Source organism: Strongylocentrotus purpuratus, unplaced genomic scaffold, assembly GCF_000002235.5.
Source record: "Strongylocentrotus purpuratus isolate Spur 01 unplaced genomic scaffold, Spur_5.0 spur5_scaffold_5, whole genome shotgun sequence".
NCBI lineage: Eukaryota > Metazoa > Echinodermata > Echinoidea > Camarodonta > Strongylocentrotidae > Strongylocentrotus > Strongylocentrotus purpuratus.
Window position 1 is genome coordinate 2,880,439 of NW_022145611.1, and position 60,948 is coordinate 2,941,386.

The 60,948-nt window shown below is 35.5% G+C and overlaps 6 protein-coding genes across 7 annotated transcripts; 1 reads left to right on the forward strand and 5 right to left on the reverse strand.

Annotated features, from left to right (window-relative positions):
* Window positions 1-3,517: 3,517 nt before the first annotated feature.
* On the reverse strand, window positions 3,518-21,554 carry LOC585847 (aldose 1-epimerase-like). The gene is made up of 7 exons (XM_030998450.1): window positions 21,546-21,554; window positions 20,807-21,016; window positions 20,279-20,363; window positions 19,508-19,643; window positions 18,169-18,347; window positions 7,673-7,884; window positions 3,518-3,604 (listed from the first exon to the last, which is right to left on the reverse strand). The coding sequence occupies exons 1-7, from the start codon at window positions 21,552-21,554 to the stop codon at window positions 3,518-3,520; spliced, it is 918 nt and encodes a 305-aa protein (XP_030854310.1).
* An 808-nt stretch (window positions 21,555-22,362) lies between these two features.
* On the reverse strand, window positions 22,363-24,735 carry LOC115929470 (aldose 1-epimerase-like). Its single transcript, XM_030998452.1, has 2 exons — window positions 24,524-24,735; window positions 22,363-22,640 (listed from the first exon to the last, which is right to left on the reverse strand). The coding sequence occupies exons 1-2, from the start codon at window positions 24,708-24,710 to the stop codon at window positions 22,363-22,365; spliced, it is 465 nt and encodes a 154-aa protein (XP_030854312.1). The 5' UTR covers window positions 24,711-24,735.
* Window positions 24,736-27,125: 2,390 nt separating this feature from the next.
* Window positions 27,126-37,567, reverse strand: LOC589863 (aldose 1-epimerase). 2 transcript variants are annotated; one of them, XM_789494.5, is made up of 8 exons: window positions 37,478-37,567; window positions 35,627-35,845; window positions 34,335-34,489; window positions 33,583-33,795; window positions 32,751-32,832; window positions 30,676-30,814; window positions 28,723-28,897; window positions 27,126-28,144 (listed from the first exon to the last, which is right to left on the reverse strand). In XM_789494.5, exons 2-8 carry the CDS (start codon window positions 35,811-35,813, stop codon window positions 28,070-28,072), a joined length of 1,026 nt encoding a protein of 341 aa, XP_794587.4. In that variant the 5' UTR covers window positions 35,814-35,845; window positions 37,478-37,567; the 3' UTR covers window positions 27,126-28,069. The 2 variants fall into 2 exon arrangements, with proteins under 2 accessions (XP_794587.4, XP_030854233.1); XM_030998373.1 differs by lacking the exon at window positions 37,478-37,567 and adding an exon at window positions 37,199-37,447.
* Window positions 37,568-39,104: 1,537 nt separating this feature from the next.
* LOC589887 (zinc transporter 6) lies at window positions 39,105-57,230 on the reverse strand. The gene is made up of 10 exons (XM_030998375.1): window positions 56,910-57,230; window positions 48,965-49,080; window positions 48,303-48,387; window positions 47,299-47,407; window positions 46,469-46,549; window positions 45,401-45,580; window positions 44,770-44,889; window positions 44,373-44,523; window positions 43,765-43,878; window positions 39,105-42,847 (listed from the first exon to the last, which is right to left on the reverse strand). The coding sequence occupies exons 1-10, from the start codon at window positions 57,109-57,111 to the stop codon at window positions 42,281-42,283; spliced, it is 1,725 nt and encodes a 574-aa protein (XP_030854235.1). The 5' UTR covers window positions 57,112-57,230; the 3' UTR covers window positions 39,105-42,280.
* Window positions 51,991-56,725, reverse strand: LOC115929451. The gene is made up of 2 exons (XM_030998374.1): window positions 55,080-56,725; window positions 51,991-54,807 (listed from the first exon to the last, which is right to left on the reverse strand). Exons 1-2 carry the CDS (start codon window positions 55,347-55,349, stop codon window positions 53,107-53,109), a joined length of 1,971 nt encoding a protein of 656 aa, XP_030854234.1. The 5' UTR covers window positions 55,350-56,725; the 3' UTR covers window positions 51,991-53,106.
* Window positions 57,231-57,580: 350 nt separating the features above from the next.
* Window positions 57,581-59,636, forward strand: LOC581832 (retinol dehydrogenase 14-like). Its single transcript, XM_030999458.1, has one exon. The coding sequence runs from the start codon at window positions 57,883-57,885 to the stop codon at window positions 58,876-58,878; it is 996 nt and encodes a 331-aa protein (XP_030855318.1). The 5' UTR covers window positions 57,581-57,882; the 3' UTR covers window positions 58,879-59,636.
* Window positions 59,637-60,948: the final 1,312 nt, after the last annotated feature.

Sequence of the window (60,948 nt, forward strand, 5' to 3'; positions counted from 1 at the left end):
ATGTCTCTGTATATGACCCGGTCTCTCTCTCTCCCTGATGTTACATTAATACTTACAATAGAAAATATTAAATTTAGACATGTGGTCTATACTTGATAATACTATTCACTCCGTTCAACCTGTCATCACCAGATCGAGAAGCTAATAATGCACTGGGGCCGAAATCTGGGTTCTCATGCATCCTCTCATTACGCGAGAGGTCTCTGCTCCATTCCAAATCTTCAATCACTGTTTCTGTACGGTGTGAAGCTGAGTGATGAGTTCTACTCGACGATGGCCTCTGAGGCATCAAAATCAAAGGTTTAACAAACATGATATCTATTCAAAACAAGTTTTGTTTTCCAAATAATTTTGCATTGTTCAAATTCAACATAATGTAGGGTAGCTAAATTTTTCACACTTTTTTTAATTTTTTTTTATTAGTTACGAGCGCGCTCATATTAATATGAGAAATAGTTTGGCCATGCTGACAAGGAAAAACATCATGTGAATAATTCTTTATTAAAAGAAATTATTCATGTTGTCTAATGTCTTTATGAGATTTATATTAGGTAATGTAAAAATGTTAAACTCTAATAGGCCTATTATGAATAGCCAAGCATAATACATCGGTGTTTATTTCTTCGATAAATAGATAAAGGTGAATAATCTATACAAATTCATTAACAAAAATAATAAAATGGAAAATATTAATTATTTATTCCTAAACTTATAGTTTGTAGCAGTAGATACACAATTCTTGTTACCATGAATATTTGGATTATCATGTTCTTTTCATTTACAACGCATTAATAACCGATTAATTACATAACTTGATGATATTTACTGATTTATCCGTAGTCCACATGACCAAGTTATCAAAAACCATTGTCTAAGACTGTTGTCACACCTTTCTTGTAAAATATACCTGACATCAACACTATGGCACGCACAATGTCAACTCGCTTGCCTGTTCAGTGACGGATGTATCACATATTTGAAGCAATATGTATTCATGCGAGTATCCTCTTGTATCTAGTGAATTTAGAAGAATTAATTTTTTAAAAATGGTTAATTATCCACTTTGAAGGAAACGGATGAGATAAGCCTAGTGAAAACAAAGGGGAACAAGTAAATTAAACATACTCTCTTGAAGATATAATTTTGATTTAATGTCATCCCACCGATACAATACCTTTAGTACCTCTATTAAAATACATCATGCCATGCACATTGAAATGCTTTTTTGGTTTATTATAACATGTTGATTCATTTGAACCATAGCATAAATAGAGACGAAATAATCAGACTCAGATACAAATTCATCCGATATTAGCTGCGATTTAAAAAGGTGTTTATGTTAGTAATGTAAGCGTCGTGGATTTCACTTTGGTTTGAACTTATAAATTGTCTTGCACAGATCCAGACGCTAAGTATGTGGGATGTTTCCATAACTCCATGTCGACTACACTCCATTCTCTCGCTACCACGCCTCCAGTCACTTAGCTTGAGGGATATCAGACCAGTTGACATGGACGATGGAGAGACACTGGTATGTATCTAACTATTCCAAGATTGAAGTCATAATCCTCCTTTTGCTCGAAGCTCAAAAGGGAGGGGTTCAGAAAAACTAGACAGACTGAATATGAATGATAAAGGTATTGCCAAAAGAATGATGTATTTTGTCTTGAAATAAAGTTAAAACGCCATATACTACGGGCTCTTTAATAAATCTATGGATAGTTTTATGTATCAAAAATGTATACATGCACGGTTAGAATATTCTTAATTTGGAATGACATTTATCCATGCATATATATGTTCATATGTCTAATATTTTCTTGCGTCCGCCATACGGCCACATGCAATATTTACCAATGTTTTCATATTAGTCTAATTTTTACATATTTGTTATTTCTGTTATTTTAGAGAATTTCCATCTGTTGTTCGTTTGTTTACTTGCCATTTTCTTTTCATTTATGATTCTATATTATGTTTATGTTAACGTTGATCGTTCAATTATGCTTCGATTTGTATATTATCACAGGGCTCCATGGGAGACCAACTTATTGTTGAGCGGGCTACCCTGTTTTTTAAATAAATAAATTAAAAAAAATCATATTTTCATAAAGCTCGTTAAATATAATTTAATGAATGATGGCCGTTTGCTATTTCCTAAAGAGATTTTTGTTGCTTATGTTTTCATCATAAGTATGTGTAACTTTCAATAATGTAAAATCAGATGATTTTTTGTTTTAATCTGGGTGAACGAATATCACAATATAAAAGATAATGAGTATGATAAGATGATGACGTGGATCAATCAAATGATTGGTTGAGAGTGTACACGTGCCAAGGCATTTATGTTGCCTAACGCGTAATTTGGATAATTACCAGTCATTATCCAATTCTAATGACCGATCTAGTAACATCATGTTAAAAAACATCATTTGATATAACAAATAATACACAGCATTTTGTTCGGGCATTAGAAAAAATTACCAACACTCGGTACTTCGTAACTAATGCACTCACTGCTGAGTAATATTTGTATACTACAATCCCGTCATCTTCCACTGAAAAAGGAGGATTAACCCTCGTTATTAAGTTGGCTTTGGTCTTGTTGGTTGAAACGGATAAAATTAAGAAACATTTCAAGAACGTTTCACAGAAAACCTGTATTAGCAATGCGGTCATGATGTGTTTTTGGCATACAGGGAGGGGGGGGGGGGGTAATCCTCTGATTGTTTTGTATTGGAAATACCGCAAATAACTTTTTAAGAGTATTGTGATAGACAAACCTTTTTGTAAAGGAAGGGCAGTACAAGTTTAGGCCTAATGGAATATAATCTGCCGTATCATTAAAATGAAAAACAGAGAGGTAATCTTAATTATTTTGAAAATAAATCGGTTATTATAGTTCATCCGGATCGGCATCGAATATGCCTATAATGTCAATGGAAGATTCTCTAAATCATTTATAATCTGGGTATCCAAAAGTTCACAGATGTTGTATTCTTTGTACCATTTTCCACAAAACTACGCGTTTGTTTATTATTTTCTTCTTATATACTTTGAACTGACGAAAACCCTTTTTTATTGTACATTTGTGGAATATTTACCAAGCACGATATGAACAGTAAAAGTACTATATTAAAACAATAATGAGTCAGGTTATGTAATATACTTTTTTACATTAGCGTTGGTTTCCATTCAAATCATAAAGTTAGCCTTTATGCATTGACGTTTCATGTAGACTCGTCAAATAACCTCTGAGTCAGTAGATGAGCTATCTGTGGATGGTAAGCATGTGACCAGTCTGTGGAAAAGTGGACTTCATACTTCATGTCCCCGAGTGAAAACTCTCAAGCTGGGCTGGTCAAACAAGGAGAATGTCTCATCAGATATCGTCTCAATGGCCTGCTCTCCGTTCCATTATCTAACTCACCTTCGCATCCAGGGAGACCTGTCGTATGTATCGTATGCTACACTGAATGATCCCGTGTCAATTTGCAAGGCGGTTAAAACATCATGTCCCCTACTCACCAAACTGTCCATTAGCGAAATTGCCCTGTTCAACAAGAAGGCAGTTGAGATCATACAACTCATGAAGACTCTTGGACACCTGACAAGCATAGAGTAAGTATTGCAAAGCAGTAAAACTATGTAATATGAAACATTTCATATAATTGTCTTATTAGAAAATATGCATTTAAATACTTAATTCAAATGGTTTTTTCTCTTATAATGATGTATTTTAGATAGTGAGCATAATGACAACATTTTCAAAGACAACATAAAGAAATGAAAATACATATTTTCATTTCAATATCGTTGGAAATAATTAATCTGTATAAATCCAGTGTTTAATGCAACGTTTTGAAAGCCAATGGAAAAGATGAACACGTCTTTGAGTCAATATTGGGATTAATGTTTGCAAAATGTGCAATAAAGCTTTTATTTATTTATACTAATATCACTTTCTTAATGATAAATCTAAATTCAATACTTTATTTATTTTATTCATCATGATGTTCACAGACTTGCTGTATCCTGCATACACAGTTATGATACCATGGTTTGCAGTCATGCAATACAAATGCAGAGCAAAATTATGCAAGGTCCGATGTGTATTAAATTGTCATCTATTCTCACATCATATAGCATACATCTCTGATTGTTTTTTAAGAGAGTATCGTACGTCAGGTTAATAGTCCAGAAGATCATGAATTGTGCCCCCGAAATGTACTGTTTTATTACTATAGGTTGGATACGTGTGGTACCAACACGGATCTGGATCCACTGATTTCTGAGGTAAACAGTGAAGGCAAGCTGACTGTCACCGTGAAGCATGGTGTGGTAAGATATACCAATGGGTTACATGCCCATCCTTCGATTGATTCCTCTCCCTCTTTCTGGCATTCCATCGATTCAAAGTAGGCTGTTTTTAATATCCATATTTAACTCCGCCCAAGAATAAACAATACACATCATGTAAGCTGTCTTTAATGTGTTTATTCAGGACTGACTTAAATGATTACGTCTAGCGATAGGTTTGCTCTTGATCTGTGTAATGACATCCTACAACTGAAATATAACAAACATACATAAAAAGACTTTTCACAACTATATGAACATTTTTAATGAAAAAGTACGTTTTCTTCATGAACATGATGTAATAAATAATAATAATAATAATAATAATAATAATAATAATAGCCTAATAGTCCACTCCAAATTTTATTTAACCGAATTGGAAATTCTTTTAAACGTTCATTCTACTTCGTCCTCTTTTTTTAAAAAGCGATATGACGTTAATTTCTGATGCTAGGACGAAATATTTCCCACATCTAATCTATACTACTTAAAGGGTATTCTCAAAGGATCATGTAGCATGCATCTCAGCAAAACAACTCTACTGTAGAACCGTGGCGAAAAGTAGATAAGATAAAACATTCAGATTCAGATTCAGATTCAGATTCAGATTAATTTTATTGGTCCATTTGGAAATTCATTTGTTGGCGTTACATAGGCACATGAACAATATACAATAGAAAATAATATACGCGAATAGATAATATACAGTAGCAAATGTACAATGACAAATTACAAATTCATATGGAAACATGTACAATGACAAATTCATATGGAAACATGTACAATGACAAATTCATATGAAAACATTAAGTCGTTTTTACATAGTGGAATTATATAAGAAAAGTAAAATAGATAAATAAAAGGACTTCCAACACTATTGAAAATGTACGATTGCGTAGAATTTGGAAGTAGTATTGTTGTTATATTTTATTATTATTATTGTTGTCATTATTATCATCATCATTATTATCGTTATCATAATTATTATTGTTACTATTATTATTATTATTATTATTATTATCATCATCATCAACAGTATTTATTGCATGTATCATTCTTTGTCACGGTTTTATAGCTGAATCCTTTCTTCTTTCTTTCCTTCATAAATTAAACGGTATATAACTACAACTTGGAATAACATATGGCATCATAGGGTATTAATTATTTATTTGCTCGTGATACTGGTACATTCGGTTGAAAAGGAAAGGAAAGGAAAGGAAAGGGTACAATGCAAATTGATGACTAGCGAAGTGGCAAGATACAGGCTTATTCAAATTGACTGGAGTTGTTCATTGTATTTACGAATGGAAAGCGGGACAAAGGAATTAAGGAATCGTGAGGTTCGAGCCTTCATTGATCTGTACCGCTTCCCCGATCGCATTAGGGTATAGCAGTGATGAAGGGGGTGGTTAGCATTTTCCAAAATCTGGGATACCTGTTTCAGTATTGTACACACGCATTCCTGTTTCAGATCTGTCACTTCGCCAGTCATCTTGCTAGCATGATTGGATATTCTCTGCAGTTTCTTAAGGTTATCCTTTCTGCACCCACCGTACCAAACCGCACAACTAAAAAGCATTACACTTTCTATTACTGACTTGTAGAATAACATCAGAATGGTTCTGTCTACATGGAACGAATTCAGTTTTCGTAGGAAGTACATTCGTTGTTGAGCCTTTGCATACAGAGATTGGCATTGGTCTTTCCATGAGAGTTCGTTATCAATTATTGTACCAAGGTACTTAAAACTCTTGACACTCTGTATATCCTCTCCTTTAAGCATGATTGGATTTGCTTGACCTTTGTTTGTACGAAAATCGAAAGTCATCTCTTTCGTTTTAGCTATGTTTAGTACCAAGAAATTTTCTTCACACCAATTCTCAAACAAGAATAGCTCCTCCCGATATTGGCGTTCATCGTTGCCTTTGATCATGCCAATGATAGCTGTGTCATCAGCATATTTGACAACTGAGACATTATCATTTGACGAGATACAATCGTTTGTATACATGATAAATAATGGTGCTGACAGCACACAACCCTGGGGGGAACCTGTACTCGTAGTAACGTAATCAGACAGAACATTATGCAATTTTACCCTTTGAATTCTGCCTGTTAGAAAATCATGAAACCAGAGTATTAGAGAGGGTTTTACATTCATAGCGGTAAGCTTATTCATCAAGAGATGGGGCTGTATTGTGTTGAAAGCCGATGAAAAATCGACGAATGTTGTACGAACATAACGACCCAATGTGTCAATATGCTGTGCAACCAAGTGAATTAACAATAACACAGCATCATTAACAGATTTGCGTGGTTGGTAGGCAAATTGTAGAGGATCTATTTCAGGCAGTATCTGTGGGAGAATGTGCTTCTGAAGAATAATGCGTTCAAAACATTTCATCACCAATGAGGTGAGGGATATTGGCCGATAGTCATTGGGTTCAGATGCTTGGAGTGTTTTGGCTGCTGGTATTATTGTCGATGATTTCCAGCACAATGGGACATGGTTTTGGTTCAGAGATTCTTGGAAAAGAGTGACAAAAGGGGTGGCTAATTGCCAGGCACATGTTTTGAGTACTTTCCCACAGATACTGTCCGGTCCCATAGATTTTCTTGGATTAGTCTTTTTGAAGTATCTGACAACATCATTGTACTGACATACAGTGGGTGTATCATTGAACTGTTTCAAAGTATTTACAATCCTATTACTTTCGGCATCAAAACATTTGTCATCAAATCTTGCATAAAACGTATTAAATTCATTGGCTGTATCATAAACAGAGCTAGATTCTGACACTGGTGGAGATTTCTGCTTCTTTTTATAACCTGTCATCGTTTGCATACACTTCCAACCTTCACGTGGATTATTAGATCTGAATTTACTCTCTAATTGTTCTCTATATTTTCCTTTCGCATCAACAATTTCTTTCTGAATGCTAAGATTAATGTCCCTGAGTTCATCATCATTCTGGTGTGAGAAAGCTCTGTTTCTTTGCACAAACAAATCCTTCAAATTCTTCCTGACCCATGGTTTTTGGTTTGGGAAAACCTTTATTTCTTTATCCTTAATGTGTAAATCTTTACAGAACAAGATATAACCGTTGACAATTTCGACTGCTTCATCCAAGTTTGAAGCGCTAGAAATAAGTAGATCCCAATCTGTGATGTCATAACATGTCTGAAGGTTTTCAGACGCAACTTTGTCCCACACTTTGATTTTCTTTATCTGAACCTTCTCCCTTTTGATCAATTGCCTATATTTTGGTAAAAGATGCACGGTAAGGTGATCTGACTTGCCAATACTATGACGTACGTTTGCCTTATAAGCGTCCCGTATAGAGCAGTAACATCGATCCAGGACGTTGTTTCCTCGTGTTGCGCAGTCGACAACTTGATGATAGTTCGGTAGGGTATTCTCCAGGCGACAGTGGTTGAAGTCCCCTAACACCATGATTGGTGCGTCAGGGGATGCCGTTGCTAGGGAGTTGACCGTGTCCGCAATCGTAGCTGATGCGCTCTCTGCATCTCCATCGGGAGGGACATATACAAGCAGGATATGGACTTGTCCGAATTCACGTGGGAGATAGAATGGCCGGAATGATAAACATAGAAGTTCAATATTTCGTTCGCATACTTGAGATCTGATAGTAAAGTTTCTACACCACTTTTCATTCATGTAGATACATACCCCGCCGCCTTTCGACTTCTGTGTCGTTGCCTGTGATCTATCCAATCGGATGAGCTGAAAACCGTCGATGTCGATAGCGTCGCTCGGGATAGATGGAGTGAGCCATGTTTCGGTGAAGCATAATAAACAAGACTCCCTAAAATCACAATTGTATCCTGCTAGGCCTCTTATCTCATCGATTTTGTTAGGAATAGATCTGAGATTCGCCATAGTGATAGTCGGTAATGGGGGCTTGTTGCCACGGCGACGCACGCGTTGTCTAACGCCACCTTTCTTCCCTCGTTTACGTCGGCTATGGTTCGGTGCACAACTGACGTTTTCATCTTGGTCTCCTCGCAGGGGCACCCAGGCCGGTAAATCAGGCGGTTGGAACCCCGGAGAATCCACTGTGTTGAGCTCATACATGAACTTGGGTTCATATGAAATCCGGTTTCCATGACCATAACAATAACATTTGGGCGATATAAGTATAGTTATCACGATAGCAGTAATCCATGACACAAACCAGACGTGTACAGACATATTAAAGATGATAACGAAAAACAAGACGACACGTGAACGTACAAAAACAGTAAATTAACTCACTTTTTACTACAAAAACAAGAAAGCCAACTGGTCGCCACTGAGCAGCGCCCTCTAATATTGCAATATCCGTGATTTTGAATATAAGAGATTATATTGGAAGGAATTTTCAACGAATTACACTGCTCTATCTACTAGCAAACATAAAGTACACTTTCGACTGTGGCAAAAAATAGATACATAAAACATGCTTCTTAAAATATAGCAATAACCATGAGTTTGAATACTATACGAGTGTTTATTGGAAAGAAATACTTACGAATCACAGTGCTTTCTTCAGAACGTGTTTAAGATGAATAATGCTATTTGTGGCTTGCATTTTTTCTTAATCAAACTGCATGTTTATTCTTAATTCTGTAATAAAAACAACAACAAATACAATTTCTTAAAGAAATGATGTCATTATGATGGATGATACTGTAGGTTCGGAGTGTAGGCCTATATGTGTCCCCTCTTCCTATGTCTGTTACCGTGGTCATGATAGTGACATCATATATATATATATATATTTCAAATCTTCCCTGCCTGAAATATTATGCTTGCAGTGCCTTTTTGAATAAAAGTATTTATCGATATCAAATTGCTTGCAAATAGTGGTAAAATTCAAATCTAATTTTGGTTTTAATAAACGATATTCTGGCATTTTACTTCAATTTCTCTCTTCTTCGAATGCAGACACGTATGAATTCATCGCCTTTCTAAATGGAATTTAAATGTTTAAAAAAATCGGTTCTATATAAACGATTGTGAACTATTTACTCATTAGATATCTGACCTACATGAATTTTAAGCTCTGGAAGCTCATTTTCAACTTATAATTTATTTTAAGAATGTCCCTATAATTGTCATGAATAATAGCTGTCAAAAGGTGATTATTCATACATGCACAACTTTACTTGATATATATGTACTCCTCCTAATACTATCATGAATTTAACTTTTTCTCCCTCTCCGATCCTCTATGTCCCTTCTCTTTATATGTTATTTAACAAAAAATCTTGCTTCCTTCCTAACCAACTTGTGCATGCATCGCTTCATATTGTATGTATTGATGAAGAATTGAATTGAATTGAATTGGTCCAAGCACGTTGACAAAGTAACAAAAGTAACGCAAAGAAATGTTAGGGTAATACAACGAGCTATAGGACTATTTACCAAAAACATCTTTAAAGTTGCTGTATAATGCACTCGTATTGCCTCACTTTGATTATTGTTTCTCTGTGTGGTCAAATCGGTATCAGGAACAAACGGATAAACTCAGGAAAGTTAAAAAACGAGCTGCTAGAATAATTTCAAACAAAAGTTACGAGACTCCATATCCAGTGAATTGATTAGCAATCTGTAATGGATGCCAATTGAGAAACGTTTTGAATTTCAGCGTGTTTGTATGATTTACAAATGCACACATCATTTGGCGCCATCCTATTTACAAGAAAGTTTAATTAAAGTAAGTGACATTCATCAGCATAATACCAGGCAGGCAGTTGAAGGTGTACTTTCTGTGCCAAAGTATAAAACAGAATGCTTTAAAAACATAGCCCCCTATTCAATTATAGCATGGAATCAGTAACAGATCATTGAGAATGGCAAGCTCTGTGAACACCTTTAAATACATGTTCAAACAATCTTGCATTATCGATTCCCAATGAGGTAAAATTTTCTAAGCAATGAATGTAGGACGATATAATGCTTTTCAAACGTAAAGAATGATTTCATATAATGTGTTGTCAGCTATAAATACATTTGTATGTTTAATGTACATTCAATTGCTATACTAGATTACATGCATTATTTTTTTTCATATTATCCAGTAATTTACTATCCTGTAATATATTTTGTTGTTGTAAATATGTTTATAACAATTGAACTCTCTAGGCAAATGTTGCTTTTTTTTTAGGTCTAGGCTAATACTTACCAAAATATGCTAATACTTACTTTTCATCGGATTTTAAAACTAATTACTGTCTAAGCTATAATGTTAAATTAAAATATTATAACTATGCAACAACGTTTTCTTGAACGAAAAGCAAAGCAAAACAAAACAAACAAACCATTCTTTTATTATGAGGATACCAAATAATTTGTATATATGTTTAAACATGTTTTTACTTATTGTTTATTGCTGTTATATATTTATGTTCAAGATTTTGTTATCAATATAGGATTTCTCGGTCACTTTCGTAAGCTTTTCATTCGTTTTGATACAAAGTTCATTCAAATTCGCGAAATAAAGCTGCCGGCGTGTAAATTTCATTCAAAATAACACTTTTTTCATTTGATTTACTTATTCGGTCAATGGATTTAGCACTGGTTTCATTCAATTTAACAACCGCTTACAAATCCGCAGTTAGCATTCATTTTCGTCAGCAATGGCAAATCGGACGTCCGTACCATTCAATTTCACTTTGGGTCATTCTGAATAACAAAGTTTTCATTCATATTCGCCTATCTTTACAAACCTTTGGTATTCATGGTATATGTACATGTTTCTCATCTAAATTAAACAAATGAGTTATATAACATGTCATTCTTGTGACTTAAATGGTAATTGTGACTGTGATCACGATCGTGATTGTGATTCAGTGTGATGGTGATTCAGATTTTGATGACGGTGATTATGATTGTGATTGAACTGATACTCATAGATTGATCTTAACATGTTTAATACAGACTAAATATAATTTACACAAATATAAATGGCTTCAAAGAGATTACGAACATCGAATAAATTATCAAAAACAAAACAAAACAAAACATTACAAATGAATCAATGTATAGAGTATTGATACCCCCCCCCCCACCATTATGGTACGCCACTCCAATAAATACAACAGTAGTCTGTAAACACACACTTTGCATGCACTTATACCATTGCATATTCATAAAAAGACACTCTTGCTTAGTTCCGTGCTTATTCTATATTGATGTGGCTAGGTTTTATTTACTTAACACATGATCGTTTAGTTGCTAAATAGTGGTGATTTATTGGGTATACACCCATAGTGAGGACAAATAACATGTTTGTTGCTTACCAACCTATACAATTTGAAATGGATTTAGCATGGAACTAAGCTTGCGGGGTTCTATATAATTATGATCATACTTGGTAAGATTTACATGTTTAATTTGTCTGCAAAACGTGTGAAACTGTATGCAAAGAAACGAATTCGAATTCACGGAAGACTCTATTACGTAATCGCGAATCGTCTCGCTTTAAAGGAAACCAAAACCTTCATACTAAGTTACTTTTATTGTAAAGTTTAAGATATTTGAAAAATATCAGTGACAATTTGAACAAAATCGGGCAAGGAATAAGGAAGTAAGAGCTTTTTGAAATGACTAGTCACTAGAGGGCGGTATTCAATTTGATGACATCATCTGTGGACAACTCTCCATGCCTTTTGTACATCAAATTTCATTTTTTTCCTTCTTTCTTGTGATTGAGATAATGTACTCCCCCGAAAGCAAGATATAGAATGCAAAATGATATTCTACTTCACATGTTATGAGGTCGGATCAAGAACACAAATAAATACGAAGAAAACAAAAAAATTGTGAAATTTTATGTACAAAAGGCATGGAGAGTTGTTCACAGATGATGTCATCAAATTGAATACCGCCCTCTAGTGACTAGTCATTTCAAAAAGCTCTTACTTCCTTATTCCTTGCCCGATTTTGTTCAAATTTTCACTGATTTTATTCAAATCTTTTAAACTTTACAATAAAAGTAACTTAGTATGAAGGTTTTGGTTTCCTTTAAATTGAATGAAAATTGTACGAAAAAGAAAAACGTTTTAAATCAAATGAAAAAGAAATGTTTTTGAATGATCGTTTTAGGAATTTAAATGCTAAAAAAAACGAATTTGAACGAAAAATAACAGCTGCGGTGACAGAATCGGCGAAATTGAATGAACATAAAATGAATTTGTGTGGCCAACTTACGAAAGTGACCGAGAAATCCTATATTATAATCATATATATATTTGTTAAACTATAATGTAAATCGTTATGTTTAACAGGGCCTCATGGAAGACCAGCATTATTGGTGATAATGAGTCACCCTGTCTAAATATCAGAAATAAATAAATAAATAAATAATTTCATTTCGAGAGGAGGTCACTTCGAGCTTGTGCTTTATAGGACGACCCCTTTTCTGTATATGCCGTGTCATCATCATTCATCCAAATTCATAAGATAGTACATGGAAATATGTTGATGTATATGGAATGAATAATCATCACATGAAATCAAAGCAAAACCATCATTATATACATTTTATTTCTGGTATTCTTATGTTTCAATACTAGTGGGGGTTGTGAAGATAACGCTAGTAGGCTACTATGTGGTTTGGCCGTCAAGCAACAACGTACGTAACACGTCAGAAGATGACCCTCATCAGACCACGTGATGGCAGACTACTGCGGACTTCAAAATGAAACTTGTCGGCCCGAATTCACAAAGGAGGTTTGTCGACAAACCTTGGTTTTCGTACGTCATATGACGCGTTTTACGCATTTTTTACAAACCTGGTTTGTAAAGAACAAAAGGAGGTTTGGCGAAACAAAAGGAGGTTTGAGCTCAAACCTTGGTCTGAGCTCAAACCTTGCTTTGTGAATTCGGGCCGTCGAGTGTGGCGATAACCAGGCTACCCGAATAACTAATTATACTAACTGAAGGATATCTAAAGTTAACATACATGGAATATAGATATCCTGTCTCGATACTTTTAGATGGAAGCAAGTATTGGGTAGGAATCAAAATACAAAACGATAGATTTACAGAAATGAAATTATTGAAGGATATCTAAAGTTAAAATACATGGAATATAGTATCATAAACTTATTACTGCTTATGCCAATAATGCCATGTCTCGATACTTTTAATTAATAACTTTATAATTATGTTGACGCATATGGAGAAGGTCGATTTTTTTTTCGGGGCAAATTTTTAATTCTCTGAAGCCTCTTCGAAAGTACTTTGACCTAAGCAAAGCATTTGCACTTACTACAAGCACTTAGTATACTATCAAGTTACATATATTAAAAACAGAAACTTATTTCAATCACAGTTGAAGCTTAAGGATAGGCAAAGTTTGATGGCTTCTGAATCCTCACCATTTTACATAATCTTATAAAGAGGGTTCATGGTGATGCAAATAGGATAACCATAAAATGGGTACAACCAAGAGGCTACGATATACAAGCTACAACCAACAAGCTATGCTTTCACCTCAGGCTTCTTCATTCATCTAAGCAGGACTGCACTACTTGTAGCTACGTGCGCGCTCTATATAGCAAACAACAAACCCTATGGTAAAACCTGTCAGGAATATCCCGTGGAAAAACGCGAAGATCCCCTTTTTCTTATGTTAATTGAAAGCTGATTTGATGAGATAACCACCTGTCTGTGACCATGCAGGGAGGTCTAATTCCTCCTGGCCAAACTAGTGCAGATAGGCTTTAAGTCCTTAAACAAGTAACTGCAAACAAATAAAAGTGATTTTATATATTATATGAACTTATTTGTATAAAAAAAAAATTGTATTGTTACTATCATTTTATTTCTGGTCAATAAAACCGACAATGTGGAACGTCAAATGTGAAATATGAAATGAATAGAACAGAAGCGATCTGAATTTGAACAAATCTAACTCTCTTTTTAATTGTTTAATAACAATTACAACCGGTTTCTGTGTACTCATATTGGCTAATTCTTTAATTATTATGATAATGTAATGCATTGTACTTTCACATAAAGGTCATCAGGAATCTTATCCGTAAGGATCTGTTGATATATTCTTCATCACGGTGATACATGTATTCTGTAAGAATTTCCGGTCTATAACGACAGATACTATTTACATGGGGGCGCATTGAAAGGTTTTGATCAAACGTGACACCTAAGTTAACAACTGTTTTGGAGGAATTTACAGAACCATTTGTTATTTGAATCGGAGGGAGTTCTATTGTATTTCTTCTTCGGTGAGAAAACAGGTGGAGCACTTCCATCTTGTTGCCGTTCAAGAGAAGAAAGTTTTCAGTCAACCAGGAGCGAATGGCATGTAGACAATCTTCCAGTTTCTGCAACATTTGAAGAATTTGTCCAGACTTAACAGTAATATATAGTTGGGTAATACAAAGGTTTTGGTATGGGGGACATGAATTTGGTTCAAATGAACATGTTGGAAGCATATGCGATCCTACAATATTTAGTGATCGTTGTCGCGGTTGAAATTGAGTCTAAAGTGATGAAATTGTAAATCATAAACTCTTTATGTTGTATAGCTCCCTCTCAAGGTCAAGTTATTAATTTAGCTTTAAAACAATTTTTCTTGACAAAAATAGATTGATTGGCTGTTCCCCTTTGGAAATTATTTATCACAACTGCATATTCTGTGGTTTTCATGTCGCAGCTACCATTGGATGGCCGTATACTATAGGGGCTATTTGTAATTTATCAAAAATTACCGGGAGCACCGCTAAATTTTGATATTGAATTTTTCTCAAAAGCAGAAGTGTTTTAGGGGCTAAATTTTCTGGTGCTTTTATGATACATCCTCAGGGGCATCCAAATTTATGAAAATTTTAAAACTTTGTATTACCTTTAACAGTTTGCCAAAAAGATTTTTTTGGCCATGATATTGCCTGCATCGCAACGTTTTTCATTGACGAGAAATGTAATTATTTGTGTGTTATAGCAACTCTGATTTATTGAAATTGAATTAACTCAGTGAAATGAAATGCTTCTGTTGGATTTAAGATTCAGGATACAATATTATTTTATTTCTAGTACAGAAATTTGCTTTCCATTTGTGTTTCATGCAATGTAAACATAAACAAAACATGTTATTGTGTGATAAGTTTGAGAGGAGTATTAAAGACTGTGTTTACAGTATGAGTAAACATCCTTCTGACTCTCAGCAGCTCGTAGAACTAGACATTATGAAAAGAATTCTGAGTCACATCACGAATGCATTCAGATATAGTGAACTGAATAAACAGTAACAACTCATGAGAAGAAAGAGAGAGAGAGAGAGAGAGAGAAACCAAATTATATAAACAGCAATAATTATTGTTACAAATTTCATATCTTACAGCAGTACTTTACTCTGTATACATGTTATAACGTGGTATTTTATTTTAAACATTGAAATAGTAGGATAATGATTGTGCATTCACAGTCAAACCAGTCACCTTTAACCTTTATATGTCAGAAGGTATACAACATTGCATGAGTGCAGTTTTCATTCAAAGATTACTGGACTCGACTCAAGCAATGACTTAATGCCAAATCATATAGAGATATAGAAATTTGTTTTACACGAAGATGTGGTTTTAATTCTTCCAAATTAGATTACTTAATACATGTTTTAGATTCTTAGTTGAAGTTGGCTGTTGTACTTTTTTTAGGCCAGAGTTTGGGAATGTAATTTTTGCATGTGTTCTTGGATCTTACAGAAACAACAATAGAAAAGAATTTTACCAATTCCATTATCTTAAAAATGAATGTTTAAACAAAAATGCAATGGTTTATTTTGATGAGAAAGATGTTGAGATCAAACAATTAAAGAGAACACATGAAAATCTGTGTTAGTAGGTTTATTATTAGCAATCATCATTTCAATGGTCCCTATTGTCATCCATCTCTGTGATGGTATGAAATGAATTCAAAGCAGTAAATAATATTTGTAATGTATTCCTATCTTTAGGAGATACATGTATTTGATATGTTTCAGTTCCAAAGTAAATCAACTACAAGTAATGTGATAATTCACTAAATTACAGGAAAAGATATCTACAGAGAAAATGTATGCAACCATTATAACATATCTTAGAACAGTGAGATAAAAGTGAAGAGAAGATAATGCTTACAATGAACTACATTCAATTGCTTTAGATTACTAGAAATTCTAGCAGATAAAATCCTGTTTTATCATATATATTTTATTGAGTTATAAAATCTGAAATCATCTTTTCCAAATCAATATATGTGTACATAGGTTATAGTTCTATTCTTGATTACTAGAAATTCTAGCAGATAAAATCCCTGTTATGTCATATATTTTATTGAGTTATCAAATCTGAAATCATCTTTTCCAAATCTATTCTTGAATAAAAAATACAAATTATTGCATTCCACGAAATTTGTTATTGATTAGTATTTTTTTAAAATTTACTACATATATTGATATCAACATAATAGTAGGTTTAATGATTTGAAAAATATCTGTTTATAGGCAAATAGCTTTCTTATATCTACATTTTATTTCTTTATATATTCAGCTATATGATTGGCATACTGGTACTCTTCCAATAACTATCACTCACAAATTCTACCTTTTATTTTATCACAAAAACAGACCTGTTTATACCACTATCAAATTCATTGTTCGGGGTTGCCTTAAAATCAGTCCTTGGATGACATTTAAAGTGCATAGTTTTACCACTTCCGTTGAGGAGAAATATGCAACAACAAAACATTTATAATCATCTATCATTGATTCTGAAAGTAAACATAGCAAACATCAGAACCAGTTATTATTCCTCACGAATATTGCATCGTTGCTAAATACAATCATCATACCTGCATCAGAATGCTGTGTTATTCTAGTTCCAAGAAAAGGCAAAGGCAGTCAGATGTGTGTACATGTCACCAGGCTGTAAGATGCAACTTGGAAAGTTGGGCTGAAGTTGGGGGAAGATAATAGTTTATATTCTTAAATGCAAACAAACCAGTGCGCGCACACACACTCACACGCATAGAGTTTCAGCAGATACACTAACAAAAAACTAAAATGAGTATACATAAAAGACAAACAGATCGTGTAAGCGACGGCGATATGGATAGAACTGTGATGTGCCATGCAGCATATGAATATGAGACAGGAAATATATGTGGGGAGAAAAAATGGAGAAGAGGAGAGAAACACAATGAAAGAGAGAATAAAGAACGATGGAAATATTTTGTATTATGATAAATAGGAAATCTTTTAATGTGAAGGTGCGAAAGATGAAAGAAAAGTGGGAGAAATAAATTACTAAAACAGAAAAGACATTTTTCATTTACTCATTTATTTATTAAGCACTTGTGTGATGGAACACCCTGATCAGTCCCAATGTGGATTTTCACAGGAGTCTACACACATTAAAAACAAAATGTAACAATACAATCACAGATAAATGAAATATACAAAACTAAAAATCAATGAACATATACATGTAATATAAAAATCAAGTTCAGAAAACAAAAGAAAAATACACATACGAACATATAACATAAATAAGTGTACACACACACACACGCACACCAATGACGTGAATGGAGATGGAATAAGAGAAAGAGAGAGGAGTAATTAAATTAAAAGTGATGGAAACAAAACATTTTGTTCAATAAATGGGAGATACTCATTTACGAGAGGCAAAATTAATTGATCAACTGCTCTGAAAAAGAATCAAATGATGGATGCAGGACACAACATAGAAATGAATAAGTGACATAAGCATTGTCCATCCATCTTCCATCTCAATAAGAAGACTAACTTACCTGGTTCACTGCATTTGGATAGAACTGAGATTCCAGACAAAGAGCGCTGTGTTTAGGATAGATTGCGCCACACTTTCCCACGGTAGAATCATTCAGATAATTGGCAGTATAGAACTGAATACCAGGTTTGGTCGTAGAAACCTCCATCTTGCGACCACTTTCCTTGTGTGTGACGCTGTACAGGAAATATAAGAGTAATTTATGGTTAATAAAAGCATATAATAATACCTGCAGCTGTCATAGATTTTTAACTAAATTACGATTAGAAGCTTTCGGTAACACCATGACTGTGAAAGCATTATTTTCGTCAAAAAAAATAGGAAACGAAAAGGAAAACAGAAAGCCTCCAGTCGTAAATACCCAATCACCATGGAAACTTACAGAAAACATGTAGAACATAATAATATTGTGGACTTTTGATTCAAGTTTTTTACATTTGTTAATTAGCTGTAAAACAGGGATGTCAGTTACGAGCACCCCCCCCCCCCCCCATTTTCGGTTTTGTTGGTTTTCTCGAGCTATGTGGATTAAACCAACCGATATACGGTACCTGGTGAAACTAAAAACAGCTGCCCGTCATTCTTCTTTCATTTTTTTAATGTAACTCATCATATCCACCTCGTGCATAGCTCATCTATAGTGGTTTACAGTTCTTTAAAGTTCCTTTCCCTTCGTACGTTATATGTTCATTTTAATGAATGTATTTGCTAATATTTTGTGTATTGAAAAAGGATAAAATATTTGGTTAAAAAAGATGTCCAATGATTTCTTTCATCGTTGTCCTTCATCTCTCAAAGAAAACAAAACATTCTTATCTGGAGTTTATAAGAAAACTTATCGTATTTTACTTATTTTATCTCCATCTGTCGTTTTACAATGGAATGAACGATACTTTTGATTGATTATCATTTTCTATTAGAAGTTTCTTTCAAGGAACAAATGAGTTGATCAAGCTCGTATTAGGCTTGGTCTTACTCTAACTAAATCAGATGGATTAGATTGGATTGGGTTGGATTTGTTCTTATTTGTTTGTATTTACTTTATTGATTTCATTTTATTTTATTTTATTTTATTGATTTGTTTTACATAACATAACAACATGTAAATAATAAGATACATTATAACGTGAACAATATGTTAGGAAGGATCGCCATGCTCAGCTGCGTCATTACAGCATGGCTGTTCTACCCAGGGATCTTAATGATAAAACAAATTAACGAGAGAAAATAACATACATCATAAATAAATAATTGATATATTAATACAACATATTAATCATTGTTCTTTCTATTTTAACAGAAAAGTTTGAAATATAGGTATAACTGTTTTACTAACATGACGCAAGGTTTTTCTGAAGATTTCACACAGAAGTTATGGTCATATCCTAATCCTGGTACTTCGTTGATCTTATCACCGATTCTGGTTGGACTTCGCAGATCAAACACTGTATCATCAACCGAACTTATCTCACCTGATGTAAACAGATAAATGAATGCGATTGTAATAATAGAAATTGGGTAAAACAGTGGCTAGGTAAGTTGCAATGTTCTTTTTTTTAATACATTTCAGTTCATGTAATAGGCAGAGACAATAAAAGAAATATCTCAAACCGTTTATTTTTTTCCGAGCGGAGTGTATACATGAGAATTTGTACCAAATCAAAACCTCCCAGTGATAAAAGTATACACCAAATTTCTAAATTCAACCCCTACATTACTTCTCACGTTTTGAAGTTATGATTTAACAATAACATTCAAAGGTATGAATAAAGTTCCATCCAAAATGTTAGGAAAACCAAGGTAACGATCTAAGCACTAGTTGAAATTTAAAGCATGTTCTGGCATTTTCATTTACTAATACATGTGTTAAATATGAAAAGTAATTCAAATAATTTCATTTCAACACACTGACAACATTTTTTTTGCACGATCGCTCTTCGAAACTGTAAAATAGATAGGTTAATGCATTTATCAATCAGTTTCATTTTCACAGATTCAAGTTAAATAATACTGTAATAATTATATTAAACATAGAAGGTCCACAAATGCGTTTTACAAGAACAAAATTACCGAAAGGAAGATATATTTATTGACATTATAAACAAACCTGATGGGAGTCTTGTCTCTATTACCATGGGTGTGTACTTATCAGCGTCTATCTCCACAATATGATCTGTAACGCTGCCCGAGTCCTTGTTTTACATGAAAAAAAAAATACAAAAAATGTCAAATAAGATTTACCAAATTGAATAGGAAACGACATCCTTAGAATACTATTGAAAGGCTCTGGATGTACCATATAAATTGATTAGGTTTTGAAAACTGATCCATACATTGCTAATTTGGCTCGCACTTTCTAAGTCTGTGGTCTGGAGCGACATTTGTGATGAAAACTGCCGCTTAGGTGCAAATGAAAGGATTGCATAATTTTGGGCAATATTATGGTGTCTGAATTTTCAATAAAACAACGTTTTACAAGAAAATGTAAAGAATCATCAGATTCAAACATTGACCGACAACTATGATGGGAATTTCACAAATCTTCACCTTTCTCAGTGCGGAGAAAAATCTTTACAAACAACTTTACCCCCCCCCCCCCCCCAAAAAAAAAAAAAGCAAACAAGCAAAAATTCACGTGACCCCCGAGGTTGAAGTACGAATGGTTGGTAAGATTGATGGGTGTGGCTTTGGTGGTCTTGGCAACGTAGGATATGAGTATCTTGTTATCGTCTGCTAGTTGGTAGTTGATGGTAACGGATACTTCCCCTGGATAACCATTCTCACCATCGGGACTCGTATAGCTAAAAGATACACCATTATCCTCGATGTGCCCCTCCCAAAGTCGCTGTAATGTGCATGAAACAACCCAAACTACAATTATATTACTTAGGTAATTCAAAGTTTTGGGAAATTTTGAAAATTGGATGGAGAGTAATTCTTTAAAATTTTGATATATTTGGATGCCCTTGTGGATGTATTATAAGCACTAGAAAGTTTAGCCCCTAAAACACTTCTGCTTTCGTTAATAGCGCCTAAGGCCATTTCATGGTAACTGCGACCATGAAAATCTCAGAATATGCAGTTCTGATACATAGTTTCCAAACGGGAATAGCAAATCGATCGATTGTAGTCAAGAAACATTGTTTTAAAGCTAGAGTAATATCAGTCTTGAGAGGGAGCTATATATGCAACATGAAGAATTTATTATTTACAGTTTCATCACTTTAGACTCGATTTCAACCGCAACAACGATCATTGAATATTGTAAAATCGCATATGCTTCCAATATGTTCATTTGAACCAAATTCGTGACCCCATACCAAAACTTTGTATTACCTTTAATATTCTTTTCAGTCGAATAATATGACAATTACGATAGACATTATGTTACAATTCGTGTGGTCTTGCTGAACATATCATTTTGTTTAGTTTCGTGCCTTAGGTTATTCTCCCTTGGACAATATGTTAGCCATGTGGATACTCCTACAACTCGACTAGATCACCAGCATTTTTTTAAATTTTATTTATTTATTTATTTATTTATTTATTTATTTATTTATTTTTTTTATTTTTTTTTTTTTGGGGGGGGTATTCTTAGCTTTAAGAAACACCTGCAATGCGAAAAAGTAACATTACGTCATCTAATCTAAAGTTGTTTAACCATCGTAAGCGATGACTTTCTCTCAATCTCCTTTTTATGATATTCTGGTGTCCAGCTATTGAAGGAGTATAGATGGTCATTTGATAGTTTAATTTTTTTTTAAAGCATTTATAGATCTTTGTATAATTTATATCTGATCGAGACAATCTGCGTAAAGATCTTTCGTTTCATATTTGAACATGATAATAATAGTAATGATCGTACGAAGTAACAATGTCTAAAAATTAATGCTTATATTTCACCTGATTTTAATACAGATTACAGTCCATACATGTAATACGATTTTACAAATATGCAATAGCATTTTGTTTTATATACCAAATGATTTGTAATTTGTATCTAATTATTTTCTTCTGGGTTTTGTTCGCTTACTGTTAAGGTTTATATTCATGATTCTTTTTGCATTAAAAAAAAAAGAGGCCTCATGGAAGACATACAATTCGTGATATTGTGCTGCCCTGTATAAATATCAGAATAAAATAAATAAATAAAAACATGAATACATTTATGGTTATTGTACAAAAAGGGACCTATATGCTTACATGTGAAAAGTTGATGACACCGCCATGGATATGGTTTGATCCATCGTTGATCTCTAACTGGTAATGAACACCATCCAGTGCGAACTGACCATTAGCTATTCGGTTTACTACACGACCAATCGTCACGCCAAAGCTAGGCGCGTTAGTCTCATAACCTGATGTAACGATCAAAGGAGGATTAGAAGGAGAGGAGAGAATTAACAAAGGCAGTAAATGATTCAATTGATAATGAGTGAATGAATGAATATATACATGAATAAGTAAATTAATGAATTAATTGATTAGAAAACTAAGATGATTGATTAATCAATTAATTAATGAATATGTAAATTATAAATGAATAAATGAATATATAGATAAATAAAAAAAAACTAATGAATAGAGAGAATATCCGCTAAAGGAAAAGAAAATAAACAACTAAAAAACACATGAATAGATAAATGAATAAATAAATATATAGAAAAATAAATAACTGAATGAATAAAGAGAAGATCCGCTAAAGGAAAAGAGGAGAAGTATTCGAATATAGCACCTGAAAATGAAAGGAAGGAATTTTTTGTTACTTGGTTTATATAGTTCATCATGCAATGCCACAGTACAGCATGAAGGTGATCCAAAACACTTGCTCATTCTTTCTCTATTTCTTTCTTTCTCTATTTCCCTATCCTTTTATTCGCTGTCCGAATATGAGATGATGGATGTTGGAACATTAACGTTCTCGGGGGGGGGGTGGCGGGCTGCAGCCTCATCCCCCCCCCCCCCCCCACCTAGCTACAAATTGTCCCAAATACGGAGTATTTATAAAATAAACCTAAGACATAATGAAAACAGCGACGAATATTTGCAAGTAGATCACATGACAGACGTCACAATGCACTAGCGCAACGCGAAAACTTTCATCCAATCAACTTACTGTACATTACAATACGTCATGTCGGGGGCTAGGGCTCTCTGGTCTGTGTTTTCTGTTCATGAAGCATTTACCATTGTTCTATTCTTATTGAATTTCCTCCCTTTCGATCATCTCGTGGATGCCTTTATATTTTGCTTCCGTACGATCCCGAATCAATATGTGGTTGAGTAAAAATGATGAGGGGTTCTTAAATGGAAGGAAAGAATCGTAAATGTTGCCACATAGGTTAAAAATTTGAAGCTATTTTTATTTATTAACACTTTAATTTATGAGGCAAGTTAGGTCTAATCCTATTATGAACACCAAACACGATTTTCCAAATCTATTTGAAGAGGGCTTTTAAAATTTGTGAGACCATGTTTTCCTTCTTCTTCTCCGTCTTCTTCTTCTTCTTCTTCTTCTTCTTCTTCTTCTTCTTCTTCTTCTATTCTCCTTTTACTTCCTTCTTTCTCGTATCTTTCTTTCTTTTCTTTTTTCTTTTTTGTTTCTTTATTTTTTGGTTTTATTATCAATAAACTTGTTAATTAAAATGTTGACCCCTAGTGGAATTTTAAAATATTCAGGCAACCATCGCCTTATTATTTGAGCGCTGAGGTGAGAATTCATTCTTTCATTTTTATATCTTATCATCCAATCTTGACTATTTTTTAAGACTTAATTACACACTATACACATAATATAAATGATACCCAATGTCCGAACCAGGGGTGTCTTTATGATGAATATTTTGCTCGGTCGCTTTGCCCTCTTACAAACTTATGGCCGGTAAATATAGATTCGGATAAGAGACAGAACCCCCCTCCCCCCCCCCTCCAAACCAGGCGAATAATAATGCCCGTACAGTATAGCCATAGTGTCTTGTTCATTGTATGAGATCACTTAAATTGATCCAAGATTTTCTGAATCCGCGAATCTGTTCTGTTCCTGGTCCTGGTCATCGAATCGGAATATTGTTGGTAAATAAGAATGTTCTAAAGAAATTGTGTAACATAATTATTAATTACAACCTGTATTTACTTTGGGAGTTAAGTCCGAACATTTTACAATGATATACATGCATGTTAGAGGGAATATTATAGTGCACCCTTGGATGGTGCCCATGGCTTTGAAGATTTTTGCTGACTCACATAATTGCAACGTCTGGAGATTTTATTGACCGTCTAATTAATCATCAGATAGTCACAAAATTAAGAAATTAGGAAAAAATGAAAATAAAACAAATGTTGATACACGTACCTTTGATGTCAAGCCACCCCAGAACGACATCGCTTTTCTTTCCAATCTTATCAGGTATCCAGAGCTCAGTTAAAGCAGCTCCATAGTTGATCAGCTTAGCTACCATCCCGTTCCCATTGCTCAAAGTATACTGATCAACCAGCTGGTTATTGGCAGTGCGACCGTATTCTTCTTTAGTGACAGGCATATTAGATTGTATAACTTTGCTATAAAGTGATAATGAATTCGAGAAAATAATGAAGGAGAGAATGAATGTTGGATATTTTCCTGCACTTTACGGCCACTTCGTAATACTCACTAAAGTCTGAATTCCAACATCTAATCCAACACTATACTTGACCCTATAGCCCTAACCATAAACCTTACAACATTCATCCTACCTATAATCAATCTTTGACATAATAAAAGCGCATGAGTAAGTGAGAGAGGGAAAGAGATAAAATATAGCATTGGCGAGAGGGTGGGTGAGAGAGAGAGGGGGTAGGGGTATGTAGGGAGAAAGAGAGGAGGGGGAGAAGGAGCTCTATAGAGAGAATATAATTATAGTAGCGCTTTATATGTCAGGGGAAAAAACGATTAATGCAAATTAGTTTGATTTACTGCAATACTTCGAAAAGAAAACGCATCAACCCGCGTGACAACCAAATAAGTTCTTATGATAATTTTAATACACATTTTTGTTTTCTATACATTATCAACTCGATCCGTGTTTATAAAATCTTATCAAACCTAATTTACAAATCCAATAGTTAAAGATTTGTTGTTCTTACCAATGGATGTATGATAGTCTTGAATGAATGTACAGATTCCAACATTACGCTCTAACCTTCAGGTTCATGCTCTAACCCAGAAGGTATAGTTCAGTCTATTTATTATGACCGATGTATACTGCCCTACATAGATATACCTAACATGTAATATAGATAACAATGTATTATGTTTGTTTTGAGCATGCATGGAATATGATAATTGATTTGGTGTAAACATCGAACCATATATCAAATGATTATACAAACAGAAACCACTGATATAGGCTCAACCGAGGAGGGGGTGTGCAGAGCTTATTCGCCCAATGATATCCGTAGCCAGCTCCTGCATGAACGAAAATGTCTACTTGACTTGAAAGCTAGTCCATATCAAATTTAAGAAAGATCCCTCGTTGTTCCAAATCGCCATAACCCCCCCCCCCCCCCACCCCCGCCCCCCAAAAAAACAAAACAACAAAACCGCCATTGACACAATGAGCCTCGAGATTTGAAGTGTCAATGGCGCTCTTCACCACACCCCCCCCCCCCCATTCCCCATTCCTTGTCTAAATTTTGCAAAGAGCAAAGGTCCATAGGGCAATACATATTCATTCTCTATATCCGACATTATTTTGAAGATGTGCAGATAGAATGAAATTACTCCACACTATATTCGTACCGAATTTGGAAGGTTTAATTCTAATTGTTTTGGTCATTATTTTCTTTTATCACGAGTTTTTAGCGGCCCTGCGTTCATTTACTTCAACGTCTCTCTCTCTCTCTCTCCCACACATTCTCCTCTACATCTCTTCCTTTATTCTGTCTTTATCTTACCTTTTATCATATTCTCCCCAACCGTTTCTCATATCCCTCTCTCTCTCCCACACATTCTCCTCTACATCTCTTCCTTTATATCGCGGGGGGGGGGGGGGTTTAGTTTTTTTTTAGGGGGGTTTACACACGTAAAAATACCAAAGGGGGGGTTTAACCCCCAAACACCCCCCCCCCCCCCCCCTGCGTACGCGCCTGATTAAGAGTAATAATTAAATGAAACGTCAAAGCTTACCTTTTATCATATTCTCCCCCAACCGTTTCTCATATATATCTCTCTTCTCTCTCACACACATTCTCCTCTACATCTCTTCCTTTATTCCGTTCTTTATCTTACCTTTTATCATATTCTCCCCCAACCGTTTCTCATATATATCTCTCTTCTCTCTCTCTCTCTCTCTCTCTCTCACTCGCACCCTCTCTCCCACACATTCTCCTCTCCATCTCTTCCTTTATTCAGTTCTCTATCTTACCTTTTATCATCCCCCCTTATTTTAATCTCTTTCTCCCTCTCTCTCTGTCTCACATTCTCCACTTGCATATGTCTCTCGCCTAACATTCCTTAATCCTTGTTATAGTAATAATCTTGATAGGGTACAGCTTGAAAAGGAGATGAAAATTAATACGCAAATAAAACAGATAATTTTGTCATGAATGATTAGTCTGATCACCTAAATAGACTAATCTTCAAGGACTAGGGAAAAGAATAGACATATAGAGTAAAATTTTTGATAAAATCAACTATAGAAGGTACAACAATTAAGAATAAAATGTAGACACCATAACATGAGAGATTGACAACATGCAGGCACACATCTATATTGTAAACTGAAGACTACAAAATAAGTAAGGCTGTAATCTCATATATTTTCCTTCCATTTTTTTGTTTAAATACATAAAATGGAGATAGGAGCTATACATTTGTTCTTCATTACAGTCACTTCTGAAGTGACCCTGCATCAAATTTAAACAGAAAAGTTGATACAACTACATGTACTATTCAAGAATAACACAAGAACTTGATACAGAATTCAAAAATATATTGTTTTTAATAGAGATCATTATCTCATTCATTCTGTTGCACACAACACAGGAGCAGTTAGGATAACTATTGTTTTGCAGAGTTAAGAGTAAAGTACACATACCCATGAAGACAATAATTGGCAGTTGATGGTATGATTTACCTCTAATAAAATAAGTGATTTAAATCCATTTCTAGCGAAGAATACCATAATCTATTGCTGTCATTAAAAATATAAAAAAATTAAAATAACATTATTACTCATCTAAAAGACTAAACTACTTCCAAATAAACCACACCCCAAAACCCTGACAGGGCGTTAGAAAAAGGAGCTGTGAGTCAAAAATGTTGCTTGACATAATGTTGATGTAAGCGATCCATGAGGTTCATCTATGTTTCCATCCACATACTGGACAAGTACATATCCAGACTTTTCACTTCCTTACTCTTGAAACACAATTATTATTTTTTGTTGGGGGGGGGGGCTAGAAGGTAAAGCCACACAGAATATATGGAGGTCTTTTTCTGCACTCCAGTAAAATAATTGTGTACTTTAAAACTAGAAGGGGAATCAGCTGATATTTAGAAACATCAGAGTCAATACAATCCTGACATCAATAAGTTTGAAAACACATTATACAATATGCTTATCAACTATTTTGGAAAATACAGACCTGTTGATACATAACACAGATGTCAATTTCAGCTTAATACATAACAATGATTTTAAAAGGATGTTTTCTTTAATTGTATAAACTTCAATTTATCAGATATCATGATAGCATTAAAAAGATAAATACAGCTGACTTGGTTGTTGACATGTTATGCCAATACATAAAGCACACATAGGATTCACAATCCAAATAGCCAGCCACGTGTGTAAGGAAAAGGCCCACAAAATGCCATTTCATTTAAAAATTGGCTCATGGCCCAGCTGCAGAAGACTGCTCACCAAGAAAACTTGTAGACAGTAGTGTGATTGTATTTCTCTCCAGGCTGTAGTACGCTTTTAGAGAAGTTTGGCTGGACAAGAAAAGAGATGTTAGAAAGAAACGGGAGAGAAATAGAGAGAGAAAAGGGGTGGGAGCAAGAGAGAGACACAACGGAAGACAGTGAGGGGAATACATGAATATGTCACAATATAAATAACAATCTAGAGAGTAGAGAGTTTTAAAACACATTTGTTGTTTAATTTAGTGCTATTAATGATTGTAAGTCAGTAACTCTTTTGTTGGTTATCACACTAGCCAATGAATTGAATTAAAGCTCTCACAACATGTCTTATAAGGAGAGTAATTTTTAATAATAATTTGGAGCATTTAAACTAAAGATACAGCTACACACACTTCAACTGCTTCAATTTCGATGTGACAAGTTCAATAGCACAATTTAAGAGTTTTGGAAATGGACTGAGTAAGAAAGCATGATGTATGTCCATTATTCAACTAAACAGCACAAGTGCTGGGAATGATATTATGAACAGCATTCTATATTATATCCTACTGGAAACCAAATTATACATTTGGCTAGAGAGAAGCAACATAGATTATTTCAGAAGGCATTGCCTAATGACATGGAATATTTGCATGAGGGAATCTTACCTGGTTAACCGAGTTAGGATAGTACTGTGATTCTAAGCACAAACCACCATGTTTGGCATATGTAGTCTCTTCTTTGCCTTTACAGGTATCATCTAGATAGTTAGCTGAATAAAACTGAATACCAGGTTTGGTAGTGAACATCTCCATGCATCGACCACTGCCTGGATGACTTACTCTGTAACAGCACATAATAATAATAATAATAATAATATAAATTGGATTTATGTATACAGTAGCTTGCTGGTGACCCATGTGAGAGAGAGAGAGGATTGAGGAGTCCTGAAAAGGACCTCTCGGTATAGGGTGTGTAGTCCTGAAAAGGACTTGATTTATGTAGTGCGTTTTTCCACAGGATACAAGGCATTGTCCCTTAATCTATTAACAAATGAAGACAAATTGTAGAGGTATGTTTTTCGAAGAAGTCAAGTGAAGTACTTTCTCAGAAATGGAGAGATTTTATGCCATCTAGGCTTTGGGCTTTGGGCAGCTTATTGAAATGATTGGGGAATACGAAGGAAAGGAGCTGATGTAGATCAAAGTGATAAAAATGATAACAATTCTCTGCTGCTGAAAGAGACAAGATATAAAGAAGTGTGGTTGACATAGATTAAAAAGTTTGAAAGTATCAAGTATTAAAGTTTGTCAGTAACTGCAAGCCAGAGTAGTTTATTTAACGATAGGTAGCATGGGATCATTGCAGTATTTGACAGATTAGTCAAGCATATGGGTAGTTGTGAAATAAAATTAGGAATTCGTCCCTATTTTCACGAAGTGACGGTAGTGAGGAAAAATCGTAACACAAAGTGAATGCAATTTTTTTTCACTACCGTTACTTTGTGAAAACAGCGACGAATTGTCCCAGCATTCATTTCATTATCTGTATAAAGATTGCTTTGTTTCACTATAATCAGAGAAAACCCATAGTAAATTACCCTATACTGTTTGTATCTTTCACAATTTTTCCATTACACTTTTTTGTTCGTGACATAAGATATACATATACAGCGTAGCCAAAAAATGATTGATTTTTTCCATGGTGTCTAAATAATTTTCGGCTACACTGTATGTACCTACACTGTATGTACCTACGTACAAATTGGTACTAGAATATTTGGATCAACATAATCAAACTTGTCTTGAAATCTATAACATCTTGCAATCTGCATATGTCAGTGCGCATGCGCAGACATGGGCGCCATTTTAATTGACTTAGAGGTCAGTGGTATTTATGCATAAATTAATATTGCGCCCATATGCAAATTATGACGTGAGTGCATGAGTAAATAAATTTTACTAGGCCATGTCATCACGGTTCATACAGCTGAAGATGACGTCACCAATGGTGGCCTCAACCGTAAACTGTGACGCAAAATACATGCTCATCTGAAAACGATGACATCACTGCCTGCGCGCTGCACTGTGCGCTCACATCATAATTTGCATGGGCGCAATCTTAATTTACGCACAAACCAAATGACATCTAGAGGTCATTTGGTTTGTTTACTCCTAAATTAAAATGGCACCCACAACCGTAAACTGGTGTATTCTGATCCAGTGCCATTCTCTTTGGAAAGTTCTGTAGCATTATGTGTTCAAGAATCTTCAGTGGCTCTAAAGTCACTGTTTCATACAACCATGTTAAGAAAGCTTATAGAAATATAAAGTGGCAAAATGAATAGTGACGTTTGTTTATTAATTTAAAGCTCTGTTTTCATATATCTGAATGAAAGTTTAGCTAACATTAAGCCCTATTGAGATGTCGTATTCATTTACCAGCTCCATATCCTAATGCAGAGATTCTACCTCTGAGTGATAAAATTATGCAGTTTGGACTCTGGGCGTGTCTTTTCGTCCGTCTTTTCATGCCGCTAAATTTTGCTAAGCTCCCTAATACTCAATTATAACTTTCATTGGTATAAGGATAGAAGTAATAATTAGCACAGATTCCCTTACCTAGCACAGGATTCCTCTAAGGATGACTTGATACAGAAGTTATGATCAAAGCCTCGTCCTGGTACATCATAGATCCTATCACCTATCTTCACTGGTTCTCTCAGATCAAACACTGTGTCCTTCACGCCTACTATCTCCCCTGTCAACAACAAAGGTCGATCACAGAACAACATGTCAGATCAAACACTGTGTCCTTCACTCCTACTATCTCCCCTGTCAACAACAACATTCCATAATAATAATAATAATACATAAGATTTATAAGGCCCCAAATCCACTTGACAGACAAATGCTCAAGGCGCAGATTGTGCAAAAGATGAAATATATACAAAGTGCAATAGGAAAGGTACAGACATGAAAGGTAATGGTAATCAATCACATCAAATCATCATATGTCAACAAATCATTATTTAAATGATGTGTACTGAAAGTTTTGTTGTAAGTATTTTGTTGAAACACATTTTAAAAAAAAGATTTTACAAATACTTATTATTTAAATGATGTGTACTGAAAGTTTTGTTGTAAGTATTTTGTTGAAACACAATTAAAAAAAAAGATTTTACAAACACTTATTTATTTAAATGAAGTGTACTGAAAATTTTGTTGTTGTAAGTATTTTGTTGAAACACATTAAAAAAAAAGATTTTACAAACACTTATTTCTTTAAATGATGTGTACTGAAAGTTTTGTTGTAAGTATTTTGTTGAAACACATTTAAAACTAGATGGAATTCGACTGCGCGCAGTCGAAAGTGATGCCTCCGTCATAGAGCAATTTTACAAACCAAAACAGAAGAAATTTTTTGAATTCAAGTTCAATTGTAATCCATTGACAGGTTCTCAGAATATCGTGATTACAAGCAATTTCTCATATACATATATGACCTTTGATCTTTGACCTCATGACCCTAAAATCTACTCAGTTCATTGGCTCTGCAAGATGTCCTGATTTAAATAGTAATCCATCTGTCAGTTCTAATGAGAATGCGTTCACAAGCTATTTTTGCATACATAATGAGCCCATGATCTTTGACCTTTGACCTTATGAACCAAGAATCTACTCAGTTCATTGGCTCTGCAAGTAACATACATGACCTAATTTTGGCAGGAATTCATCAATCGGTTCTTGAGATAACGCGATCACAAGCTGTTTTTGCATACATAATGTGTGCTGTGGCCTTTGACCTTTGACCTCATGACCCCTAAATCTACTCAGTTCATCGGCTCTGCAAGTAACATACATGACCTAAGTTTGGCAGCAATCCATCAATCGGTTCTTGAGATAACGCGATCACAAGCTGTGTATGCATACATAATGAGCCCTGTGACCTTTGACCTTTAACCTCATGACCCCAAAATCTACTCAGTTCATTGGCTCTGCAAGATAGATACATGACCAAAGTTTGGCAGGAATCCATCAATCGGTTCTTCAGATAACGCGATCACAAGCTGTTTTTGCATACCTAATGAGCCCTGTGACCTTTGACCTTTGACCTCGTGACCCCAAAATCTAATCAGTTCATCGGCTCTGCAAGATAGATACATGACCAAAGTTTGGCAGGAATCCATCGATCGGTTCTTCAGATAACGCGATCACAAGAACGGGACGTACGTATGTACGTACGTACGGACGGACGGACAACCCGAAAACATAATGCCATAAAAAGAAGATTTTACAAACACTTTAGGTTTGGCTTCAAGAACACCATAGATTTTTCAAGCAGCCTTGAATTTCTATTGACGAGATAGTTTTGTTGGGATCAAATCTTCCCAAGTTTATCTATTTGTTGCAAGTTAACATCGCCCAAAGTGTATGTGATATGAAATTTAGAAATATGAATTTCATAAATATGCAAAAAAGAAGGGTTTTGATAAATCTTAGTTAAGATGTTTTGAGGAAAAAAAATAGAATGTTGAAAAATGATGTTTGTGTCGTTGCTAAATTGATACTTGAGTGGTCTTTATATAGACAGATTTCACTGTAAAAGTGTATGAGATTATTTTTTAAAGAAATCATAGAAAATTCAAAATGTGTTAATTTAATTGATTTTGATTGTAAATTGAGCTTAAACTCACCAGTAGGTATACTGGTATCATCTAAAGGTGTGTAGTTCTCAGCATTGATCTGTATCAGATGATCTATTATGCTTCCAGCAGTCTATACAAAATAAAAAGAGTGAATGGAAAGAAAGTGAAAACAGGACATTGACAAGCAAATGTCTCAAAATTAAAAGTAATATAAAGTGTATATGGTTATATGTAGAATTGAGGATTCAGTAGACAGTAAATACACAAATAACTTTGATATCACTTGAACTGCAAACATACCTTAAATCTAAACCTTTAATAGGAGAACCTCTTGGGAATTTCACGAAAGCAGAGTAATCCTGACAGTAAATATATTAACATTCCTGAAGGATGAAGACTATTATACAGGTTGTACAATATTTGTGAAAATATGTTATTTTACTTCCAAACAAATCCTCGCATACCAGACATTGAAGTATGCTGTATCAAAATCCTCACACAAGTCATTTTGTATAATGAGACTTTTGCAAAATAAGTAATTAAATTCCTGTAAATGTCATGGAAAGACAGGTGCATCAATATGTGCATATAAGGCACATGAGTATATACACATTCTGTATAGACTTGAACAGGATACTATATAAACACACCACAAAGCTGAAACACACATTTTAAAGTGTGTTTGTGATTTCTACAATCAATCATAAATATCTTGATATATCAAAGAGCAAATAGTTTTCAGATAAACTGAACCTTTTTTAATCATGTTTAATGATGATTAGAGCATTTATAGAGTCAGATTACGGGCAAAGTTATAAAATACCTTTAAGATCATTGAGATGCTCACAATCAAGAGAAATGATGAGCCCTTTTAACTTACATGGCCTGCAAGATTGAAGTAAGAATGGTTGCAGAGATTGATAGGAGTTGCTTTAGTTGTCATAGCAACAAAGGAGATGATGAGTTTGTTATCGTCTGTCAGCTGATAGGAGGCTGTAGCTGTTACTTCTCCTGGGAAACCTTCCTCACCATCAGGGCTAATATAGGTGAAAGTCACCTTGTCATCACCTTCAATACAACCCTTCCATACTTGCTATAAATAAAACACACAAGATCATTTTAAGGCTACACTCAATCAAAGTATATTACAGCACTTGCACAGAGTTGCACAGAGTTGCACTTGTGGAATAGCAAAGAAATGGAGAATGACCTTGTACATGTATGTCTATTGGATAAAGAAGATTCCTAAAAAAAGTTATTTACCCGCCATCAGTCAAGTAAAAAGTTTACCAGGATAGCAAAACTGAATGAAAATAATTATACTATTAATTGCAATGTCAACCAGGAGATTTAATTATTTTCCACTCAGGGGCTTATTTAGTAGTTAACTTTTAATGTAAATATTTGACCAGAATAATAAACAATGAAGATACAGTTAACCATGCAGAAATCATATCTGTTGGGACCGCATACTTTTTTTTGGACTAATGCAGAATTTGACTAGTTTGAAACTTTTGAGATAGTATTGATCAAAAGAGTTAAATCCTTATTTTCTCCATCTACTACAAGTAATCATACTTTACAATTTGATCAGTTTTTAGTCGTGTAAAATCTACCTTACCATGAACTTACCAGATGAAATGCTTTGATACCTCCATGGTTAGTATTAGGACCATTGTTGATATTCAGCAGATACTTGACACCATCAATACTGAAGGATCCCTTTGCAATCCTGTTGGCTACCCTCCCAACAACAGATGCAAAGTAGAAGGAATTATTCTCATAACCTGGAAAGAAAAAATAGGACATTAGTGGAAAGCTCACGAGTTACAGACCTATGTAAAATAGCCAGGGTCAAAACATCATCCGAATAAGTGTTTCATGATTTAAAATTTGTTAGTGAAGGAAACATGAAGTTTGGAATATACTATCAAACACAGCTGTCAAGATTCTTTAATGTTATGAAATATCTGTGAACTGGTAGCAGGCTCAATCTATAATACACAAATGGAAATTACGAAAATAAGCATGGCCTAGCTAAATCAATTCATGAAGCAATGAGATTGAAACATATCAATAAGAACCTTAAAAAAATAAGATATGGAAATACTATTCATAGCATCTGCTGGTAGCCAGAAATGTCTTTAACTTAATTACAGACTTCTCTACAGATTCAAAATCCATTTAGTTTTTATCAGACTACCTAAACAGTTCTTTAAAAAAAAATCAGTTCACAAATCTATTGCATATTGCATATTAACTGGAAACCCATTTCGATATGGTTAGCGTTCATACCAGTCAAGCTCGAGTAATTTGACCCTGACATAGCAACATACAGTAAACGCTGTTATTTTCGCGTGATTAAATTTTCGCACTGAGCGACCTAAAAACATATTTGCAGGTTCTTAAGTTTGCGTTTACACGCAATTCAGCCCGTTCAACACACGCATAAGAAGTCATGCTTATATTTTTCGCGAGTTCTAAACTTTGTGCTTGCCGATCTTAGTGCGAAATCTGCGAAAATGTATGTACCGCAAATATTTTCACGTTTACAGTGCATGTACATGTATATTATGAATATTCTATCAAAGAGAAATTAGTTAGTGTAGAAATTGTTGGTTTTCTTACTGATGTCTTTATTGTTGATACCATAACATGGACCCTACTGACCAACTTATCATGCTTATGTAAAATAGATCTTGATTGGTAGGGTCCATAAAAATGGGCGTGTCAAAGATAAGATAGAGGTGGCCCTTCAAGAGATAACACAGGGATAAAATGATTTTCAGAATACCAACTTACAACAATATTAGCGCTGTGTTATCTCTGGAAGATACAACAAAAGATAACACAAAAGATATAACAATGTTCAGAATACCGCCCCTGGAGTGCTAATTTCACTACACTTGGAACAAGTAACATACCTTTCAAATCAGGCCAACCAAGAACCACATCAGCTGTATTACCATGCTGATCAGGAACCCACAGCTCAACGAGAGAAGCTCCATAATCAATCAGCTTGGCTTTCATTCCATGTTTGTTAGTGATGGTGTACTGTCCAATCGCCTCACTACTACTACTACATCCATACTCTTCTTTGGTTACAGGCATCGCTAAACTTCAGCCCTTGAACGATGCACAAACTGAAATAAAATTGAAATGAAATTAAGCTTAATGTTACATACTTGAAAAGGAAAAAAGAAACCACTTCCTGGTTATTATATATTTTGTATGGATTACTCAGCTTGGTACACACCAACATTATACTCAATAAGTTTAATTCACACTGGTATATTTAATGATTCAGATATGATTTATTCCAGTACGCCCGGTAGCATCCATCTTGTGGATAATCAGCAAGTCAACAAAACATATGATGTCACAATGGATTACATATTTAAAAACCAATTTCGAAGTATGTTGAATGAGCCGAAAGAAAACTCTTCCTGCAAACTCTGAAGGTATACTTGCAAGGTTCGTCATATGCTGGAATGATTACGTGTACACATTTGAGGTTTGTTTACCTACATGAAGCTCGATCTCCACATACCATAGGTAAATAATAAATGCATGCAGAATAAGGCTTGGTGATATCAATATCACACTAGGCTACGTACAGTAGGCCTAAAGACATATTCATACTTCATAAATCACGTACAGACCCTTAAGACTAGCAATAAACACTGCCTTTCTTAAATCATTCTTCTTCTCCTTCTCATTCTCCTTCTTCTTCTCCTCCTCCTTCTCCTCCTCCTCCTTCTTCTTCTTCTTCTTCTTCTTCTTCTTCTTTTTCTCCTCCTCCTCCTCCTCCTCCTCCTCCTTCTTCTTCTTCTTCTTCTTCTTCTTCTTCTTCTTCTTCATCTTCATCTTCTTCTTCTTCTTCTTCTTCTTCTTCTTCTTCTTCTTCTTCTTCTTCTTCTTCTTCATCTCCTCCTCCTCCTCCTCCTTCTTCTTCTTCTTCTTCTTCTTCTTCTTCTTCTTCTTCTTCTTCTTCTTCTTCTTCTTCTTCTTCTTCTTCTTCTTCTTCTTCTTCTTATTATTATTATTATTATTCTTCGTCCTCCTCCTGCTCCTTCTTCTTCTTCTCCTCCTTCTTCTTCTCCTTCTCCTTCTTCTTTTTTTTCAAAAAGAAAAATGGGTTGACAGAAATGACAGGAAAAAAATGTAGACAACCAAGAGGGAAACACATGATCAAAAGCATGCCGTAAGCTAGACAGCAATAACCATCTGATTTGGGTCATTTCTTTAATAAAACTGACATTTGTTGTCATTCTATAATCGGAGGTCTAGTGGAGCCAGACGTAGTCTCAGTGGAACAACCGACGATTAGAGAGACTGAAGTTTTCGGTCTAGCCGTAAGCTAGAAACAGTCACTGTATTTTCAAATGCTAAAGGACTAAAATGACAACTGAAACTGTTGTGACAGATACATTTATAATAATAATAATAATTAACAACATTTGTATAGCGCTTATCACAAAATATATGTACCTTACGCATTGGCCATTGTAACATAAATGCAACTTCTTATACGAACGCGCGCTATCCATGCTCTTGCTAGCCCAGCGGACCAGCGATGAGCCAATAAGGCGATCCGCTAGTTAACTTGGCCCTCCTGCAAGTCTCGGGCTGCAGTTGTAATTTGTTTATGCATCCATAACTCGAGCTGCTATCCCAACAATTTAGGAAAAGACATGCAGTCAAAGTTCACTTAAACATATATAGCAACTACAAAGAGATGTTAAATATAGAATACGTCAAGAAAAGCGACTTACAAACTGAGATTGGCGGTGTACGTGGACGTGGGCGTGGCGTGGGCACGGCTGCTGTGGCTTGACGATCGAGCTCTTGTTCCAAATTATAGTTCTGTTTAATTCGATCGTACACAGGAACCGCCCCATTCTCAGCAGTATATTTACCTCCAAACAGCCTCTATTATTGGAGGAGCCAGTGCCTTTGAATTTTTGTTTTTTAAGGGGTAATTTTTTGTATTCATTTTTTTTCCCCAAACAAATAAGGTGTGCCCCAAGAATCCTTCTCCTCATCATCATAGCATGTTAGCAAATGGGTCGAAAATAGGAATTATTTTCTGTACTTCTTTGATCTGACAGTTCAGAGGAATACATGTGGAACTAAACGCATTATCTTATTATATAAAACCCACCCTCTTCAGTTTTTTCTGGTCGGTGAAAACGTGCAATGTTTCTGCAAAAGAGTACATTCAACAAGTAGTAGTTTTATGTACTTTTGGAAGGAACTGCACAGTATAATTTGGGTCTCAAAGCTTCCTAACAGAAAGAGAGAGAGAGAGTGAGAGGCAAGGTGGGAGAACGAGAGTAAGGAGAGAATGGGATAGGGAGGGAGGAGAAGAGAAAATGGAAGCTTTGCATGTAATAAAAATAATACTTTATTTGTTTGTATAGTCCCGATGTCATGCGATATCCTACAGGTAAAATAAGTATCTTCAAGCTATAATTCTATCAACTTCTATAGTCCCATTTGCAGGCCAAAAAAAAAAAAATTTAAATTCCAACGGCATTTGAAAGATAATACTAATTTAGAACTCCCCTCAAAACGAAAGGGCCGGCTTGAAAATGTCTTAATTGGGAAAATACCGACAACTAGTTGTCGAATCGACTTTAGTGATTGCAATCCACTTAGTAATAGTCTGATTTTCAGACCCTTATACAGAAATGTCATACGTTATGTGCTGCACAAACGTTCAATCAGTTTAATTTTTGCTATTTCAAGAATTGGGTAATTGGTGTAGAAAAATGCTCATGTACCCTTTACAGCTCATTTTATGTATGTTATTACCAAAGAAGTCAGTCAGTCACTTCATAGTGTCCGACAGTGACGTCTAGCAAGTAAACAGGTTTCCTTGCATAATTTGAATATTAGGTCACTGCTAACATTTAAATTTTTTATAGATAGGACATACGTGACATATTCATAATTCCTGTTTTGTTCTACAGAATTTGTTGTTGGTTGCAAATGGGACATAGTACCAGGCGCGGATCCAGGACTTCTTAAGGGGGGGGGGGCCCAAATTTGAAATCAATTTGAAATTTAGTGTGCTGAAATTTGAAAATCATGCTGGCTAAACAGTCACTAAACTCAATAGCATCCTTAAAATTAGTAAGAATTGGCCGAAATTAGTGAAAAGCAATCAGAAAGTTTAAAGTAACAAAAGAAGATTGTTTGGTACTGCTTAATCTCTCTTGCAATGTTTGCCACAAAGGAGTTCAATTCAGATCAACCCTCTGCATAACAAAAAGGGCAATTCATCTCATGTCCACCTCTTCAACTTCATATTCATAAGTATGTACTAATCATTGCATTCTTCCTCTTTTCAAGTTGCTAATTATTAAAATACATATATTACAATGAACATCATTATAATTGTGTTTCATATATTTTATTATAGAAATCAATTTTCCAAAAGATATTACTCATTGAGATAGATTTGGGGTAAAGGAACATGACCTGCATTCATGGTCTTATAACAACAATCACATGCTTACTGTCAAGTCTTCATTTGAATCAATACACCAAATCTTTCCAGGAAAGAATCAAATCTAATACATGTACTAAACATTCTGAAAAGAGAGTCGGCCACTTTCTTCCATAATTTCTATCTAACTAAACTCCTCCAAAAATAGATCTGCAATTCAAGTTTGAGCATTGATATCTCTCCTATCACATGTACTATAATATTATACTTGAATAGACCATTTTCATAACGTAATCAAATTGAATGCACAAATCTTTGTTATGTACCTTGTTACAAATTATTTCATTCACCCGTTACAAATACCGGGTCATTGTATTTCAATAGTCAGAATTCAAATTGCATGCATCAATTGTTGTATAATAATACCATAATACTGTAATTCTAACAATGACAGTGTATGGCCTATATTTACAAAGTATCCCGATTATTTGTAACAAGTGTATGAAATAATATGTAACAAGGTACATAGCAAAGATTTGTGCATTCAATTTGATTACATTCGGAAAATGGCCTATTCCATGGGTAAAGCATGCAGGCTTTTTCAGGCGCTTCACATTTTTGTATCTTGTATTAAACACACAGGAAATGAGTACACATGGGACCTTTTGCACATGCAGCTAAACATTTTCATCCCCAGTTGCCATTCAGTTAATTAGTTACCACAACAGTTTAGCGCATCGTATATGTACGAGACTTGATTCTTAACATCTGAACCTGCTTCTCACAAATATAAACTACTACATCCCAGAATAGATTAAGACTACCGGTAACTAGTAACTAATAGGTATTAGTTGAACAAATGTCATACTTCATACTGATTATCATCTGTAGTTACCAAGTGAAGTCAAGTCAAGTATCTCCTATTTTTGATAATTAATTGAAATGTTGAGAACTATTATTTTGTGTCATTCCATTTCCATGAAATTTTCTTCAATACAAACCACATAATTCATTATCTTATATATCCCACACATATTTAATACCGAGTTTATACAAACAAAAATGGCTGAGAGATGGAGGCTGGTATGGTAAGATATTGGCAAGTCTCATATTCCCTCCTCACACATGCATCATGCATTAAGATCACATTATTAAACACACAACACTTTCTAAAATATTTCTTTAAATTCAAGTGCACTAATCACCAAATAATATTTTGTTTTGTATGTTCGTATTTCCATTCTGTAATACTATACCTTAGTCAAAATATGAGCTTCAAATAATACTTCTGCAAAGAGATAGTGCAAGTTTAAATACACTCGCACTCGACATAGAAGCAACGTACTCGAAGCATCCATACACTCTTGCATAATATGGGACCCTCATGGAACGTAAGTTTGACTTGGGTTCCGTGTGGGCAGTTTTATGTTATCCATTATTTTCTTTTTTCTTCCTATCCATCACCCCATAGAATGCCATGTGTAATTTTGTATAGGTTGATTTTATAAATTCTAGCTGTGCACAAGTTATTTTGTAGGTGGTTGGTACACTTTAATTTGAATTCATATACTCAAACCTTGTGGTAGATTTACAACTAAATGAATGATAGAAAGAACGACAAAAACTGCACGATTTATTACAAGATACATGTATCACCATATTTTGTTTTTTAAAAACACAATGCATATTTGACTGCTTTCTCTTTTGCGCTTCACAGGCTTTGAGCTTTACCGTATAAAATGACCCCTAAAAGAAAAACGTTTTAAAAAGATATCTGAAAGATTGCAATGCCAATGGAAGATGGAGAATAAACATTCAAAATATAAAATCAAAATTCATTTATTTGAATTCAACATGATTAGGACACGAGTGTCGCATAGGAATTACTCTAAATAACTTTTAACTAGCAGAAAATTACTATAAAGTCTTTGCATTTCATATCTCCATTATCCCTGGAAAGTCACATCCAGTATTGGTGACATGGTTTTATATTAACTGTTTTTAAAAATCACCTTACATGATCGAATCTTATAACTGGTCGATTCAGGTAAAACCAGAAGAAATTTAAGATTTATCATCGCTTTCAATATATTTCTAAATTAGCATTCTGCACTTTTTTGTCTATCATCACTTTTGTAAATCCATTTGGCATCTTTGTTTACTTGTTTCATATATTATTCATGGGCCACTGGAAAGATTCTAAAAAACTTTAAAAAGGATCAAACCAAATAACCCAATATTAAACAGGATAATGAAAGGTTTGAACCGGTTTACAAATTGGCATTTGTGTTTACTGTTTAGAGAGCAAGAACTGAAACCTCTTTCTCAAATTTTCCTGCTTCATCAAAACTTCAAATGAATTTTGCACAAAAGTGGACAAACGAATGAAATGGGTTTTTAACATAACTGTGTTTCAAAACATCTTTTGTATCTCCAACTAAACATGCAAGAATGATCATCGCCTGTGCAGAACCTGGCATTATACTGATAAACAAATTATTTCAAAAGAGATCAAATCAATGGAGTTTTCCCATTTAACCTGCATGCACAGTATGATTATCTTTAATGTTTGTGAATCCCAAACCTGTTATGGAGTATCACCTCACAAAGGACAGGTTTACTTAGACATATTATGAAAGGCTTTTTAATTCTAATACACCTGTTTCAATGGGATGTACATGTAGGTAATCTTGTTCTTACAGGACAGTTTCATGAACTGATGCTCAGAGTCAAGTATGACCATAATAAAATTCAGTTTAATACTAGCACACTTCAAATATTTGTTAACCTCATACATACCTGTACTATTTCAGAACCAGATACAAAGCCAACTTAAAGTAAAGCTCTTTAATAAATATAAAGCAATGAATACAAGCTACAACATAGCATGATGTTCAATATTCCTCTGTGCGTTTAAGCCACGTTAAAGATATTAATATAATATCCGGAAATAAAACTATATTGTGAATATCTTCAAAGTAGTATTTAAAAAATTAAGCAAACCAGTTTCTGAAGAAGATACTATAAATCATTCCCATAAAAAAAATAACTTTTATATTTGTGACAAAGAAAAAAGCTAAACCTCTAAATAATATATCTGCATCTAAAATGCATGAAAGTTGTTTCACCTTCTCACATTAGTTCTCGAGTTAATGGATGTAGGAAAAGTATTCCCAGTTCCTAGGGTACTAAAATCTATGACAGCACTCCCTGAACTAATGGGTGCTAAACTTTGTGCTGTCCAGTCATTCTTGGTAAACTGCTGTCCTTGTCTGCTCCCTCCATACGCGCCACTTGGGTTTGTCCGAAGTATTCCTTTTAATTTAGCATCAGCCATTACAGGTGATGGAACATCATGCGATGGTACGTTATCCATGTCTGAATTGAAACTGATGTCTTTGAGTGGCGTTCCATACGGGGTGCTCTGTGCTCTTAGCGGTGGCGTGGGAGAATATGGATTTCCTGCACCATACAAGGTATTGTTTGTCATATGAGGTGGAAGAGATGATGCAACTGATTTGAATTGAGACTTAGGAGTAGACACTCCTGGGGTGAAGTCTTGGAGGGTTGTTCTGCTAGAGCCGATGGTAGTGGAGACAGGGTTGATGCGAGTCCATTCATCCTTGATGATCTGAATGGTAAGGATGTTAACTAGGTGAGAAAGCTTGTTGAACACATGAGCCAGGACCATCTGGAGAAGAAAGACAGAAAAGAGAGTGGTTACTCCCAGTCCTGATGCTTCGGTATGGCTTTCAAGCACATTTTCTATGATTAACTGTCTACACATATATATAAAACTGCATTACATCTAGTGTTGTCTTATTTCTTGGACAGAGCAATAAAATGCTCTGAAGCAGGCTCTCATGCACAATTTTCTAGTGTGATCTAATGATTATTGTCATGAATCACAATGTTTAAATATTAAAAGAGGCAAGTTGGCTCAGTCGATAAAGCAACTGCCTGTTGAACCAAAGATCATGGGTTTATACCCAACCCAAGCTGATTTTCATAGATGCAGGCTATGTCACAGTGAAATACACCCTATCTGTTGGATAGGATATTTAATGGAGGCCTGTGAAGAAGAGAGTGACCACCTTTGCACGTTAAGAACAACAGTAATTATATTATACCGGAGTGTTAGCTCAGTCAGTAGAGCGTCCGCCTCACAACCGGGAGGTCGTGGGTTCAAACCCCGGCCGCGTCATACCAAAAGACGTTAAAAGATTGGAGTTGTTGCTACCTTGTTTGGCGTTCAACAATAAGGGATAGAGCAACGTTGATCTGGCGCTGCTCAGTGGCTGCCGGGCTCACCATCAATTGGGCAAAAAGAATTTCCATTTCGGTTTAATAAAATTTGGAGTGGACTATTAGGCTATTATTATTATTATTATTATTATTATTATTATTATTATTATTATTATAATTATAATTCTGCATTCTGAACTTGAATGCATTTTTAATACACATTTAATGACTACTTTATATTTATACTATCCTTTCATTTTACTCTCAATATAAAGGTACAATGAAACAGACCAGAAGTACTTCAAATGCAACTAATTGAACAAACTCAATTGACTTATATGAAAGCAAGCATAAAACTCAAACCTGTTCATCAGCATCTCTTCTCACTCTGACATTAAGTGACCCTGCCAGTTGACCAAATGATAATGTCCAAAAGTGCTCATTGCGAAATTCCAGTACACCGTCTAGTGTGGATGCCTGTGTAAAGTTAATTCACACATTTAGAAATATGTTTGTCCCAAGACAAAAGGAAATGAATAGAAAATCATTTGTGTCTTGTACAGGTACTTATCCATGATGTACATGTATAACAATTAAACCTTCTGAATTCAAACTATTGAAAGATTGAGTTATTATCTGTTTTCTTTTACTTCTTCTTCTTCTTCTTCACTATAAGTACAGGCCACCATCAGGAGTATTCTCATCAAGAATAAGTCTTTTATGAGAGAATAAATTGGTATTCATTAACTTGAATTTTATAAAGATTCTTTAATGACATTGGAATACATAAAGAGCCATTTAAATTCATAAAATGTGATTATGATTAATGGAGGTGCAAACATTAATGATCATTTTTTTTAAACAATTTTACTCATGTGATAGTATCATTGATTTGCTACTTTTCTCTATAATTTGATTAAAATCCCTTTAACAAACTTCATATCACCTTCATGGTGCATGATCCTACATACCTCTCGCAAACTTTTGTCGAGTTGTCCCAGTATGTGTGCAGGTGTGGTTTGTAGCAGTATAGTGCCTGAGTATACACTCATAGGAAACATGGTTCCTACTGTCATCATAGCTATGCACAGGGCTGCTAGGGGGTCTGCCATGTGAAAATTACTGTGGAAAATATAAAGATCCAAAAAGAAATAAATGTATTTACAACCGTGTTTCTTACCAAGTGGGCATTTAATTGTATTTTCTAGCTGTACCCAAATTATGTTTAAGTGATTTGTACACTTGAATAGGTTCTTTGAAATGAAGAGTGAGCTTGACACAATGACAATGGCTAGATGGTCAATGCTTAAATAAAGTCTGGAGCAATAGTTGCCTGAGTAAATGATTGAGCATGTGGCAAGGACTTACTTCATATCGACCAGGAAGTCTGTTACACAGAGAGATAACATACTACATAGTCCAATCAAGATGAAGGGATTCACTCGAGGTAGCAACAGATGATCTAAACCAGGAACGACTGTACAAAAACTACATCAAAAGAAAATAAACAAGAACAGTGAAATACAGATTAAAAATGAATGGAAATGCAGAGAAAAGAACGATTCATCTTGAATTAATACAATTCCCATGACTGTGCAGAACTGTAAATATAATATTAAGATTGTGTTTATACAATCATAGGATAATGCATTTATTAGTTTCAAGAAATAGACATTAGGTTCCTTGTTGAGTTTGGAGTAATCATTCATTTCTGTTTTTACAACAATATTTGATTTACATGTTCTCTTTTAGAATATCAAGTGTAAAGATAATAATATTAAAATATATTAGAATCTGTTGAAAGATTTGTCAGAAGGAAAAGTAAAAGGTACCGGACGAAGAACCAACTGGGAGGGAAACAATTAGACATAGAGTAGAATGACACTGCAAGAGTGTACTAGAATGGCAGAGAAAATAGATGTGTGTAAAAATGTTGAAATCAACCTCTAAGCTGGGAGAAGATACCTTGATAGCTAGAACATTCAACTAAACTCCTCACCTCTGGCAGATGTCAGCAAAGTGTTCCTGCAACCAGCTGCTCTTAGATGCTGTGCTGACATGACTAAAGGCTTGGTTCCTAGACCCATACAATAAGACGAGATGACTGAACAGACCCAAGATGGCTCCTAACATGAGACGACCTGTGTGGATCTCTGGAGGTTGAATGATCCTCTCCGTACTGTACACAACATAGCAACAGGAATAATGTTATCCCACAACATCTGTTCAGTGTTTTAAATGAATGTTTACCTACCATCAGAATATATTCCAACATCTAAATAGACATTCAAGTTTTTTAAATAAAAAAAATAACTCCATGAATTACCAGGTATTTCTTCTATGATTTTCCTCATTTCTACAAAATTTTAATTACTCAAATGTTATCTCTAACTTTAAGCAAGTATAGAATACTTAATATGAATGCCAAAGTATGTCTTCCAGCAACTTGCAGCAGATGAGAAAATGTCTCTTTCTTGACTGTTCTTATATATTGGATATATCTGATAGGCCTATCTACTTGTACATCATAATATCTGTTTGTTTACCCAGCACCGTTTTAAATGAATTTGCACGTTTATACAACTTGTTCAAACATTGATGTGGTGCAAGGGATAACCATAATTACCATTTCTTGATATGGGTAGAAATGAACATGAAATACACATTAAATTTACATGCCCTGCTAAAGAGTGAAAACATTCTTCATCAAAATGAGACAGTCATCAGAAGGTCATAATTCACTGGCACCAGACTCAATGGAAACACCATTAATGGGTGTACAAGTCTCGCACACAGCAAACCTGTGGACCCCTCAACAAAATACATCCTAGTCTCTTGATGAGTTTTCAGGTGAGAGAAATGTAAGATAATTACTTTTCCCTATGGGCAATTGGTGGAAAAGCAGATCATAACATAAGGCCTGTGGGTCACAAAACTGAAGGCTAATCCAGGTGACTGACAACACCTGGTATATGGGTTAACATCCAAATGGTGTTGAATTCCCCATGAGAGCCCACTACTATGCATCTTTAAAGTCGTTCATGGTTCAAAATTATTTAAACCTCACCTTTCTTTCATAATGAATATTGAACCGAAGATGGCAAGCATCGTGGTAGAGAAAACTGCCAGAACTTCAAATCTTTCATACCTGGAATTAAACAGAGACCAATTAATTTAACAGAAAACCTCCTGGGAAGAAATCACTATGAACATGACAGACAAAGAAAGCGGACAAAATATACAGTTCCTCAGGTAGACAAAGGCACATCCCTTCACTGCTATGTGTAGAACAGGTGTCACATGCATATTCACCTGTTCTACACATTTTTACATAATAGCAGTGAAGGGATGTTCCTTTGTCTACCTGAGGAACTGTATATTTTGTCAGCTTTCTTTGTCCGTCATGTTCATAGTGAATGTGAAATCATAAATCAAAGACGGATTTATAATGAAAGAATTACATGTACAGTGTACAAAAACATACTGAAGCTGTATGTCTTGTAAATCACAACAACAATGACCTAGAAATTGAGAACTTGTGCAGTATGGTTCATACATTGACAAAACAAAGGGTCTTCAATCATGAAGAATGATAAGTATCGATACATTGGGAGCTACAGGTATGTACCCCAAAAGTATCAGAAGACAATGAATTTTTTTTAAGCAGTATATCAAAGAGAACATATACCGAAGGTGAATAATCAGAAAAATAGCATATTGTGATTATATTATATTAGAAAGATTCTACATCAAAAGACAGTAATTGAGAGCAGCATTAGTAGAATGGATGATTTAAATTGTACCTTAATATCATTTGCATAAGAAACATGCACATAGATTTCAATGGTTATTCATATGATGTGGACTTTTGTAAGGAAGAATACAAAGTGGATTTACCCGTAAGTATAAATGCTTGAAGGTCTTTGCTTGGTGACCCAAATAGTGATGAGACATACCCCCAGAGATAGAACATCAAATAATATGATGTAGGTGAATGCTGTCAAAGCTGAAAACAAAATGTACAAATTAGTGAACAGATCATCAATCACTGGAAAATGCATGTTACATGTCCATTAAATTTCCAATTTATGAGGTGATTTTCACCATGAGTGATACTAGCTACAAGTTATCAGAAATAGTTGTATATCTTAATCTTGAGCAGATTTTTAAAAAATATGAAGAAAACTTTAGTGCATTTAAAACACAAATGTTAAGAGTTGACTGCAATATATTATTCTTTGGTGTGTACTACAAGATCTACTCTAAAAGGACTATGAAGTATTAACAAATTCACTAGCAAATATTCTGAATTATTGCCAAAGCCTTTTTCACATCTAAATCTTAAAGGTAATAAAAAGTTTTGGGAAATTTTGAAAATTTGGTGGATAGTGAATTTTTACAATTTTGTTATATCTGGATGCCCCTGTGGATGTATTATAAGCACTAAAAAGATTAGCCCCTAAAACACTTCTGTTTTCAAGAAAAATTGAATATAAAAATTAACCAGTGCTCCCGGTAAATTTTGATAAATTTCAAATAGCGCCTACGGCCGTACAATGGTTGTTGCGACCATGAAAATCTCAGAATATGTAGTTGTGATATATAATTTCCAAACGGGAATAGCTAATCGGTCGATTTTAGTCAAGAATCATTGTTTCATAGCTAAATTAATATCTTGACCTTGAAAGGGAGCTATACAACATAAAGAGTTTATTATTTATAATTTCATAACTTTAGACTCGATTTCAACCGCGACAACGACCAATAAATATTGTAGGAATGCATATGCTTCCGAAATTGTTAATTTGAACCAAATTCATGACCCCATACCAAAACTTTGTAATACCTTTAATGAAAAAATATTCAAAAGGTGCTGCTTCATCTTACTAACTACATCTTACCTATACTGTTGGTTGACTGACACCACAGCAGCATGGTAACAATGCACAATGTTCCCATCAATCCTAGCATAAGGACTCTTTTAGCCTACAGAGAGGAAATATATAAACATGCATAATATGAATTAATTAACTGGCCATTATTAATACAGACATACAAGTACATCAATCATAGACATGATGGAATACAATCACTCCATTTGGTCACCATGATGTAAACAACAGTAAGATGCAATCAGCCCCTGTCAAAGCAATTATTTAATATTGTTTGCATGAAATAAGAAAAATTAATATGTAAACTAGTTATAAGCTCTACTTAATTTGCTTGAAAATATTTACTACACTGTTAGTCTATGCCACACATTTGACACTACATGAGATCGTGATACAATACTGAAAGCTGATTCAGAACTTTACTAAACCTTAATATTCTAAAATAAAATAACCTGGGCCCTGTAACATTAAAAAGTTACAATTAATTGTATCTCAGGACTCAAACTGACTGTAAATACTTTCACCAATAGTAAACTTTACAAGAAAAAGTACCTTGGGAAAGAAAGATAGAGAGGCGGGAGAGAGGAGAGAGGAGAGAGGACAGGAAGAGAAAGAGAAAGAGAAAGAGAAAGAGAAAGAGATAGAGACGAACATGATGTTATCCTACTTACTCTATGTTCCTTCAGGACTGATCTCAACTCTGTCATTATCCTTGAGATTATACCATGCTGAGGTCTGGAGAAAGGCTGAATAGTACCGTGGACAGAATCACTGCCACCGTTAATACCTGTTATAGAACAATGCAAAAAACAATGACAGCTGATTCATAAAAAATGTCTTATTTCTCAGGAATATCAAATTCTTGTTCAATAGAATGACATGGTAAAGCAAAGAAGCAATACACAGAAAATGTTCACTTGACAAAAAAATCATAAAATTAATGATAACTCCAGAAAAAGCTGTGTTACCATGCCAATGGCATTTAAGCAGTAGAGGCGCTAGTCCGAGACTACCGAGAATAAAGATCGTCTGCGAGCCTTTTATCAAGTCAAAGCAGACCGGGAGCCAAATATCTGAAAAAGCGGCTCCCGGAACCAGGAGCCATTCTCCAGGACCAGGAGCCGTTTCCAAAATTTGTATTTTGAAAATATGTATTCTTTTAAATTATTTGTTATTTATACGGTACTTTAATTTCTAGTTTAAATTTTGAGCACTCTAATGTTAAATCACTCATACCTTGGATAAATCTGTCATTTGTAGTTGTTGTATTTCATACTATTTTCATGCCGTTAAATGTCAAAAATTGAAAAATGTTAGGAAGGGGGAAATCAAATTATTTTCATTAAAAAAAAAATATTTAAGAAAAACCATCTATAATGAATGCAGAACTGCCAACCTGTCACTTTAAAAAAAACATATTATTCAGCTTGAAAAAGCTTATTTTAGGTGAAAAAACATATTTTGCCTGTTTTACGTTTTTGTTATTTTCCCTATAAATGCTATTAGGATCTACATTCATGTTTCATTGAATAAAAATGCATTCAATCATTGAGAGCGGCCGACCTGTCACTTAAAAAAATAAAAATAATAATAATAATAATTAGAAAATTATTGGTTTGACGTGAAACCCATGAAAAAGTGTATACCAATACTTGACCTAGACTATGTTATCTATCAATGTTTTTCCAAAAATACTCCAAAATACGTCCAAAAATTGACACAAAACAGGTACATCTAGACCTAGAGTCTAATATTAAAAAAAATAAACATTAGATTTAGAGGTCTATGACTTTTAACTCATGATCTTTAAACATTTGTCTTTGATGAATAGACAGACCCTATATTAGGCACATTCATGGGGCACTAGAGGGCGCTTTGCGCGCGTACGAAAATCTGAATGGCCTTGCTGCGGTGGGTCGGCAATAATCAGCCCAAAACTTGGATATGGGAGGGTGGAAGGATATATCTTTTTTATAATGTTATCTGGTCTTACCCTTAACCATCCTATGTTTAATCTATGTAGAAATAACATGCGAGTACGATAAGAGAAACATCGGGCCCATTACTGATGCAAATTTTAAAATATTAGCCTAGAAATGACCACCAAACGGAAAAAATTGACATTTTTTCCCAACAAATCTTCATAAAATCTGATTTATAAACAAGTCACATCTAGGTACACTAATACAAATACGATTTTCTGAAAATTCAGGTATTATTTTTTAGGTTTCTTTCAAGTATATTTCTGCGCATTGCAGCGCCAATGTTCTTCACTGCTTCAAAATCACCCTTGAATTTTTTTTTTGCAACGAATTTGTTACGAGGTCCGCGAGTGTTCCCCGTTCCTTGCGTGTTGAAAGTTTGGTAATACATAGTTTACATTGACTCGCGCACGAAAAAATGGTCGAAAACAAAATGTCAAATGAAGAAATAAACAAGCTTTTGTATAGTTATAAGAGTTCTACCGAGGTTTCTTTGTCGATTTAATTTATTATATAGTCTCAATTAGAATTCAGAATTATCTCACTGAAAAGTTAAGAAACCGACGATGTTCTCGATCGTAGTTATTTTCATTTTGCCAGCAGCCGATCTAGCGTTGTTTGGGCAAAAAGCTAGGCCGCTGCCTTCCCACCTCGAACCTTTCCGAGTCCCGCTAAAATGGTGCGCTGCGGAGCTCCGAAGCTGCGTTGGTATCGCTGCAAACTCTCAGCCGGCCAGCTCCCCACGACGGACCATTCGCGGTATGGCGAGAGTGTGTGTGTGAGGTATGATTTTGGATTCGAGAACGCACGTAATGCAACCGTGCGCGTCATTTTCAGCTGTCGAATGTATACGACCAATTTCACATGTACGATTTTTAGTACAGATACTTGGTCAGTTTTCTTCTTATATCTTTGGTTTTACAACATTTAAAAATATAATTTCTTCAAATTTGCTCCTGACTCGGTTCAGACTAATTGTGTGATGTGTTTTCAAGTCAATTTTTTGAATATATATTTTTGCATGAATTTGCCTACCTAGACTAGGTCTAGAGTAGCGGCTCCGGTGTGCGGCCGTATAGTAGGAATTGCCGATTTTATTTTTTATGCAATTACTCACAGAATGCTTCAATACCGTCAATGGAGAGTTCATATATTTAGTTATTAAATAAAAGGCACAAATAACGTAACTGACCCACAGCGTGGTCAGTACTGTCCACTTTAGAAGACGTAAAAGTTGCCCGGTTTGCGGCCGTGCGTAACCCGGTTTGCGGCAGTGCGTTGCCGGTGCGCTGTTTAAGTATAATTTGGCTGTAAATATTAGAGAATATTGGTCTTTTCATATTATTTTATACTTTAAGCATGTATTTCCTTCTGTTATATTTATTTATCTTCAATTAAGAAATCATTTTGATTCATGAATAGGCATTTAACCTTCATATTCTTTTCATCCTGTCCAGGTATATCCCGACCCAGAAAATGTAGGACAGATGTATAACCTCTTTACGTCATAATGCCCCGATTTTTTTTAGTGTTTCTTCCTTCCCGAACTCATTGTTGTTGTTTAGAAATAAGTCTATCATTTACTGAATGCTTATATCTTCATTTTTTGTTTGCATGGCATTTTAAAGAAATAATTTAATGTAAATATTCTGGTTTTAATTAATTTTAGCATGCCCTTTTTTTCCCTTGTAAACTTTATAGTTTATCTGTGTCGATCTACATGCATGCTTGATTATTTTGTTGCATTTAAATCTGTTCAATAAATTATCAGCCGAGTCTCAATGTAAAAGCTTTGTTCATTCATTGGGTCCCTCTTTCAATTCACGGCTACTCTTATCTCTCCCTCAACTAAAATCCTTACATTCCTTAATTCTCTTTCTATTTTTTCTCTATCTTCTATTATCTCTCACACACGTATACACACACACACACACTCTCTCTCTCTCTGTCAATCTCTCTCCCCCCCCCCCCCCCTCAACTTCTCTCAGCGCTTTCTCGTTTATCACTTTACATACATTTCAATCAAAGTAATCACCCAATATTCGAACGAAATAAATAAAGATAATTTCTAAGACTCTGAATTCATGATGAACAAACTTGATTTTGGTTGAAATCCAAAATCATTTTATTTACTTTTTCCTTCTTTTTGTCCTCATGCTGATCTATTTATCTCTCTCTCTCTCTTTGTGTGTGAGTAGAAACACAAGTTTCTTGAACATTCATGAATTAGTAATTGACTTTCGATATGATGTAAAATTAAACAAAATTATTTTACACAAGTGTGACGAAAGTCCTATACAATTGGACCTTTGGTATGATGTAAAATGAAATATAACAGAATGAATAATAGGCAGTGAAATTAAAATGAAGGAAATTCATAAACTGTCAATAAAATATGCAACATAATATTTAGATAATAAAGGAATCAATTTACAGGTACATCAAATCAAATAAATTGCACTTGAACAGGTTGAGGTACGAAACTACTGCATTGCACAAATAAAATACGGAATGAGACCTACATGTAAAATAGGCTATTTTTGTCGAAAATAAACTAAGTTATACAAAATAAATAGGTATAAAAACAAAGGTTTTACAACGTCAACAGTTGGGAAGTATAATGGAGAATAAGGAGAGCAAAACAGATTTCGACAACGACGAAGTCGACGAGATGGTTTGTAACGAGTGCTGGATGATTTCGACAATGAAGACAACGACAACTGTGTAGGCTGCAACCACATCAGTGCTTAAAATACCCGCTTGATTTAAAAAAGGAAGAAATAAATGGACGGAAGATTCATTAAACAATACAAATTATTAAAAACGTAAAATTACTCTTCATCGCAAACCCCGCATTTAAAATCGGTTGCTTCAACTTCCTCTATATTTAGCCCAATTAATTCCGTGCACTCAACGTGAAACCACCGTGGGCAGTAGTTGCACCCTACACAGTTGTTGCTGTCTTCATCGTCGAAATCGTCCTGGCACTCGCTGCAAACCATCTCGTCGACTTCTTCTTCCCTTAATTGCACCTTCCTCGATCTCTTCCCTCCCTTCTTCTTCTTCTCTAGCTTCTCCTTCTCCTTCTCTGCCTTCTTAGCTTCCCTTTCTTCCCTTTTCTTCTTCTTCCTTTCCTCTTCAGCCTCCTTGTCGCTTCGCCTCTTTGTCTGGTACCTGATCCAGTCTAGACCGGAGATGGCGTTCGGGAGCTCATCCCCGGTCTTCCTCTTTGGGGCACTCCTCACTGCCTCGGGAAACTTGAGATACTTGTCGAAAGCAGGGGACACGTAGGTGGGTGGCCGATATTGATAGGCAGTGCTGGGTCTTATTGGCATGGCGGTTGAGGTTGATGGTTCTTCTTGGGCGGGTGGCGGTGCTGGAATGACTGGGGCGGCTGGTGGTGGTGCTGGGGCGGCTGGTGGTGGTGCTGGGGCGGCTGGTGGTGGTGCTGGGGCGGCTGGTGGTGGTGCTGGGGCGGCTGGTGGTGGTGCTGGGGCGGCTGGTGGTGGTGCTGGGGCGGCTGGTGGTGGTGCTGGGGCGGCTGGTGGTGGTGCTGGGGCGGCTGGTGGTAGTGCTGGAGCGGCTGGTGGGGTGGCTGGTGGGGTGGTAAACACCTGCGACGGGGCAAGTTTGTCCCGGCAATATCCACGTGTGAAAGGATATATGCCTGCCGCTCTGAAGCCTGCCGTGGCCAACTCTGGTTTAATGTCCGCCCATGCATTGGCGAACACGCCGGCAAAGAATGCCTTGGTGACGAACTGACCAGGATGCGCATCCTTCCACTCCCCTTCCCTCTTCTTGTATGCCTTCTTCAGAGGTCCAAAGACTGACAGGTCTAGCGGCTGGATGATGTGGCTCGCGTGTGCCTGTAACCTGTACAAAATTATATTGTTATGCTGGCAAAACTCTGCTACATGCAGGTCGACGTGGCTAGCGTGACCATCCACAAGAAGGAGCACGGGAAAGTGGGTTCCACGGCTCAGTAGGAATGGATGGAAATGGTTGGCGAGCCATGAATAGAACAGCTCGGAGTTCATCCATCCACTCTCACTGAAGCCGTACAACCAGCTTTCCGGTGCTCCTTCCATTGGCTTCCAGTTCCGGGAGACCCTCTTCCCCGGGTAGATGACGAACGGGGGACAAAAGATGCCACTGGCCGATGCTGCCTCTAGCGTACTCAAGTTGGTCTTGGTGGTCGACGAAAATGAATACACGAACTTCGCCCCTCGCATCCCGATGACCCTGTCTCCCGTCGGCGAGAGAGCAAAGCCACTCTCATCTGCATTCCAGATTCTGTCCGGGCACGATAAGATGCTCACTGCATTCTTCTCCACCATGTATTGGTGCAGTCCCTCGAACCACTTGTCAATTTTCTGAGGGGTGAGGACTGCCCTCTCCTGCCCTAGAGCTTGGGGGGTCCTCAGGGAAAGGGTGGGGTTTCTAGTCATAAAACGACTGAACCAATTCTTCCCCGGCTTGTCGTCCTTAAACGGGTTGGGTCTCCCATCATCCCGGATGATCCGCTGGGCCATCTGCATGAGGTGAAGAAAAGGAAAAGGAGAAAAAGGAAAATCGTAATATGAATCCATGTTTAATGATGTAATTAATTCAATAAGTGAAATGAGCAATTTGTTGGTTTAAATTTAAATAATTTCCGTACGAATCTTCAATCTAAATCAGAATAAAGCTTTTTTTATATTTTCTTCTATAAAGTCACAGTTAAAACACGATTGTGGAATTGTATTATATCATCAAGTAAAATAAAAGTATATAGGCCTACTTTATTTTTTATGTATCTTATTACCTGCAATATTTGGGGCTTGGTCCTACCATAGCCAATTCTCGACATCTGAATTGCCCAGGTGGCAATTTTCGCTTCCTCGGCCATGGTCAGGTAGGGGGATGGCCCCATGGCACACATCTCAGGGGGTCGTCGACCTGATATCTTATCAAAGATTGTTGCCCTCGGTATTCCATATTGTGCGGAAGCCTGTCTCTGGGATAGCTCGCCCAATCTAACTCTATTTACAGCCTCCGCCAGTGAGGCCCCTGTATACTTTCTTCTTGCAGGCATTTTCTGTTAATGAGGAAAATAGGAGAAAATGTATTAACAGAAAACTAGATGCAGATTAGGTGAAGCATTTCTAGAACTTAATGTCATCATACCATTATTTTCATTACCATCCATTATTAAGCAGCTTTTGAAATATTGAAACAGAAAGAAAATATTAGGAGACTACATATAGTCATAGCTATCAGCTGCCACGACATAGGCCTACAATATCATTAAAAAAGAATCAATGAATCTTTATTCCATTTCCCATTAAAAAAGACATTACTGAACTACAAAATACAATTAGATCTAGAGTCTAGATGTATCAAACTATCCTTATCATATTGTTAATATAATTAAATATTCAACGTAAGGTTATGATAATTTCATCCATTCGAAGTATTTTCATTTTTGATAACGTATGTTCGAGATCGAGACGCGACCTACTAGTATAGATCGAGATCGATGCACCTGTTGCTTTGTTTCAATTAGTGCGCTACGATACATCTACAGTACGTCACAAAGCTATATGCCACGTCACGATCAAAGCATGTACCAAACTACTACGGGTGAGCCAAGTAATGATTGTCTATCTCTTGTTACGGTAAATTTATTAAGTTTGAAACAAATTCACCTTTTCCTTGAATGGTACCTCCCGACTAGAATAAAAGAACGGAGGAAAGGGGTGCGAACTACTAGAAACTAGAGGGTACACACCTCGGTTCATTATACTTTTCAACATACAACGTTCACGCCTATTTGCGACAAACACCAGCTAAATAACTTTAAAATGATATCAAATTTTATATTTTGAACTAACGAACTCAATAAAAACAACTAATGAAATGCAGAAACCCGTAAAATCTACCAGAACCAATGATTTAATCAACGACGTAGACGTGCTCTGAACGCAACACCACGTTACACACAAACCCGCATTTTATACGTGTATTAGCGCCCCCGGCCGCAAGTAGGGCGTGGCCACCAAATACGTCATAGCTACATGGCCACCCCCTTAACTAGCTCTGCGGCGGCATTATCAAAATGTCTGCGATACAGGACGGACCACAGCCAACATACTCTCACATCAACACCAAATTTCACCTCCAATCGGACGAATAGAGCTATAATATTGATCTAGTTATGTCTCAATCTCTTAACTCACCTGTTAGCACCTGCTGATTTTCTTATCGGCGACTGGTGACGTAGATTTCCGTCGGCGTCAGCGGAGAATTCGTACGGCAAGTACTTGTACTGTCGATGTATTTCGGCAAAGCATACTTACCTGGGAATCCAGGGGTAATTTTTTAAGCGCATATAATTAATTTGCATATGCTAATTACTTTGACCTTGACCGAGGGCCGCAAACCGGGCTATGCCGCAAACCGGAGCCTCTACTCTACTATCTACTTCATTTTCTGATTTTGGATACGTTTTACTTTTAGTGGGGTAGGGTCTAGATCTAGATCTATCTCCACGGCCACGCCGGAGTTATGGGTCAAATTTTGGATAGGCTTCTGAACTAGCGCCTGATTTTGAATTAGCTCCAGAAAACAGAACACCCTAGCCCACTTGGCTTACCAGTATGATCGTGCCCGTGGCCGTGATGCCCGTGCCCGTGGCCGTGATGCCCGTGCGCGTGTCCAGATCCTTGTTGGCTGTATGCCCCAGCTGTTGGGGATGCCTTTCCATAGCGGTGGCCACGGTTTCCCACGGCGTCAACATCCATCGACGTATCAAAAGCGTCAATATCTATGATTTGGCTCCCGTAGTTTAGAGCCATGTCAGAGATCTCAAAGTAATTAAAGGTCTAAGTATCTATTCATTCACTCCTTTGACTTTGAGTATATAGAACTAGACAGAAAACAGTCCACACAGACATAACACATCAGTACTTAGTTTGCCACGAAAGTTTCGTTTACGTGTAAAGTATACAGGAAATATAATAGCTAGGGAAGCGCCTATTGGACAAAACCATATTTTCACCGAAATTTCAGCGAATCAAAACAACTATTAGATCAATGGCCTTGCTAGCTCTCTTCAAGGTGTTTTTATTTGATATAAATTATGAAATACTATTATTGATAATTCAAAGACAAAAAAATCTATCAAAAAAACATTTTTATTTATAATTACAAATTTAAAAATAAATGTTTTTTCAAAATGAATGAAATAATTCTCAAGAAAATAAATTGGAAAAAAAAAATTGTCCTTGATGGAGAAGATTTTACAACTCCTGGTTCCGATTGTAGACTAGATCTAGAGGTGTAGTCTGCTAGTACCTACTTGGGTGGAGAGACTGGAAGCTTAGCTTATTTGTCCCTCTTTACTGTTGCTTTTATTTAGTCTTGGTCCATTCTGTCAATTTTTGTGAAGAAATATCTTTCTGAACTACGAGTTGCTGTAAATCAACAACATTATAGTTTTATACAGCTGCTAGTGCTACCTAACAGAGTACAGTCACGTCATTGCACTATTTTTTTCTCCATCTGCAGATCTGACTTCTGAACACTGCATTAACAGTATACAGTAACACTACATATATTATAACAACATGGAAATGGAAGATCAACATAGATGGAGTGGACCAGGAGGAATGGTCTATGCAGGACTTTTTCTTGGAGCTAGTTTTGTAATCTTTACTAAACTAAAATTCAGAGGCGCAGCCTTTAGAAGTGTTGCCAAGCTGACTGGAAAGACGGCCATTATCACAGGTGCAAACACAGGAATCGGGAAGGAGACGGCCCTTGATTTTGCTCGCCGTGAAGCAAGAGTAATTCTAGCCTGTCGAGACATTGCAAAGGGACAGAAAGCTGTAGAACACATCAGACGTCTCACAAATGCAGGGGAGCTAGTTGTGATGAAGCTAGATTTAGCATCGCTCAAGTCAGTAAATGCTTTTTGTGAGGAATTCTGCAACAAAGTCGGTCGACTGGACATCCTTGTCAACAATGCAGGAGTGTTTCACACCCCATATACAAAGACAGAAGATGGCTTTGAATTGCAATTTGGAGTCAACCACCTTGGACACTTCCTCCTCACAAACAGACTCCTGGACTTACTAAAGGCTTCTGCACCATCTCGTGTAATCATTGTGTCTTCAGCTCTACATAAACGAGGTCTTCTTGACTTTTCAAAGCTTAATCCAGAGGAAAGCGAGTATGACAAGGCCAAAGCCTATGCCAATAGTAAGCTGGCCAATGTGCTCTTTGGTAAAGAACTGAGCAAACGACTTGATGACCAAGGTGTCATTACTTATACCCTACATCCGGGTGTGATCAACACTGAACTTGCACGTTATCTTGGATATTCCAAGACATTCTGGGCTGCTACATTTCCCCTGCGTTGGCTCTTCATGAAGTCCCCCTGGTATGGAGCACAGACCACTATTTACTGTGCTGTTGCTGATGAGTTAGAGGCAGTGTCAGGGAAATATTATGGCAACTGCAAAGAAGAACCTTACCCAGAAGTAAAGGGAACTGCTGATGATGCTGTTGCTACCAAACTTTGGGAGGTGAGCGAAAGGCTAACAGGACTTACTTCTGAGTAATTCTACTGATGCTGAGACCACATCCAATCAAAGCTCCTGAAACAATATGTTATGATAGACATTACGTAACTACATCACATGTTTGTTCATTATATTCTCAGATGTACAGTGTTAAAATCATATAGCACGTTGCTGTGGCAGTTTGTAACCTAAAACTTAGTACCGGTATAGTGACTATAGTCTATAGTTGTGCCCATTGTTTCAGCATGATCCATCTTGATTTTCTAGATGTGTCTATTCTCAAGTCTTCATGTTTGATTCCATCTTTGGAATCAACCGAAACTGCTGAGAATTGATCACCAGCTTTCAGATTATTGCCAAGAATGAATGATAAATGATTTTTTGGTGTTGATTTTATGTGAATGTGAATTGTGAAGTTTATGAAAATGTTAAGTAATGAATTACATGTAAATTATAGTTACAGACTGTTTTTGGTACTAATTATTTGGTGTACAATTGTACATCACATACATGTACATACATGTATTTGTGTTTTTGACAAACATATTGCTCCAGCAATTCTGTATGTTGTGTTTAATGCATATCAATCATGATAATAATGGTAGTAATAATATTGAAATAATAACTATGATAATATTAATAATAATATTAGTAATAATAATAATAATAATAATAATAATAATAATAATGGTAATAATAAATGAGATGTGTAAAGCTCCAAATCCACTTCAAATCAAATACTCTGGGTGCTTTTGTGCATTCAAAAAAAATGCTCAGAATATGATTGGAGCATACTAAATCCTAGACCGAAAGCTTCAGTCTCTCTAATCGTCGGTTGTTCCACTGAGACTACGTCTGGCTCCACTAGACCTCCGATTACAGAGACTGAAGTCTGGGGACCTCTTTCTGTGAGGCACTGTACGGAACAAATGGTTCGGTTCGACCGGACCGCGATGAATGAGATATGCAACGAGATTTTCACTCTTTACATCCTCATAACTGCTGCAATTATAACACAAATTAAAAATAACATATATATAGCTTATTTGACTTACGATAGCTTGCTCATTTAGATCCAAAATTAATGATTAATCCGAGAAAGTCTCGTCGTCAACATTATCCGTCTTGGTGTTAGTTGATGAATCTTCATTTTTTCTTTTCGAACGTCCAATAGCTACCGTAGCTACGTACGAGTAAGCCCAGCTTGACCAACGAACTCCCACGAAACGAGTGCTCTGATTGGCCATTTGGCTATGTTTTGGTAGGTTGACCCGGAAATATTTTGGCCGCCGGGTCATATAGCCCTATGTTCCGAGTGCATGAACGTTCGGAGATACAAATTGGATAATTCATATAAGTAAGTCCGTAAATTATCAATTTAATATTGAGTTATCAAATTTTGATAACTGTAATTAGGACAAATGACATACCGACCTAATTTACATCTGATTTAGAAATCAGGAAATTAGATCTAAATAAAGAAAATCGGGGAGAAAATGTCGTGGACGAAAATATGTACATAGCCTGCCCCACGGTACGAGATCTCTGGGTTGCCATCTGTATTGGGGAATGACAACAAATGTCAGTTAAAAAGAAATGACCCAAATCAGATGGTTATTGCTGTCTAACTAAATCCTTAATATCTGACTAAGAAGCTGACATCATTATAGCTTTTGGAGGAAACACGTTTTAAATTTACTTCAAGTATAGTAAACTATTTCATTTACAAGAGCTTCTGTGCATGTATAAGATATATATATGTACATATTTTTTTTAAAAGTGTGGTACATGTACTGGTATAATTTGAAATAGCATAATTTCAAATTTCTTGGCACATATCATTTGTTATCTAATACTTGATATAGTTCAACTATATGATTAATAAAAAGATGCACACCATTGAAAAGTAAGCATTGTTTATGTTTTGATAAATATCATGCCAAGCAACAACAAAAAAATCCTTTGCACAGTCAGAGGTATACTGAATACCCAAAACTCAGCATCGTTAGATCCCATATCTCTAAAATTACTTTTATTTGCAGCTACTTGTAATAGAATTTCAATAAAAGTCTATTTAAAAATTGTGTGAGAGCAATGCTGATATTGTAC

Coding starts and splice junctions, on each gene's coding strand:
- LOC585847 (XM_030998450.1), bottom strand. Junction 19,644..20,278: donor AGAGACAAGACTCCCATCAG/GTTTGTTTATAA, acceptor TGTTTACATCAG/GTGAGATAAGTTCGGTTGAT. Junction 7,885..18,168: donor AAATGCAGTGAACCAGGTAA/GTTAGTCTTCTT, acceptor CTCCCGATGGAG/ATGCAGAGAGCGCATCAGCT.
- LOC115929470 (XM_030998452.1), bottom strand. CDS start 24,710: ATGCCTGTCACTAAAGAAGAATACGGTCGCACTGCCAATAACCAGCTG. Junction 22,641..24,523: donor GGGGTGGCTTGACATCAAAG/GTACGTGTATCA, acceptor ATTAATTCATTA/ATTTACTTATTCATGTATAT.
- LOC589863 (XM_789494.5), bottom strand. CDS start 35,813: ATGCCTGTAACCAAAGAAGAGTATGGATGTAGTAGTAGTAGTGAGGCG. Junction 33,796..34,334: donor GTATCAAAGCATTTCATCTG/GTAAGTTCATGG, acceptor TTTTATTTATAG/CAAGTATGGAAGGGTTGTAT. Junction 30,815..32,750: donor TGATACCAGTATACCTACTG/GTGAGTTTAAGC, acceptor TGTTGTTGACAG/GGGAGATAGTAGGCGTGAAG.
- LOC115929451 (XM_030998374.1), bottom strand. CDS start 55,349: ATGCCTGCAAGAAGAAAGTATACAGGGGCCTCACTGGCGGAGGCTGTA. Junction 54,808..55,079: donor CCAAGCCCCAAATATTGCAG/GTAATAAGATAC, acceptor CACCTCATGCAG/ATGGCCCAGCGGATCATCCG.
- LOC589887 (XM_030998375.1), bottom strand. CDS start 57,111: ATGGCTCTAAACTACGGGAGCCAAATCATAGATATTGACGCTTTTGAT. Junction 49,081..56,909: donor CCACGGGCACGATCATACTG/GTAAGCCAAGTG, acceptor GTTCTATAACAG/GTATTAACGGTGGCAGTGAT. Junction 48,388..48,964: donor CAGTCCTGAAGGAACATAGA/GTAAGTAGGATA, acceptor TCCTCTCTGTAG/GCTAAAAGAGTCCTTATGCT.
- LOC581832 (XM_030999458.1), top strand. CDS start 57,883: ATGGAAATGGAAGATCAACATAGATGGAGTGGACCAGGAGGAATGGTC.